Source organism: Bombina bombina, chromosome 7 (genome assembly GCF_027579735.1).
Source record: "Bombina bombina isolate aBomBom1 chromosome 7, aBomBom1.pri, whole genome shotgun sequence".
Classification (NCBI taxonomy): Eukaryota; Metazoa; Chordata; class Amphibia; order Anura; family Bombinatoridae; genus Bombina; species Bombina bombina.
The window spans coordinates 314,854,571-314,926,475 of NC_069505.1; the positions used below are offsets into that span (position 1 = coordinate 314,854,571).

The 71,905-nt window shown below is 43.9% G+C and overlaps 11 non-coding genes across 11 annotated transcripts; all 11 read right to left on the reverse strand.

The window, feature by feature from the left end:
- Positions 1-17,432: 17,432 nt before the first annotated feature.
- On the reverse strand, positions 17,433-17,504 carry TRNAG-UCC (transfer RNA glycine (anticodon UCC)). Its single transcript has one exon. It is a non-coding gene; the product is annotated as a tRNA-Gly (tRNA).
- A 120-nt stretch (positions 17,505-17,624) lies between these two features.
- On the reverse strand, positions 17,625-17,697 carry TRNAG-UCC (transfer RNA glycine (anticodon UCC)). The gene has a single exon. It is a non-coding gene; the product is annotated as a tRNA-Gly (tRNA).
- Positions 17,698-17,817: 120 nt separating this feature from the next.
- On the reverse strand, positions 17,818-17,889 carry TRNAG-CCC (transfer RNA glycine (anticodon CCC)). The gene has a single exon. It is a non-coding gene; the product is annotated as a tRNA-Gly (tRNA).
- Positions 17,890-18,009: 120 nt separating this feature from the next.
- Positions 18,010-18,081, reverse strand: TRNAG-UCC (transfer RNA glycine (anticodon UCC)). Its single transcript has one exon. It is a non-coding gene; the product is annotated as a tRNA-Gly (tRNA).
- A 6,886-nt stretch (positions 18,082-24,967) lies between these two features.
- On the reverse strand, positions 24,968-25,039 carry TRNAG-UCC (transfer RNA glycine (anticodon UCC)). Its single transcript has one exon. It is a non-coding gene; the product is annotated as a tRNA-Gly (tRNA).
- Positions 25,040-25,069: 30 nt separating this feature from the next.
- TRNAG-UCC (transfer RNA glycine (anticodon UCC)) lies at positions 25,070-25,141 on the reverse strand. The gene has a single exon. It is a non-coding gene; the product is annotated as a tRNA-Gly (tRNA).
- A 120-nt stretch (positions 25,142-25,261) lies between these two features.
- Positions 25,262-25,333, reverse strand: TRNAG-UCC (transfer RNA glycine (anticodon UCC)). Its single transcript has one exon. It is a non-coding gene; the product is annotated as a tRNA-Gly (tRNA).
- Positions 25,334-25,453: 120 nt separating this feature from the next.
- Positions 25,454-25,525, reverse strand: TRNAG-UCC (transfer RNA glycine (anticodon UCC)). Its single transcript has one exon. It is a non-coding gene; the product is annotated as a tRNA-Gly (tRNA).
- Positions 25,526-25,645: 120 nt separating this feature from the next.
- On the reverse strand, positions 25,646-25,717 carry TRNAG-UCC (transfer RNA glycine (anticodon UCC)). Its single transcript has one exon. It is a non-coding gene; the product is annotated as a tRNA-Gly (tRNA).
- A 121-nt stretch (positions 25,718-25,838) lies between these two features.
- Positions 25,839-25,910, reverse strand: TRNAG-UCC (transfer RNA glycine (anticodon UCC)). The gene has a single exon. It is a non-coding gene; the product is annotated as a tRNA-Gly (tRNA).
- A 120-nt stretch (positions 25,911-26,030) lies between these two features.
- On the reverse strand, positions 26,031-26,102 carry TRNAG-UCC (transfer RNA glycine (anticodon UCC)). The gene has a single exon. It is a non-coding gene; the product is annotated as a tRNA-Gly (tRNA).
- Between the last annotated feature and the right edge of the window lie 45,803 nt (positions 26,103-71,905).

Genomic DNA, 71,905 nt, shown 5'->3' on the forward strand with positions numbered 1-71,905 from the left:
AGCTTATGGCTCAAAGGAAGATAGGGCAAGAAACCAGGGAGCACAGACATGTCAGGCAGGCAGGGACGAGAGCTCAAGGCTATTGGGAATATAGGGTGAGGAACCAGGGAACAAAGCCTAGGCAGGAGGGCAGAGAGGCAGAGAGGAGAGATTAAGGCTCAATGTAAGATAGGGTGAGAGACCAGGGGGCACAGCCTGAGCAGGGAGGGGAGTTTAAGGTTCCATGAAAGTTAGGGTGAGGATTCAGGGGGCAAAGCCCAGCCAGGAGGGCAGGGAGAAAGGGAGGTGAGCTTAAGACTCTGGGGAAGGTGGGGCATGGAAATAGGGGGAGCAGCCCAAGCAGGCAGGCAGGGAGGGAAGCTTAACATTCTGTGGAAGTTAGGGTGAGGAAACAGGGGACAAAGCCCAGTCAGGAGAGCAGGGAGGAAAGTAGGGGAGCTTATGGCTCAAAGGAAGATAGGGCAAGAAAACAGGGGGCACAGACCTGGCAGGCAGGCAGGGACGAGAGCTCAAGGCTATTAGGAATTTAGGGTGAGGAACCAGGGAACAAAGCCTAGGCAGGAGGGCAGGGAGGCAGAGAGGGGAGATTAAGGCTCAATGGAAGATAGGGTGAGAAACCAGGGGGCACAGCCCAAGCAGGCAGGCAGGGATGGGAGTTTAAGGTTCTGTGAAAGTTAGGGTGAGGAATCAGGGGGCAAAGCCCAGTCAGGAGGGAAGGGAGAGGAGCTTAAGGCTCAATGGAAGATAGAGCGAGGAGGCAGGGGGCACTGCTGGGCAGGCAGGCACGGAGATTAAGGATCTGGGTATGTTAGGGCAAGGAACCAGTGGGCACAGCCCGGGCATGCAGGCTATGAGGGGATCTTAAGGCTCTGGGTAAGGTTAGGCAAATAATCAGGGGCCACAGTCTGGGCAGGCAGGCAGGGAGGGGAGCTTAAAGCTCTGTGTTAGTTAGGGTTAGAAACCAGGGTGCAAAGCCCCGTCTGGAGGGCAGGGAGGAAGGGAGGGGAGCATAAGGCTCAAGGGAAGAAAGAGCGAGGAACCAGGGGGCAAAGCCCGGGCAGGGAGGGGAGCTTAAGGCTCCAGGGACAGTAGGGTATGGAACCAGGGGCCAAAGCCTGAGCAGGCAGGGAGGGGAGCTTAAGACTCCATGGAAGTTAGGACATGGAACCAGGGGACTGTTCATAGGTATGCAGACAGGGAGCTTAAGACTTAGGGGTTGGTAGGGCAAGGAACCAGGGGGCACAGCCAAGGTAGGTGGGCCGGGAGGCAGGGAGGGGAGCATAAGGCTCAGAGGAAGGTAGGGTGAGGAACCAGGGAGCACAGCCTGGGAAGGCAGGCAGGCAGAGAGGAGAGCCTTAGGCTTCAGGGAAGGTGGGTTGAGAATCCAGGGGGCAGAGCCCAGGCAGGCGAGCAGGGAGACAGGGAGGGTTGCTTGAGGCTCAGGGGAAGTGAGGGTGAGGAACCATGGGGCACAGCCCCAGCAGGCAGGTAGGCAGGGATGGGAACTTAATGTTCCAGAGAAGGTGGGGCAAAAAAACAGGGGCACAGCCCAGGCAGGCAAGCAGGGAGGAAGGGAAGAGAGCTTAAGGTTCCAGGGAAGTTAGGGCTAGGAATCAGGGGGTAAAGCCCAGTCAGGAGGGCAGGGAGGAAGGGAGGGGTGCTTAAGGCTCAAGGGAAGCTAGGGCGAGGAAGCAGGGGGCACAGCCTGGGCAGACAGGGAGGGAGGGGATTTTAAGGTTCCAGAGAAGTTAGGGCTAGCAATCAGGGGGAAAAGCCCAGTCAGGAGGGCAGGGAGGAAAGGAGGCAAGCTTAAGGCTCATTGAAGATAGGACAAGGAAGCAGGGGGCTCAGCCCAGGCAGGCAGATAAAGGCTCCAGGGAAGTAAGGGCAAGGAACCAGGGAGCAAAGCCCAGTCACAAGGGCAAGGATGCAGAGAGGGGTGTTTAAAGGGACACTCAAGTCAAAATTAAACTTTCTTTATTCAGATAGAGCATGCAATTTTTAACAACTTTCCAATTAACTTCCATTAAAAAAAAGTACACAGTCTTTTTATATTTAAACTTTTTGAGTCACCAGCTCCTACTGAGCATATGCAAGAATTCACAGAATAAGCGTATATGCATTTGCGATTGGCTGAAATCTTTCACATGGTACGTGTATGCATGTGTGATTGGCTGATGGCTGTCACATGGTACAGGGGGAGTGGAAATAGACAAAAAAAAATCTACTATTTATTTGAAGTTCAGACTAAGTGTTATTGCATTGTTTTGTTATCTTACATTTGTTGATTATGAAAATCTACTGTGTTGACTGGTACTTTAAGGCTCAGAGAAAGGAAGGGTGAGGAACCATGGGGCAACGCCCAGGAATGCAGACAGGGAGGGGAACTTAAGGCTTCTGGTAAGGTAGGACAAGTAACCAGGGGCCACAGCCTTGGTAGACTTATACCAAGACCCACCATAAGACTCTGTGTTCTGTGGAAGTTAGGGTGAGGAAACAGGGGGCAAAGCCCAATCAGGAGAGCAGGGAAAAAGGGAGGGGAGTTTATGGTTTAATGGAAGCTAAGGCAAGGAACTAGGGGGTTAAAAATATATAACTGTTCAAATCAGATGTAGGAAACTAGCACACCGTAAAACAAATTTCCCCGAAAAAAGTTTAAAAGAATAATAGATAATAGGTGGTGCATAAACTGCTGTTCCTAAATATAACCAATGTTAAAAAAACATAATAATTCAAATGCGTAATCCAAATAAGTCAACGGTGATTATAACCTTAAATAACAAACGGATATATATAGTTATATCAAATTAAAGTTTATTGCTAAATATTTGAAAATGTACCTAATGGTATTTATTAATAAGAACAAATAAAATCAGAAAAAAGGGGATGACGAATCTATATACTGAATAAACTAAACAAATTAAATGGTAAAAAACAGATACCGGTGTCTTACCTTATACTTTTAAAATAAAATAGCGAATAGGAATAAGACTGACATCAGATACATTCATCAGCCCATCAGATTGGACATTATTGGCGGTTACCTCACCCACTAAGCCTGATTACAAACAAGATACATTGTATATTAAGTGATATAGAAGAATCAATATGTATATTAAGATACAATCGCCTAGATTACGAGTTCTGTGTTAGCTTTAAAAAGCAGAGTTAAGGGGTCCTTACGCTGCTTTTTAACGCCCGCTGGTATTACGAGTATGGCAGGTACAGGTGTGCCGCTCACTTTTCTTCCGCGACTTTTGGCTACTGCAAATCCCCTTACGTCAATTGCGTATCCTATCTTTTTAATGGGATTTGCCTAACGCCGGTATTACAAGTCTTGGAAGAAGTGAGCGGTACAGCCTCTACCTCCAAGACTCCTACCGCATAAAAAAGTCAGTAGTTAAGAGTTTTATGGGCTAACGCTGGAACATAAAGCTCTTAACTACAGTGCTACAAAGTACACTAACACCCATAAACTACCTATTAACCCCTAAACCGAGGATCCCCCACATTGCAAACACTATAATAAAATCTGCCGGCCGGACATCGTCGCCACCTACATTATACCTATGAACCCCTAATCTGCTGTCCCTAACATCGCCGACACCTACATTATATTTATTAACCCCTAATCTGTCGCCCCCAACGTCTCCGCCACCTAACTACAATTATTAACCCCTAATCTGCTGTCCTTAACATCACCGACACCTATATTATATGTATTAACCCCTAATCTGCCCCCCCCAACGTCGCCACCACCTAACTACAATTATTAAACCCTAATCTGCTGTCCCTAACATCGCCGACACCTATATTATATTTATTAACCCCTAATCTGCCCCCCCCCCAACGTTGCCGCCACCTACCTACACTTATTAACCCCTAATCTGCCGACCGAAGCGGGTCCATCTTCAAGACATCCAACGCGGAGCATCCTCTTCTTCCCAACGACTAACGACGAATGAAGGTTCCTTTAAATGACGTCATCCAAGATGGCGTCCCTCGAATTCCAATTGAAGTTCAATCCGATTGGCTGATTGGATCAGCCAATAGAATGCGAGGTCAATTCTATTGGCTGATCCAATCAGCCAATCGGATTGAACTTCAATCCGATTGGCTGATTAAATCAACAAATCTGATTTTTCCTACCTTAATTCCGATTGGCTGATAGAATCCTAACAGCCAATCGAAATTTGAGGGAAGCCATCTTGGATGACGTCATTTAAAGGAACCTTCATTGGTCATTAGTCGTCGGGAAGAAGAGGATGCTCCGCGTCGGATGTCTTGAAGATGGACCCCCTCCGCGCCGGATGGATGAAGATAGAAGATGCCGCTTGGATGAAGACTTCTGCTGGATGGAGGACCTCTTCTGCCCCGATCGGATGAAGACTTCTGCCAGTCTGGATGTCCTCTTCTGCCCCATCAGATGAACACTTCTGGACGGATCGGATGAACAGTGGTGCCCGGCTGGGTGAACACGGCTCAAGGTAGGGTGATCTTTAATGAGGTATTGTTAGGTTTTTTAAGGGGGGAACGGGTGGGTTTTAGAGTAGGGGTGTGTGAGTGATGGGTTGTAAATGCTGGGGGGGTCTTGTATTTTTTTTTTACAGGTAGAAGAGCTGATTACTTTGGGGCAATGCCCCGCAAAAAGCCCTTTTAAGGGCTGGTAAAAGAGGTGATTACTTTTGTAATTTAGTATAGGGTAGGGAATTTTATTATTTTGGGGGGCTTTTTTATTTTATTGGGGGCTTAGATTAGGTGTAATTAGATTAAAATTCTTGTAATATTTTTTTATTTTTTGTAATTTAGTGTTTGTTTTTTTTGTACTATAGCTTAGTTTATTTCATTGTATTTTAGTTTAGATAATTGTAGGTAATTTATTTAATTAATTTATTGATAGTGTAGTGTTAGGTGTATTTGTAACTTAGGTTAGGATTTATTTTACAGGTAATTTTGTATTTATTTTAACTAGGTAGCTATTAAATAGTTATTAACTATTTAATAGCTATTCTACCGAGTTAAATTAAATACAAAGTTGCCTGTAAAATAAATATAAATCCTAAAATAGCTACAATGTAATTATTAGTTATATTGTAGCTATCTTATGGTTTATTTTATAGGTAAGTATTTAGTTTTAAATAGGAATAATTTAATTATAGTAATTTTATTTAGATTTATTTAAATTATATTTAAGTTAGGGGGTGTTAGGGTTAGGGTTAGACTTAGGTTTAGGGGTTAATAACTTTATTATAGTAGCGGCGACGTTGGGGGTGGCAGATTTGGGGTTAATAATTGTAGGTAGGTGGCGGCGATGTTAGGGAGGACAGATTAGGGGTTAATAAAATTTATTCTAGTGTTTGCGAGGCAGGAGTGCAGCGTTTTAGGGGTTAATACATTTATTATAGTGGCGGCGATGTCCGGTCGGCCGATTAGGGGTTAATAAGTGTAGGTAGGTGGCGGCGACATTGGAGGTGGCAGATTAGGGGTTAATAAATATAATATAGGTGTTGGCGATGTTGGGGGCAGCAGATTAGAGGTTCATAGGGATAATGTAGGTGGCGACGGTGTCCGGAGTGGCAGGTTAGGGGTTAATAATATAATGTAGGTGTCAGCGATAGCGGGGGCGGCAGATTAGGGGTTAATAAGTGTAAGGTTAGTGGTGTTTAGACTCAGGGTTCATGTTAGGGTGTTAGAAAGTGTTTCCCCATAGGAAACAATTGGGCTGCGTTAAGAGCTGAACGCTGCTTTTTTGCAGGTGTTAGTTTTTTTTCCAGCCAGCTCAGCCCCATCGTATCCTACGTTTTTCCAGCTTACCGCTACCGGAAGCAACGCTGGTATTGAGGTGAGAAGTGGAGCTAAATTTTGCTCAACGCTCACTTTTCTGAGGCTAACTCAGCCATTCAGAAAACTTGTAATACCAGCGTTGTTTAAAGTAAGCGCTGGAAAAAAAGGCTCGTTAGCAACGCAAGTTTTTACCGACAAAACCCGTAATCTAGGCAATAATGTATAAAGTGATACACTATTTTATAAGTGATTATTAGGATTTTATTCGCTATTTAATTTAAAAGTATAAGGTAAGACACTGGTGTCTGTTTTTTACCATTTAATTTGTTTTGTTTATTCAGTATATAGATACGTCATCCCCTGTTTTCTGATTTTATATGTTCTTATTGATAAATACCATTGGGTACCTTATCAAATATTTAGCAATAAACTTTAATTTGATATAACTATATATATCCGTTTCTTATTTAAGGTTATAATCACTGTTTACTTATTTGGATTACGCATTTGAATTTTTATGTTTTTTAACATTGGTTATATTTAGGATCAGCAGTTTATGCACCACCTATAAGGAACTAGGGGGCACAGCCCAGACAGGTGGGCAATCATTCAGTGAGGGAAGCTTAAGGCTCAAGTGAAGTCAGGAACCAGAGGGCACAGCCCGGCAAGGCAGGCAAGCAGGGAGGGAAGGTTAAGGCTCAGGGGTGGTAGGGTGGGAGGCAGTGGGGGAGCTGAAGGCACTGGTGAAGGTAGGGTGCTGAACAAGGGGGCAAAGTCTGTGCAGTCAGTCAAGGAGGGGAGCTTACGGCTCTGGTGAAGATAGGGCGAGGAACCAGGGGGCACAGCCCAGGGAGGCAGAGAGAGAGCTTAAGGTTTCAGGGAAGGCAGGGTGAGGAACCAAGGGGCACAGCCAAGGCAGGAAGAGAGGAAAGCTTAAGGCTCAGGGGAAGTTAGGGCGAGGAACAAGGGGCAAAGCCCAGGCAGGAGGGCAAGCAGGCAGAGAAGGGAGCTTAAGGCTCAAGGAAAGGTGGGGCATGGAAACAGCGGGCACAGTCCGAGCAGGCAGGCAGTGAGGGGAGCTTAAGGTTCCGTGGAAGTTAGGGCTAGGAATCAGGGGTTAAGCCCAGTCAGGAGGGAGGGGAGCTTAAGGCTCAAAGGAAGATAGGGTGAGGAAGCAGGGGGCACAGCCTTGGCAGGGAGGAAGGGAGGGGAGCTTAAGGCTCAAGGGAAGATAGGGGAAGGAAGCAGGGGGCACAGCCCAGGCAGGCAGGCAGTGAGATTAAGGCTCTGGGGAAGTTAGGTTGAGGAACCAGGGGGCGAAGCCCAGTCACGAGGGCAGGGAAGCAGAGAGGAGAGTATAAGGCCCAGAGAAAGGTAGGGTGAGGAACCAGGGGGCAAAGCCCAGGATTGCAGGCAGGGAGGGGATCTTAAGGCTTCTGGTAAGGTAGGGCAAATAACCAGGGGCCACAGCCTTGGTAGGGAGGGGAGTTTAAGACTCTGGGGAAGGTGGGGCATGGAAATAGGGGGCACAGCCCAAGCATGCAGGCAGGGAGGGGAGCTTAACATTCTGTGGAGGTTAGGGTGAGGAAACAGGGGGCAAAGTCCAGTCAGGAGAGCAGGGAGGAAGGTAGGGTAGCTTATGGCTCAAAGGAAGATAGGGCAAAGAACCAGGGGACACAGGCATGGCAGACAGGAAGGCAGGCAGGGAGGATAGCTCAAGGCTATTGAGAAGTTAGGCTGAGGGACCAGGGGGCTAGCCTAGGCAGGAGGGCAGGGGTACAGAGAAGGGAGATTAAGGCCCAGGGAAAGGTAGGGTATGGAACCAGGGGCCCCAGCCTGAGCAGGCAGAGAGGGGAGCTTAAGGCTCCATGGAAGATAGGGCTTGGAACCAGGGTACTTTTCCCAGGTAGGCAGGCAGGGATGGGAGCTTAAGATTTTAGGGAAGATAGGGTGAGTAACCAGGGGGCACAGCCCAAGCAGGCAGACAGGGAGGGGAGTATAAGATTCTGTGGAAGTTAGGGTGAGGAATCAGGGGGCAAAGCCCAGTCAGGGGGGAAGGGATGGGAGCTTAAGGCTCAAGGGAAGACAGGGCAAGGAGGCAGGGGGCACAGCCTGGGCAAACAGGGAGATTAAGGACCTGAGAATGTTAGGGTGAGGAACCAGGGGGCAAAGCCCAGGCACAAGGGTAGGGAAGCAGAGAAGAGAGTTTAAGGCTCAGGGTAAGGTAGGGTGAGGAACCAGTGGGCACAGCCCAGGCATGCAGGCAGGGAGGGGATCATAAAGCTCTGGGTAAGGTAAGGCAAGTAATCAGGGGCCACAGCCTGGGCAGGCAGGCAAACAGGGAGGGGAGCTTAAAGCTCCATGTTAGTTAGGGTAAGGAATCAGGGTGCAAAACCCCATCATGAGAGCAGGGAGGAAGGGAGGGGAGCATAAGGCTCAAGGGAAGATAGAGCGAGGAACCAGGGGGCACAGCCTGGGCATGCAGGCAGGGAGAGGAGCTTAAGGCCCCCGAGGAAAGTAGGGTATGAAACAAGAGGCCACAGCCTGAGCAGGCAGGGAGGAAAGCTTAAGGCTCCATGGAAGTTAGGGCATGGAACCAGGGGTAAAGCCCAGTCAGGAAGGCAGGGAGGAAGGGAGGGGAGCTTAAGGCTCAAAGGAAGATAGGGCAAGGAAGCAGGGGGCACAGCCCAGGCAGACAGAGAGGGAGGGGAATTTAAGGTTCCGTGGAAGTTAGGGCTAACAATCAGGGGGTAAAGCCCAGTCAGGAGGGCAGGGAGGAAGGGAGGGGAGCTTAAGGCTCAAGGGAATATAGGGTGAGGAAGCAGGGATAACAGCCAGGGCATGGGGGAAGGGATGCAGAGAGGGGAGCTTAAGCCTCAGGGAAAGGTAGGAAGAGATACTAGGGGGCACAGCCCGGGCATGCAAGCAAGGAGGGAAGATTAAGGCTCTAGGAGGTAGTGCGAGGAACCAGGGGGCCCAGCCCACACGGGCTGGCTGGAAGGGGAGCCCAGGGGAAGGTAGGGTGAGGAACCAGGAAGCAAAGCCTAGGGAAGTCAGTTATTGAGGGTGGGGAGCTTAAGGCTTCGGGGAAGGTAGGGTAAGGAACCAGGAGCATGGGGGAAGGGAGACAGAGAGGGGAGCTTAAGGCACAGGGAAAGGTAGGAAGAGATACTAGTGGGCCCAGCCCAAGCATACAGGAAGGGAGGGAAGATTAAGGCTCTAGGAGAGGTAGTGCGAGGAGCCATGGGGCATTCTTCATTCCTGTCCTAACTGCTTCGGGATTCGGTACGGAGCCTGGCGCAAGGGAGCTTGTCCCGGAGTATCTACCTGGTGGGTGGTTAAAGTAGTGTACCCTGGCTTCGGGGAGAAGGTGAGGTGTTTGGACTGTAGGAGTTGGTTGAGCTGCTCCCTTTCAGTGGGGCTAAGTTGGTCTCCTATCTGAACCTGAGCCACTATACCTGTGGGGAGACTCTTTTCTAATAGGTCTGGAATGGGTAGACTGTCGGGGTCTTCCTGAGGGGAACAACATACGGCCGTCACGTTCTCTGGTCGCTCAAAATATTCCTTGAGCATGTTTACATGGAATGTCTTTCTAAGATTGTTGTTGTGGCAGCTAGCTATCACATAAGTGGTGTCTCCCCTTTTCTCTACGATCTGGTAGGGACCCTGCCAGGACGCCTGCAATTTGTCTGTCTTCACCGGCTTAAGTACTAACACCTTTTGTCCTATGGTGAAGATTCTCTTTCGGGCCCCCCGATCGTACCATACTTTCTGTCTTCTCTGGGCCGCCTGGAGATTAGCCCGCACGGATTTGGCTAATTGTTCCATTCGATCCCTGAGTTCCAGCATGTATGGCACAATGGGGACACCGTCAGTGTCCATCTCTCCCTCCCAGTGCTCCCGGATCAGGTTTAGGGGTCCCCGTACCTTTCTTCCGTAGAGCAACTCGAAGGGAGAGAACCCTGTCGTTTCCTGGGGCACCTCCCGATAAGCAAATAGGAGGTGCGGCAGGAAGCGTTCCCAGTCTTGGTATTCCTGAGTGAACGTCTTGAGCATTTGCTTGAGGGTCCCATTGAACCTCTCACACAGCCCGTTCATCTGGGGGTGGTATGGGGAGCTCAAGAGGGACTTAATTTTGCAAACCTGCCAGAGTTGTTGGGTCAATTCAGCCGTAAATTGGGTGCCTCGGTCGGATAGGATTTCTTTTGGAAATCCTACCCGGGAGAACACCTGTACTAGTGCATTCGCTACCGTATCCGCTTGTATGTTGGATAGGGCGACAGCCTCTGGGTACCTGGTAGCGTAGTCCACTACGGTAAGAATGTAGCACTTACCGGAGGGACTAGGGGTAGCCAGTGGTCCAACTAGGTTAATAGCAACCCGGCTGAAGGGTTCCTCTACAATGGGCATATTTACTAGATGGGCTTTAGGGTGATCGCCTCGCCTTCCTACTCGTTGTCACACATCGCAGGTGTTACAGTAAGTTCTAACGTCAGCGTGTACCCCTGGCCAAAAGAACATAAGAATGTTTCGTTATCTGCCCCGCCCCCTCCGGTCTCTGCTCGTTCCCGGTACTTTTGTAAGGTCGGGTCAGTCTTAGACTCTGTCTCGAAAGCATCTGGGATGTCCCAGGGTATGGGGCCTAACATGTCAGGCAAGGTCGCCTAACGTGTCTCCCGCACTGGTGACAGCTCTCGCTCCGTCCGGGCTTGGGCCCGTGTAGTCACTGGGTCCGCCTCGTTGTTGCATACTGGAGCATAGGCAGAAGTCATGGGGCCCAAATCGTTGCCCAGTAGTACTTCGGCAGGTAAATTATCCATTATGCCCACTTTCACAGCCCCCTTTCCCGCTCCCCAATCAAGATGCACTTTAGCTGTTGGAATTTTGTACACATCCCCCCCCCGCCACTCTAACGGCCACAGTCTGTCTGGATCGCTTGTGCTACGGCACCAAATGACTCTGTACCAGCGTGATAGTAGCCCCTGTGTCTCTCAATCCCTCGGTAGATCGCCCCTCGAGCCATACCTTCTGCCGATGGTGCTGGCGGTTATCTGAGGCAGCATATACAGGGTCCGCCTCGTGAAGCGGCCCCAAATATTCCTCCATAGGGGCCTCTTGGTTAACACAGAGGGCCTGGGCCGGATGATATGACCCAGAGGGGTAATTGTGATTCCTGGGTGTCTGGTGCGTATTAAGGGGGCAGCTAGCCATGAAATGCCCTGGTTGCTTGCATCGGTGGCAAGTCGGTCTGGGACGCTCAGAGCTGTTATTGGGTGGTCCTGAGTGTCGGGCGGGCCCTGCGGGCACCGGGGCTCGGAATTCAGCACGAGGGGGTGCACAGTAAACCTCTCTGGGTTCGACCTGTGCTGGAGCTCGGTAGTTCGTGGGTTCGTGAAGACAGGAGTCATAATGTTCATCGGCCAATTTGGCTGCTTCTTCTAAGGTAGAAGGCCGCCTGTCTCGCAGCCATTCCTTCCCTTGCTGTACCATGCCATTATAAAAATGTTCTAAGAGAAACAATTGTAAAATTTCCTCACCAGTCACCGCTTTACTTCCGCTCATCCAGTGATTTGCCGCTCTCCGCATTCTGTGCACCCATTCCATATGGGTATCGTTAGGCTTCTTTTTCGTGCCCCGAAACTGTCGGCGATACGTGTCCGGAGTTACCGCGTACCGTCGCAACAGTGTCTCCTTAACTAGCTCATACTGTGTCACTTCCTCAGCACCCAGAGTACGAAAGGCTTCCAGGGCTCGCCCGGATAGTTTCCCAGACAATATCGTGGGCCACTCTCTGTTGGGAATCTGGTGCAGGGCACATTGCCTTTCGAAGTCCGCCAAATATTCATCAATCCCTGTCTCGCTCTCTAGGAAAGGTCGAAATGCCACATAGGGTATCTTGGGCCTCCCAGCATTTTCGACAGGGACGATTACCTGCGGGGCTTCAGCATTGCTGTGTGCGTTCGCTAGGTTGAGTTCGTGGGCTCGAGTCTCTCGTATATCCTCGTCCACTTCTGCCATCAACTGCTGTACCAATTCCATGGAGGGGTTCGGCCCGTACAGTTAGATCCTCTCCCGAACAATCCTGGTTTTTTCGTCACTAATCGTGGTCGGTGTTTCCGCCATTGTGAAGCTCTGATCCAGTTCGGTCAATTCTGCGATCAGCTCTCTCCTCGGCCGGTTGCTGGCGTACCCCACTCTACTTTCAAGTAAATCCTTTAGGGTTGTACGCTTCAATTTTTCTCCATCCGTTCTGTACCTCTCCTAGGAAATCCAGGAAAATCCCACAGCTGCCGCCAAATGTTACGGTTACCCTTAGTCTCGCTGAGAGATGGACCGCTTAGTAGCCTGGATCCCTATTGCTGAAGAGGGGAGAAGCTGCTTTCCATAGTATTCTATATGAGTCTCGCAAATGTAGAATAATCCCCCTTAGCTGTAGTACAGCTAGGATACCCTTCTGCCCACAAAAACGAGTCAACGCTGCGATTGAGGGTCAACCAAGAACTCAGGACTGGGATGCCCAGCCTGCTTTTTATTGAGGTTACATGCACACAGGGCACTCCCAGGGGGGGGAGCATAAAATCCCCCATCACACATTTAGATAGAGAGACAATGTCCTTTGACAGGCCACAATAGGATTACAGTACTTCAGATAACAAGTTACACATAAAAAAACAATGCAGTCCATCTTATCAATTAGCAGTCTGACTCCGGAGGTGATTAGACAATGGGAATGTTTTATCACTAAACTTAATTAGAGCTGAGGCCAGCAAACTTGTATTTAGAAAATAGTTTCTAAAAGCTGAAAAAAAGTTAACTCTTTATGAAATGATACTTGTTACGGTTTTCTTGGAGCCCTTCTTAGGCGCTGGCTTGGCTGGTTCAGGCATTGCTGCTGGGAAATAAGCTCTTCACAACAAAATAACTAATGCTTCTGTAACATGAGGTAATCTAGACTTTTTTGACCTAGCCTACTTCTCTTCTCAGTGACAATACCACCTGCTGCACTGAAGGTCCTTTTTGACAGGACACTTGAAATGGGGCAGGCCAGAAGTTCTATCGCAAATTGGGATTGCTCAGGCCACAGGTCAAGCTTGCACACCCAGTAGGCAAGGGGTTCATCGCTCCTCAGAGTGTCGAGATCTGCAGTTTTAAGGTGAGGTAGTCTGCTACCTGTCGGTCGAGTCTTTCTCTGAGGGTGGACCCCGAAGGGCTGTGGCGATGCATAGGACTTTAAAAGCTCCGCATGTCCTCCATCAACAACACGTCTGTAAAGCATCCTGTCCTTGCCGGCATGGTCGTGGGAGTCGGAGGATTACTTTTACCTCTTCCCCTGTTAGATTCCCGTTGTGCTGTGACATCACTCATACGCTGTGTAAAGCATACTTTTTAATTTATTTTGGAACTGCTGCATCCTTTCCGACTTGCAGTAATTCGGTAACATTTCAGGCACTTTATGCTTATACCGGGGGTCTAGTAGCGTGGACACCTAGTACAGGTCGTTCTCCTTCAGCTTTTTTATATGAGGGTCCCTCAACAGGCATGACAGCATGAAAGACCCCATTTGCACAAGGTTGGATGCTGAGCTACTCATGTCCCGTTTCTCGTCCTCAGTGATCTCACTGAAGGTATCTTCTTCCCCCCAGCCACGTACAACACCACGGGTACCAGATAGGGGACAATGAGCACCCTGGGATGCCTGTTGTGGTTGGTCTTCCTCCTCCTCCTCAAAGCCACATTCCTCCTCTGACTTTTCTTCCTCACAATCCTCTTCCAGCGTTGCCGCTGGTCCAGCAAGCGATGCTGATAAGGCTGTTTCTGGTGGTGATGGTGACCACAACTCTTCCTCTTCCCGCTCATCTACGGCCTGATCCAGCACTCTTCGCAGGGCACGCTCCAGGAAAAAAACAAATGGTATGATGTCGCTGATGGTGCCTTCGGTGCGACTGACTAGGTTTGTCACCTCCTCAAAAGGACGCATGAGCCTACAGGCATTGCTCATGAGCATCCAGTAACGTGGCAAACAAATTCCCAGCTCCCCAGAGGCTGTCCTAGAACCCGGTCATACAAATACTCGTTAATGGCTTTTTCTTGTTGGAGCAGGCGGTCGAACATTAGGAGTGTTGAATTCCAACGTGTCGGGCTGTCGCAAACCGCCTCACTGGCATGTTGTTTCGCTGCTGGATATCTGAAAAGTGCGCCATGGCCGTGTAGGAACGCCTGAAATGGCCACACACCTTCCTGGCCTGCTTCAGGACGTCCTGTAAGCCTGGGTACTTATGCACAAAGCGTTGTAAATCAGATTACACACATGTGCCATGCACGGCACATGGGTCAACTTGCCCAATTTCAATGCCGCCACCAAATTACTTCCGTTGTCAGAAACCACTTTGCTGATAGCCAGTTGGTGCGGAGTCAGCCACTGATCCACCTGTGCGTTCAGGGTGGACAGGAGTGCTGGTCCGGTGTGACTCTCTGCTTTCAGGCAAGTCAACCCCAAGACGGCATGACACTGCCATATCCAGGATGTGGAATAGTACCTGGGGAGCTGGGGGGTGCCGTTGATGTGGAGCAAGATGCAGCAGCAGAAGAGGAGGTTATGGAAGAGGATGGAGTAGGAGGAGTAGAGGAGGTGGCAGCAGGCCTGCCTGCAAGTCGTGGCGGTGTCACCAACTCTGCAGAGCCACGCATTCCATGGTTGTCAGCCGTCAGCAGGTTTACCCAGACGCCGGGCAAGGGGGTGACTTTGTGACATTGGCTTCTTATGCTCAAACATGTCCTTGACAGACACATGACTGTGGGCAGATGAGCAGGAACTGCTCAAGGCGAGACACAGAGTGGCGGATGGTTGAGAGGGGGCAAGGAGGACAGCAGTGGTTGACGTAACTGAAGATGCTGGACCAGGAGGAGGATGGCGGCTTTGAGTTTGTGTGCTGCTTGTACTCATGTGTTGATCCCATAGGAGTTTGTGATGTGTGATCATGTGCCTTTGCAAAGCAGTTGTACCTAGGTGGGTGTTGGACTTCCCACGACTCAGTTTCTTTTGGCACAGATTGCAAATGGCATCACTGTTGTCAGAGGCAGACACACAAAAAAATGCCACACTGCTGAGCTCTGCGATGACAGCATTCTGGTGGTGGCAACAGCATGCGTTGATTGGCGTGCTGTCTGGCTGACCCCGGGTGCTGATGCATGCTGCTCCTTGTGACGACCTCCCACTGCTTCCAACTCGCCTCGTCCTCCTCCTCCTCTCTATCTCCCCATCTGAACTTTCCCCCTGTTCTTCTTCTCTTCTAGCTAGCACCCACGTGACATCCACGGACGCATCGTCATCATCAATCACTTCACTTGTATCTGAAAAATCAACAAAGGAAGCAGCAGCGGGTACAACATCATCATCATCACACCGTACGTCCATGTCTATAATGCTGCCTGACTGAGACATATCACTGTTATCTACATCCTCTGTCAATGATGGTTGCGCATCACTCATTTCTTCCAAATGATATGTAAATAACTCCTCTGACAGATCAAGTGAAGCGGCTGTGGTGCTAGTGTTGGTGGTGGTGGCAGTCAGGCGAGTGGTAACTTGAGAGGTGCCCCAAGATAAGATAAGCTGGAGGAGGATAGTGCGTCAAGGTTTGGAGCGGAAGCTATAGAAGATTGGGTGTCCTGTGTTAAAAAGTCACCTAGTTATTCTAGGGTCAAAGGGAATCACAGCACCACGACCACGACAGCACCTGCGGGGTGGCCTGCCTCTGCCTGTCATTTTTTTTAAATGTACACTTACACTACTATTAAACAAGATATGAGTGGTGCCACTGGGCAAGTGGGCACAGTGTACGCTGTGAGCCTGGCACACACGCTGGCAGGCAGGCAACTGCAATTAGATTACACAAGCAGACTGATGTTTCACAGTCAAAAAAGTTTTTTTTTTTAAATTTACACTACTGTTACACCAGATATGAGTGGTGGCACTGGGCAAGTGGGCCTGGCACACACGCTGGCAGGCAGGCAACTGCAATTAGATTACACTAGCAGTCTGATGTTTCACAGTCAAAAAAGTTTTTTTTTTTTTAAATTTACACTACTGTTACAACAGATATGAGTGGTGGCACTGGGCAAGTGGGGCTGGCACACACGCTGGCAGGCAGGCAACTGCAATTAGATTACACAAGCAGACTGATGTTTCACAGTCAAAAAAGTTTTTTTTTATTTTATTTACACTACTGTTACACCAGATATGAGTGGTGGTACTGGGCAAGTGGGCCTGGCACACACGCTGGCAGGCAGGCAACTGCAATTAGATTACACTAGCAGACTGATGTTTCACAGTCAAAAAAGTTTTTTTTTTTTTAAATTTACACTACTGTTACAACAGATATGAGTGGTGGCACTGGGCAAGTGGGCACAGTAAACGCTGTGAGCCTGGCACACACACTGGCAGGCAGGCAATTGCAATTAGATTACACTAGCAGACTGATGTTTCACAGTCAAAAAAGTTTTTTTTTTTAAATTTACACTACTGTTACAACAGATATGAGTGGTGGCACTGGGCAAGTGGGCACAGTATACGCTGTGAGCCTGACACACATGCTGGCAGGCAGGCAACTGCAATTAGATTACACAGGAGAAAAAAAACAGACTGATATTCTAGCCCTAAAAAGGGCTTTTTGGGGTGCTGTCCTTACAGCAGAGATCAGATGAGTCCTTCAGGACTGTAGTGGAGACTGAATACACTAGCCTAGCTATCAATTTCCCTATTAAATCAGCAGCAGCTACACTGTCCCTCCTCTCACTAAGAAAGCAGCTTCCAAATGAATCTAAAATGGCTGCTGTCCAGGAGCTGGGAGGGTCTGGGAGGGTCTGGGAGGGAGGGAGGGTCTGCTGCTGATTGGCTGGAATGTGTCTGGGGACTGTGAGATACAGGGTCAAAGTTTACTCAATGATGACGAATAGGGGGCGGATCGAACATCGCATATATTCGCCCGCCGTTGCGAATGCGAACAAGCTATGTTCGAGACATCACTAGAGACAACGCTTTATGAAATAACAGTTTAAACTATTATATAAAAAAAGACTGAGATGCGTTGGCCGGGAATCGAACCCTGCTGTCAACAGCTTGGAAAGCAGCTATGCTCACCACTGTACCACCAACGCAATGCAAATCCTGCGGCTTGCTTATGTGTTGCACCGTTCAAATGACCGGGAGGTATCTGGAGGGAGAGACAACGCTTTTTGAACTAACAGTTTAAACTATTATATAAAAACAGACTGAGATGCGTTGGCCGAAAATTGAACCCGGTTCAACTGCTTGGAAGAAAGCTATGCTCACCACTATACCACCAACGCAATGCAAATTCTGAAGCTTGCTTATGTGTTGTACCGTTCAAATGACCGGGTGGTATCTGGAGGGAGAGACAACGCTTTTTGAACTAACAGTTTAAACTATTATATAAAAACAGAATGAGATGCGTTGGCCCGGAATCAAACCTGGATAAACTGCTTGGAAGGCAGCTATGCTCGCCACTATACCACCAACGCAATGCAAACGCTGCGGCTTGCTTATGTGTTGCACCGTTCAAATGAATGGGAGGTATCTGGAGGGAGAGACAACGCTTTTTGAACTATTATATAAAATAAGACTGAGATGCGTTGGCTGGGAATCAAACCCGGGTCAACTACTTGGAAGGCAGCTATGCTCACCACTATACCACCAACGCAATGTAAATGCTGCCGCTTGCTTATGTGTTGCACCGTTCAAATGACCGGGACGTATCTGGAGAGTAAGACAACGCTTTTTGAACTAACAGTTTAAACTATTATATAAAAACAGACTGAGATGCGTTGGACCGGGAATCGAACCCGGGTTAACTGCTTGGAAGGCAGCTATGCTCACCACTATACCACCAATGCAATGCAAATGCTGCCGCTTGCTTATGTGTTGCACCGTTCAAATGACCGGGAGGTATCTGGAGAGTGAGACAACGCTTTTTGAACTAACAGTTTAAACTATTATATAAAAACAGACTGAGATGCGTTGGCCGGGAATCGAACCCTGGTCAACTGCTTGGGAGGCAGCTATGATCACCACTATACCACCAACGCAATGCAAACGCTGCCGCTTGCTTATGTGTTGCACCGTTCAAATGACCGGGAGGTATCTGGAGAATGAGACAGCGCTTTTTGAACTAACAGTTTAAACTATTATATAAAAACAGACTGAGATGAGTTGGCCGGGAATCGAACCCAGGTCAACTGCTTGGAAGGCAGCTATGCTCACCACTATACCACCAACACAATGGAAATGCTGCCGCTTGTTTATGTGTTGCACCGTTCAAATGACCGGGAGGTATCTGGAGAGTGAAACAACGCTTTTTGAACTAACAGTTTAAACTATTATATAAAAACATCTAGGAGGGGCGGAGCCTGACCACGCTGGAAGATGGTCGCACACTAGGAGGGCTCCTGCCACCAAAAGCTGACAAAATAGCTTAATTTAACACTAAAGCTTTTTTAATTATATGTGTTGCCGGTGCATCCGACTGGCATATATTCCTCCTACTCTGGAACCTAGCTTTGCTGAAGGAGCCTTTTTCTGAGCGCTGCTGTAGGGCTATCAGAAACGGAACTACCGGGCCCGCGTGGAGGGCTCACTTCATCTTACCCTTAGCGCCTAAAGGTGTCAGCGAGCTATTGATGGCAGAAGCAACTAAAGACCCAGTGCCTGCTGGAGCACTATCTCTCCCTAGAAGCGCTACTTGGGGCAGAAGAGGATTGTGAGCCTCGCTACGGTGTTGGCCCTTGTCCCCGGGTGCGCCCTGTGATCATAGGAGTCTCATGAGCTGAACCGGTCCCTGAGTGCTGATTAACAGGGGACATCTCCCTACAAATAATCGGAACATCGCCGACCGCATCCAGAACCCCGCATTGAGCGGTGAGTGGCCGTAGGCCTGCTAAAGGTAAGCGGCTGCATGAGACTTTCATACTGCTTAGATCAGGAGTGAGAGAACAGGGCCTCACTGATCTCGGGCAGCCACGCATTAAGGATAGTCTCCTTTATACTAACGCAGTATAGTTTACACATAAGCTGCGGTCCCAACAAAGTTCAATTCTGCTCTCAGCAATATAGAAAGAAGTATTTTACTCTTTATTACATATAAAAGATAGAAGAGAGAGATTTCAACAATATTATTTTGAACCTGCAGGACTGTTAATATATTTATTTATAGCTACAGACTGAACAAAGATACATAAACATCAGTAACCTCCTGAGGCCTTATAGGACGTTATAGGCCACTTTACTGTAGATCCCAGCGTGTCAAGTACTAGTGCCACACAGGAGCTGGGCCTCTGCTGTAAGGATATCGCTGTTACCTTACTATACCCTCCTGCACAGCACGACCAGTGTTTCTGAGAGACTGCTAGCTAGATCTGGTTCCAACCATTCTCAACAACACTGTCAGTAGGGCATGACTAATAAAAGAATTAGCAGGGCTGAAAAAACAGGCACCTCTAAGTCTATGAGCCACTATCTTAAGCCCAGAGACACAGCCAAGGAAACAACAGAGAGAGGCATGGAAGGCCAACAGGATAACTTAATCCCCTCTAAGCCATCCGGCAGCAATGCTCTACCTCAATTTGTTACAAAGGAAGATATTCTTCATCTCTCCTCAAAAGAAGATATACAAGGAGTGATGAGTGAATTGAGGAGTCTCTTTGGGGGCTTGAGAAAAGATTTCTCTGCACTGGAGGCGAGAGTCTCTAGAGTTGAAAAAGCCTCCAATGACAACGCCACATCTTTGCAGCAACAAGCATTAGATATCCAAACTCACGCTGACAATCTACAGTACCTTAACGATAAGCTTGAGGACATTGACAACAGGGGACGCAGGAATAATCTGCGTTTTAGAGGGGTATCAGAAACCATTGCACCGCAAAATCTCGAGGGCTATTTGCAAGCCCTGTTTAGGATCATCAAAGAATCTCCATCTTCCCCGGAAATCCCTATAGAAAGGGCCCACAGGGCTCTTAGGCCTAAACCGCCAAGCAAAGCTCCTCCTAGGGACATCATTGTAAGATTCCTTAGCTTTAAGGACAAGGAGGAGATCCTTCAAGGAGCTAGGAAAAAACACCCCATCATGCACGCAGGAGAAGAGATACAGGTTTTCACGGATCTATCACCGCAGACCCTGCAAAAACGTAGGGATTTGCGCCATATTACAACTATTCTAAGGAACAATAAAGTACCATACAGGTGGGGATTCCCCGTATCCATCATTGCCACTAACAACAACAAAACAGCTATTTTCAGGCCTGGAATGGACCAAGGGGTCTTTTTTGAAAATCTTTCCTTACAGGCCCCTGCAGAAGAAGGATCACAACAGAGGAGAGCAGAATCCTCTGCTCAACCACTGGTAGACCGCTCCAAGGATTAAGCAAGCTGGTAATGTATTGATAGACAATTAATGTTGATACCAGGTTACTAACGAGTATGGAATGTGGTTCTTGGACTTTTAAGTGGACAATAATTAAGTTCAGAGACTTCCATTTTACACCTAAAGTAAATGTCTAGACTAAAAAGTTCGCTCAGTCATTTGTTGTTAGGCTTAGAATGAAACTTATAGACCTCTGTTTTGACTATAATATCTTTCAGGGACTCCTATTTGGTCTCTATAATGTTTTAAGTGTGTTAAGTTTAACATTGATACCTTATGCATTATAGCTCCATCTAGATACTGCACCGGCAATTCAATACATATGACAGTATGCCTGTGAACAAATATCTATAAAAAGCCTAGTAGTTAAGATGCGTCAAGCATTATATATCAACCTGACTTAATTGAAAGCAATGTTTAGCATACATTAATATTGAGGGAGAAATAATGACCCACATGGTGTTATTGTTATTATGCATTTCAACAACCGCTATACGGTCTCCTCAGGGATTAAAGTTTGACTTATGCAGTTAGGGTTTAGTGATATTATGTTTAAAATTGTTCACGCTCATAACTAGTTACATGATGATAACTCTCTCTGCCACGGCTAGTGGCTGAGAATAATTACTCTCACTCATTGAGATCGCTCAGATAACTTAAAAGGTTTGTTATTAGTTATTGGTAGCAATAAATGTTTGGTATTGTATTGTATCACTATGGGCACACACAATACGCCTTCTTTCTCATTGACATAGACAAACACCTAGGTCAACAAAATAGGTGGAGAGGCGTAGGTCTGCCTTCCGCCCTTTAATATTCCAACTCTCAATAGTTATATTGTTCTCAGTTGATAGCATTAAAACTTATGAGTCGCCATTAGTTAACAGGAAATGTTCTCTGAGAGGGGACATTTATCTTTACAACTGCTCACTTAATCAATGCCTAATAGTCCCCTAGAACGACTTTGACCGAGCAGCCTCTCTGGTACCTAGCCTTTTAATTTAGCATTATCCCAGACCATTAGTTGACACTTCACGAGGGACCACATGTACACCCATGTCCACGATTAACCAGGTGAATGATACTCTTACAAAAGTGGCCCTACACGATGTTGGCGTACTCTACATCCCGCTTCCAGAGATTACTCATTTTACTCCATACTTCACTATAGTTATTCCAGGATCGATTATATTTATACCGATTCTTGTGGCCTCTCAATCACTCACCATAGTAACATAGGTCATATAACTTGGTCCGATCATGCTCCAGTTACTTGCTCAATCCTCTGGCCAGACATTCCCATCACACAACAAGTATGGAGGCTATATAAAACCATTCTATACAACCCTTTAATCTTTAATGACATTAATAAAATTATGAAGGAATACTTTGAATTTAATACATACCCTTCATCTTCTAAAGCCACTATTTTGGAAGCTCATAAGAGCATAATTAGAGGAGCACTAATTAAACACAAAGCATTCCTTAATAGGCAATATAGACCAAATATAGTGATTTACAGTCCTGGATAGGCTCTTTGGAAAATAAACATAAAGTAGATCCCTCTTGTATTGATACCAAAACCCAATTAAAAGAAGCAAAAATTGAATTCCAAAAACATTTAAATGAATCGCATCAAAAAATGGCCCTCCATTTAAAACAACACTATTATGAAGGGGGAAATAAGCCAGGCAGAATTTTAGCCAGGACTCTCAAAAAGAGACAGTTACGGTCCCATATACACTACATCAAATCAACGGATGGTCATATATTACATAGTAGTGCCCAAATTGCAGCAGAGTTCCACAGATATTATCATGCCCTATATAATATACATAATAAACCAGGATCTACGCCTCCTGCAGAGGAGGTTACTCAGCAAGAGGCTCTCATTAGTTCATATTTGCAAGACATTGACATCCCCTCGTTAACCAAAGAAGCGTCAGAATATTTAGACTCTCCAATAACAGCTGAGGAGCTCTTTAACGCAATTAAAAACTGCCCTGGAGGCAAAAGCCCAGGTCCTGACGGGTTTTCCTCAGCGTACTATAAGAAATTTAAGGAGGTTTTGGCAGGCCCTCTCCTGTAGTTATTTAACGGACTCCGGGATAGCCCCAAGTTGTCTTTGGTACTTTTAGAAGCCCACATTATGGTTATACCTAAACCGGGTAAAGTTGCTGATTCCCCTGGCCAATTTCGACCCATTTCCTTAATTAATTCTGATATGAAGCTTCTTGCGAAGATCTTAGCGACCAGAATAAATAAATACTTACCTGACCTAGTTAGCAATGATCAGGTGGGATTTGTCCCTGGACGAGAAGCTAGGGACAATACGATCAAAGTATTGCAACTGATCAACCACACCAAGATATCAAATCTTCCCTTGGTGCTCTTCTCCACCGACGCGGAGAAGGCTTTCGATAGGGTTGGTTGGCCTTTTCTGCGTCGGGTTTTAGAGAAAATGGGGTTTGGACAGGCGTTTTTACACTCAGTTTTTGCACTTTACTCGAACCCCAATGCTAAAATTAGGGTGAATGGTACCCTTTCGGAATCTTTTGACATCAGCAATGGCACCAGACAGGGTTGCCCCCTGTCGCCATTGCTGTTTGCATTGTCAATTGAAGTTTTAGCCCAAAAAATTCGCTCCAATCAACATATCACTGGAGTAAGGTTAGACAACGCGGAACATAAACAGGCGCTATATGCGGATGACGTGCTTTTCACTCTGACTAACGCTAATGAATCTATTCCTGAGCTTTTGAAAGAATTTAGAGCCTACGGGAGAGCCTCAAATTTCTCACTTAACCTAAACAAATCTGAATTATTAAATGTCAATACATGCCCACAAATTATACAAACTCTGCAACAAAAATACAAGCTTACCTTAGCAAACAAGAAACTAAAATATCTTGGCATATATTTAACGCCTGACCATGCAGACCTTTTTAAATATAACTATACCCCACTAAAGAATGAAATTGCTGCTGATCTTTCTTCCTGGAAGAATAAATACATATCTTGGCTCGGTAAAGTAGGGGTTGTCAAGATGAATATCCTGCCCCAAATTTTATACCTTTTTCAAACCCTACCCATTGCTCTTCCCAGAGGATACATAGCTCAGATGCAAAAGTTAATCGAACAATTCATCTGGGCAAACACTAAGCCTAGGATTCCAAAGCGCACTATGTACCTCCCGAGAGATAGAGGGGGACTGGGCCTACTGGATCTCTTGTCATATAGGAGAGCGATAGGACTACAGAGGGTAGTTGAGTGGGCGCAAAACAATGAACATAAGGCATGGATTGCCTTAGATAGACAAATTTTCAAGCTACATAATATGGGCTCACTAGCCTGGCTGCCCCCCCCCCCCAATGCGCCCCAGTAAGGTTTCGCAATACCATCTAACGGAAGAAATACTTCATAATTGGGATGCCACTCTAGCCACGTCTACACATATCTCTACAAAATATTCCCCACTAACACCAATTTTTGAACACCCCGAGCTTTCACCCTATAAGTTGGGTTACCACAAAATTAAACCTTACAAAATGAGGGAGGGTTCTATATCAGGATTAGTTGTTAATGGGAAAGTTATCTCACAAGCTGCACTTCAGGAAACTCAACCATTGCTATTTACCTCTTCGCTACACTATAACCAATTGTTACATTTTATCACACGACACAAACATAAGCAAGACCTAGGAAGAGCACTTACTTCATTTGAAAGGTTATGTGTAGCGGTAAACATGCCGCAGCACTTGATCTCCCTCTTATATAAGTTGACGGTACTGCAGGGGTCAGAGGTTCTCCCGACCTATGTAACGCATTGGACCGAGGATCTGGGTTTAGATCTAGATTTTTAGTCCTGGTTAAGGGCATTTAGATTGGTGAAGAGATCTTCTAGGTGGTATCTAACTCCATCTAGGATGCATAAGATTTTCCCGGCCTTCAGCCCTTCTTGCTGGAGAAGCTGCGGCGAACACAGCTCCTTAATACACATATGGTGGTCCTGTCCATCTCTTACAGTCTTCTGGGGGGAGGTTAGGACCAAAATGTCTGAGATTTTAAACCTCACAGTTCCGAACACACCTGAGTTCTTACTCTATTTGAATCTACCAAAAGTACAAAGTCAGGCACATCTAGCTTTACTGTTAATCATGATTACTAGCGCAAAAAAGCTGATCCCTAAAAAGTGGAAATCACAAAGCCCCCTACACTCGGAGAGTGGTATTTACAGGTGGAAGAGATACTTCTGATGGAACGGTATTTTTATCTGAAAAACCATAAATTAGATAAGTATGAGATTATTAATTATTATAAATACCGCCTTTACCACCACACCCTATATACTGCATAACTTACTATCTCCCATCCTGGCCTCCCCCCCCCCCCCCATTTTTTTTTTTTCTTTCTTCTTCAGGATCCCATGTGTCAAGGGATCCTCTTTCTTTCTCTTGATCCCCGGCTCCTCCCTCTCCTGTTGGCTTTTTACCCTAATCTTCACAACAAGAACTTAATTTGAAAATTTTCTTTGACTAGGCGTTCTCTCCCTGTGTGTAGGGAATGCTGTATGTGCAAGCATTCAGATGAAGATCCCTATGTATATTTTAACATAGCTGTTAAGGATTATTTGTACATTTGAACATGTCTTGTGCAGCTTATTTCTGCATGTATTTTTTCTTCACTTCAATAAAGCTCTTTAAAAAAAAAAACAAAAAAAAAAACTATTATATAAAAACAGACTGAGATGCGTTGGCTGGAAATCGAACCCGGGTCAACTGCTTGGAAGGCAGCTATGCTCACCACTATACCACCAACGCAATGAACTATTATATAAAAACAGACTGAGATGCGTTGGCCGGGAATCGAACCCGGGTCAACTGCTTGGAAGGCAGCTATGCTCACCACTATACCACCAACGCAATGCAACCGCTGCCGCTTGCTTATGTGTTGCACCGTTCAAATGACCGGGAGGTATCTGGAGAGTGAGACAACGCTTTTTGATCTAACAGTTTAAACTATTATATAAAAACAGACTGAGATGCGTTGGCCGGGAATTGAACCCGGGTCAACTGCTTGGAAGGCAGCTATGCTCACCGCTATACCACCAACGCAATGCAAATGCTGCCGCTTGCTTATGTGTTGCACCGTTCAAATGACCGGGAGGTATCTGGATGGTGAGACAACGCCTTTTGAACTAACAGTTTAAACTATTATATAAAAACAGACTGAGATGTGTTGGCCGGGTATTGAACCCGGGTCAACTGCTTGGAAGGCAGCTATGCTCACCGCTATACCACCAACGCAATGCAAATGCTGCCGCTTGCTTATGTGTTGCACCGTTCAAATGACCGGGAGGTATCTGGAGGGTGAGACAACGCTTTTTGAACTAACAGTTTAAACTATTATATAAAAACAGACTGAGATGCGTTGGCCGGGAATTGAACCCAGGTCAACTGCTTGGAAGGCAGCTATGCTCACCGCTATACCACCAACACAATGCAAACGCTGCCGCTTGCTTATGTGTTGCACCGTTCAAATGACCGTGAGGTATCTGGAGGGTGAGACAACGCTTTTTTAACTAACAGTTTAAACTATTATTTAAAAAACAGACTGAGATGCGTTGGCCGGGAATCGAACCCAGGTCAACTGCTTGGAAGGCAGCTATGCTCACCACTATACCACCAATGCAATACAAATGCTGCCGCTTGCTTATGTGTTGCACCATTCAAATGACTGGGAGGTATCTGGAGGGTGAGACAACGCTTTTTGAAATAACAGTTTAAACTATTATATTAAAACAGACTGAGGTGCGTTGGCCAGGAATTGAACCCGGGTCAACTGCTTGGAAGGCAGCAATGCTCACCACTATACCACCAACTCTGCATCTTGCTTATGTGTTGCACCGTTCAAATGACCGGGAGGTATCTGGAGGGTGAGACAATCCTAAATTATCATGCTTTTGGTATAAAACAGCACTCATGCTTTTATATGTGTAACCTGTTTCTAAGAAGAAAAGTTTACCGCTGTCAGGGTGCATTGAGCTTTTTGTAGGGATAATTTGACACCTGACCTTTTAAATTGGCTGAGGACATGTTTAAGCTCTGTGATGTGTTTTTCAAAGTCTGTGCTTTTGCTTAAAACATCATCAACATAAGATAAGGTCCCACTTTCAGTGCATCAGGCATAGCCTTATGCATGAATATAGCAAATTCATGTCCTGAATTTATGTATCCAAACGGAAGTCTCTGGAATGCATACTGGACCTTTTGGAATGAGAATGCCAGCTTATACTGGTCCTTCTCATGTACCATTATGGTCCAATATCCCTGTGCACAATCAATGGAAGTGAATATTTTGGATCCCTGCATCTGTGATAGGCACTGGTCAATATATGGCACAGGCCAGCCAGACATGTACACTCGTTTGTTTAACTGTCTTAAGTCAGCACACAAACGCCATTGTCCATTTGGCTTAAGAACACCTAGAATAGGATTGTTATAAGAGCTGTGCACCTGTCGGATAATACCCCTTTCTTCCAAGTTCCTTATGATTTCTGAAAGAGAATCATATGAGGCTAAAGGAAGTCTGTATTGTTTAACAAAGACAGGTGGTGCATTGGGATCTGTTTGTATTCTTGCAATGTGCAAGTCTGTAGTCCCACAGTCATAAGAATCCCTAGCAAAAATATCCTTGTACTCTATCAGGAGTTCTCGCAGCTGTCAGCATTCATCATCACTGAAACAGCTATTAGCTAAAGATATTTGCTATTCGACTATTTGCTGAAATCCTGGAAAAATTTCAGGCTGTCCTATTTCATAGGCTTCTTCCAACCTAGAGGTGAGGTCCCCTTGATTATAATGTATATTGCCCCCATGACTCTGGGTATTGGGGTATTCTTGATCTTTAATTGGCTGATCAAATACTAGAGAGGCTTCTTCAATTTTACAGATGCCTTCCTCTGAGCTGAAGGGATAAATAGACTGAATTGTAAATAGTCCCTCTGGTATAGATGAAAAGGATTGTTCTATTAATTGTTCTTCAGTTAAGTATCCTTCAGGTATTAGCCCAATTACATTATTCTGGAATCCAAAAGTGTAATAACTTGATACCAGCGCATATCCTATGGTAGTTCCTTTGGATAAGGTTATATCCTGTGGGGTCATATTATGCACAATAACATGTATTGGAATACTTCCAATATTTACCAAAGGTGTATGGGTCATTGTTATACCCAGATTTTGTATTCTATGGGAAAGGAAAAGTAGTGTTTCAGAAGTTTTTAATTTCTGACCTCTCTTTACCTGTAATGGTAAGAGGAATCTATCAGCCCCAGCAGGGATTATAACATCGTTAGACACCTGCATATTCACAGCATATGGCAATTGCTGATTAGATTTCAGGGCTGTGTTTTCATCCTGAAATACTTCAGGGTCCCCCTTTAACCTGCTCCAGAGGCAAGACTTAATCAAATCTATTTGTATGGCATATCTATGTAAGAGATCATTGCAAACGTATATTTGATTATGGGGAGTATTTAAAACTAAAAACAGATGCTCCGCTGATTTATTACCTATAGATATAGATAATAAGCACTTAGCTGTGATGTTATAGCTTTCAGATCTGTCATTCGGGCTGTGGACACAGTGGTCTTGGGGAGAAAGATATTTAATCACTTTAGGTTCAGCTATCTGCGCTAATAAGCCTTCGCTTATATAGCTAGCTTCCTGTTTTAAGTTCAATTTAGCATATTTGGTTTTACCAAGGTCATGCATTTGTATAGGGATAAATAGATCCCCTTTAATTCTCTTAATTCCTGCAAGGTATTGAGCATGGCCTTCCCCCTTAGGGGATTTAGGGTCCCCATTGTCGAGAGATATGGTTAATACATCGCCGTCTAAAGGAGATATTCGCTATCTTTCCAGGCGAAATTTTAAGAGTATTACCATCAGAGCCACTTAAAGGAGCCTGATCATCTATTTGTAGGATAATGATTTCAGGTATAGAGTCATTCCTGAAATGAATCTCCACAGCATCTGGTTTCTCTTCCACCATGTGACAGTTATGCCGGGTGCAAAATATACCGGATTTCTCATAATTAATAGGCTTTTTTACTTAACAAATTACATTATTTATGCAATCAATTATGGTGCTTAATCGCTTCAGGAGATCACTACCAATAATTAAACGATCAATTGGCAGATCGACTATAATGACAGGGTGTCTTATGACCCTGTTCCCTAGCTTTAACTTTAACCATGCTGTACCGCAGACTTTAAGAGAGTCACCCCCAAAACCTATTAGCGAACCATCAAATTCTTTTATTTTAGGTTTGTGAGGTGTTAGTTCATTTAGCTGTGTGTAGTACCTGTGGGATAAAATAGTTGCCTGAGACCCAGGCCCCTAGTTATCAAGCCGTCAATCGCAAATACGCTGGAAATCTGCAGCGTATTTGTGGCGAGGCTGATTCGCCTTAGTTATCAAGCCCTACACACCGGCAAAAGTAGAATATAGTGAAGTAAGCTTCGATCCACCGGACCCAGTCTGACACAGATCGATTCTTACGTCACTCCAGATGTTCCGAACGCAAGTTCGCCACAATCTGACTACTTTTGCTAGTTATCAAATGACTAGCAGGTACTCTCTGCACTTTTCCGGCCCAGCGTACCTGGTTTTGGGAGTCTGACCATAGCGAAAGTTCATGTTCGCTGCTGCCCGACATCCCATTGATTCCTATGGGAGATGTCTGCACCTAACACCCTAACATGTACCCCGAGTCTAAACATTGAAACACCCCTAATCTGTCCCCCCTTACACCGCCGCAACTAAATAAATGTATTACCCTCTAAACCGCCGCTCCCGGAGACCACCGCCACTATAATAAATATGTTAACCCCTAAACCGTCGCCCCCGGACCCCGTGGCCACTATAATAAATATGTTAAACCCTAAACCACCACTCCCGGACCCCGCTGCAACTATAATAAATGTATTAACCCCTAAACCGCCGCTCCCAGAGCCCACCGCCACCTACATTATGCATAGCAACCCCTATCCTGCCCCCCTATACTGCCGCCACCTATAATAAATTTATTAACCCCTATCCTGCCAATCCCGGACCCCGCCGCAACTAAATAAATTGTTTAACCCCTAAACCGCCGCTCCTGGACCCGCCGCCACCTATATTAAACTTATTAACCCCTATCCTGCCCCCCCTACACCATCGCCACCTATAATAAATTTATTAACCCCTATCCTGCCTCCCCTATACCGCCGCCATGTATATTAAACTAATTAACCCCTAAACCTAAGTCTAACCCTAACACCCCCCTAACTTAAATATTAATTAAATACATCTAAATATTATAACTCTTATTAAGTAAATTAATCCTATTTAAAACTAAATACTTACCTTTAAAATAAACCCTAATATAGCTACAATATAAATAATAATTATATTGTAGCTATCTTAGGATTTATTTTTATTTTACAGGGAAATTTCAATTTATTTTAACTAGGTACAATAGCTATTAAATAGTTATTAACTATTTAATAGCTACTTAGTTAAAATAAAGACAAATTTACCTGTAAAATAAATCCTAACCTAAGTTACAATTACACCTAACACTACACTATCATTAACTAAAGTATTCCTATATAAAACTAAATACTTACCTGTAAAATAAACCCTAAGATAGCTACAATGTAATTAATAGTTACATTGTAGCTATTTTAGGATTTATATTTATTTTACAGGTAACTTTGTATTTATTTTAGTTAATTAGAATAGTTATTAAATAGTTATTAACTATTTAATAATTACCTAGTTAAAAGAAATACAAAATTACCTGTAAAATAAATCCTAACCTAAGTTACAATTAAACCTAACACTACACTATCATTAAATGAATTAAATAAATTAGCTACAAATAACTACAATAAAATACAATGAAATAAACTAACTAAAGTACAAAAAATAAAAAAAAAATAAGTTACAAAAAAAAAAAAAAAAGTTACAAACATTTAAAAAATATTACAACAATTTTAAGCTACTTACACCTAATCTAAGCCTCCTAATAAAATAACAAAGCCCCCCAAAATAAAAAAATGCCCTACCCTATTCTAAATTACGAAAGTTAACAGCTCTATTACCTTACCAGCCCTTAAAAGGGCCTTTTGCGGGGCATGCCCCAAAGTATTCAGCTCTTTTGCCTGTAAAAAAAAATACAACCCCCCCCCAACATTAAAACCCACCACCCACACACCCCTACTCTAACCCAAACCCCCCTTAAATAAACCTAACACTACCCCCCTGAAGATCATCCTACCTTTAGCCGTCTTCAGACAGCCGACCACCGATGGAACAGAATAGGACATCCGCAGCAGCCGAAGTCATCATCCAAGGGGCGCTGAAGAAGTCTTCCATCCAATTGAAGTCATCATCCAAGGGGCGCTGAAGAGGTCTTCCATCCGATTGAAGTCTTCATCCAGGCCGCGTCTTCAATCTTCATCCATCCGGAGCGGAGCCATCTTCAGACGAGCCGACGCGGAGCCATGTTCTTCCACTGACGACTTCCCGGCGAATGACGGTTCCTTTAATTGACGTCATCCAAGATGGCGTCCCTCGAATTCCGATTGGCTGATAGGATTCTATCAGCCAATTGGAATTAAGGTAGGAAAAATCCTATTGGATGATGCAATCAGCCAATAGGATTGAACTTCAATCCTATTGGCTGATCCAATCAGCCAATCAGATTGAGCTCGCATTCTATTGGCTGATCGGAACAGCCAATAGAATGCGAGCTCAATCTGATTGGCTGTTTGGATCAGCCAATCTTATTGAACTTCAATCTGATTGGCTGATTCAATCAGTCAATCAGATTTTTCCTACCTTAATTCCGATTGGCTGATAGAATCCTATCAGCCAATCGGAATTCGAGGGTCGCCATCTTGGATGACGTCACTTAAAGGAACCGTCATTCGTCGGGAAGTCATCAGTGGAAGAAGATTGCGCCGCATCGGCTCGTCTGAAGATGGCTCCGCTCCGCTCCGGATGGATGAAGATTGAAGACGCCGCCTGTATGAAGACTTCAATCGGATGGAAGACCTCTTCAGCGCCCCTTGGAGGATGACTTCAATCGGATGGAAGACTTCTTCAGCGCCCCTAGGATGATGACTTCGGCCACTGCGGATGTCCTCTTCTGTTCCATCGGTGGTCGGCTGGCTAAAGACTAGTGATGTCCCGAACTGTTCGCCCGTGAAATGTTTACATCAAACATAGCTTGTTCGCGTTCGCGTTTGTGGGCGAACACATGGCGTTGTTCGATCCACCCCTATATGTCATCATTGAGGAAACTTTGACCCTTTATGTCACAGCCGTCTGACACATTAGAGCCAATCAACATCAGACACTCCCTCACAGACCCTCCCAGCTACTCGGAATCCACCATTTTAGACTCATAATGACCTGGCTTTCTTAATGAGAGGACGTGTTGTGTTTTTGCTCCTGACATTAATAGGAAAAACATAGCTAGGCTAGTGTATTTAGTGTCGACTACAGTCCAGAAGGACTCCACTCATCTCTGCTGCAAGCACAGCACCCCAAAAAGCCCTTTTTAGGGCTATATTTCGTGCCGTTTTTTTTTTTCCCGTTTTTTTTTTATTAGCATTTGCCTGGCTTTCAGGCTGTGTGTTTAAGGCTCACAGCATATGCTGTGATTACTGCCACAACTGATATCTCCCTAACAACATTAGTTTAAATTTAACTAACCAAAAAATGTAATTATTTTGCTAGTGTAATTTTTTTCATTTTCTATCAGGCCTGTGTCACACAGCATATACTCTGGTTCATTGCTCTGTGCCAGCCACCAGTGTTAATATCCGTTTATAACATTATTTTAAATTAAAAAAAAAAAAAAAAAATATTTTGCTAGTGTAATCTAATTACATTTACTATCAGGCCTGTGTCTGTCAGGCACACTCAGCATTAATATACCTCATTTTTTTTTTCAGTCTTTTGGTTAATTGGTCTGTGCCAGGCAGCCACCCAGCACTCATATCTTCTTCACCTTAATTTAAATATAAAAAAAAAATTTTTAAATTTGTTTGATAGTGTAATCTAATATAATTTTCTATCAGGCCTGTGTGTTTTGCTGACATACAGAGTCTATTGTGTTTACTTGCTGCCCTCCCTAGTCTATGAGCCACGACTCATATGTGTTTAACCTTTTTTTAATCCCCCCCCCAAAAAAAAATAATTTAAATCATTTTTCTAGTGTAATCTAATAGTATTTTCTATCAGGTGTGTGTGTATCTGACTTACAGAGCCTACTGATTTTAATAGCTGCCCTTCAAAGGCTATCAGCCACTTCTCATATGTATGTGCTTAACCTTTTTCTTTAAATTCCCCAAAAAAAGTCTTTAAATCATTATGCTAGTGTAATCTAATTTTATTTTCTATCAGGCCTGTGTCTAACTGTCTATCTGACTTACACAGCATACTGTTGATAATTGCTGCCCTACGTAGCAGCCAGCCAGTGCGACCACTCATAGAGTCATATGTGCATTGCACTTCTTAACATAATTTTAATATTAAAATCTAAAATTTTAAAATATTTTGCTAGTGTAATCTAACTTAATTTTCTATCAGGCCTGTGTTTTTGTCACTTACACAGCATACTGTGTTAAATTGCTGCCCTACCTACCATCCACGACTCATATCTGCCAGCCTGTGTGCCAGGCGGCCCAACTAGCCAATTAGTGGCACCAATCATAATTCTTGTAACAGTATATAAAAAAAATAAAAATCATAATTTTTTGGACTGCAAATATTCAGTCTCCTAGTGCCATTGAATTGCATTTTCCTCCTGCCTGCCACTGCCAGCCTTTTGTGCCAGGCCGTCTAGCCAACTATTTACACCAATCATAATTGTTGTCACAATATTCTTAATAATGAAAAATTTTAATTTTTGGTAATAGTTGTTGTGAATCCTCAGTTTGCTGGTGCCATTGAATTGCACTTTCCTCCTGCCTTGCAGCCTGCTGTGTGCCAGGCCCACCTAGCCAATTATTGCCAGCAATCATATTTCTTTTAACAGTATTGCAAAAATTGTCAATCATCACTGTTTTGACTGTCAGTATTCAGTCTCCTAGTGTCCTTGAATTGCATTTACCTCCTGCCTGCCAGCCTTTTGTGCCAGGCCGTCTTGCTAACTATTTACACCAATCATAATTTTTTGTCACAGTATAGTTACTAATTAAAATTAAAAAATTCTTGATTGTAGATGATCTTAATCCTCAGTTTGCTCGTGCCCTAGAATTGCACTTTTCTACTGCCTTCCAAGCCTGTATGCCAGGCCTACTTGAAAAATATTTACACCAATCATATTTGTTGTCACAGTATTCTTAATAATTAAAAATTTAAATTTTTGGTAATAGTTGTTGTGAATCCTCAGTTTGCTGGTGCCATTGAATTTCACTTTCCTCCTGCCTTGCAGCTTGCTGTGTGCTAGGCCCACCTTGCCAATTATTGCCAGCAATCATATTTCTTTTAACAGTATTGCAAAAATTGTCAATCATCACTGTTTTGACTGTCAGTAATCAGTCTCCTAGTGTCCTTGAATTGCATCTACCTCCTGCCTGCCAGCCTTTTGTGCCAGGCCGTCTTGCCAACTATTTAAACCAATCATAATTTTTTGTCACAGTATAGTTACTAATTAAAATTAAAAAATTCTTGATTGTAGATGATCTTAATCCTCAGTTTGCTCGTGCTCTAGAATTGCACTTTTCTACTGCCTTCCAAGCCTGTGTGCCAGGCCTACTTGAAAAATATTTACACCAATCATATTTGTTGTCACAGAATTCTTAATAATTAAAAATTATAATTTTTGGTAATAGTTGTTGTGAATCCTCAGTTTGCTTGTGCCATTGAAATGCACTTTCCTCCTGCCTTGCAGCCTGCTGTGTGCCAGGCCCACCTAGCCAATTATTGCCAGCAATCATATATCTTTTAACAGTATTGCAAAAATTGTCAATCATCACTGTTTTGACTGTCAGTATTAAGTCTCCTAGTGTCCTTGAATTGCATCTACCTCCTGCCTGCCAGCCTTTTGTGCCAGGCCGTCTTGCCAACTATTTACACCAATCATAATTGTTGTCACAGTATAGTTACTAATTAAAATTAAAAAAATCTTGATTGTTGATGATCTTAATCCTCAGTTTGCTTGTGCCCTATAATTGCACTTTTCTACTGCCTTCCAAGCCTGTGTGCCAGGCCTACTTGAAAAATATTTACACCAATCATATTTGTTGTCACAGTATTCTTAATAATTAAAAATTAAAATTTTTGGTAATAGTTGTGAATCCTCAGTTTGCTGGTGCCATTGAATTGCACTTTCCTCCTGCCTTGCAGCCTGCTGTGTGCCAGGCCCACCTAGCCAATTATTGCCAGCAATCATATTTCTTTTAACAGTATTGCAAAATTTGTCAATCATCACTGTTTTGACTGTCAATCTGCAGTCTACTAGTGCCCTTGAATTGCATTTTCCTCCTGCCTGTGTGCCAGTCCCAACTAGCCAATTAGGGCCACCAATAATATTTATTGTAACAGGATTGGAATTTTTGTTAATCATAACTGTTTTGACTGTGATTCTTCAGTCTCCTAGTGCCATTGAATTGCAGTTTCCTTTCTCCCAGCGTGTGTGCCAAACAGGCCCATTTGCCAACTAGTGCCAAACAATCATATTTGTTGTCACAGTACTTGTAATATTTTAAAAAATTAACAATTTGTGATTTTTAAAACATCTGTCTTTTTTGTTGTTGTCAGTCTCACAGCGTATACTGTGCCCACTTTCACAGTGCCACCACTCAATTGGTGTAATAGTATTGTTAGTGTACATTTTAAAAAAAATGACAGGCAGAGGCAGGCCACCCCGCAGGTTCCGTGGTCGTGGTCGTGGTGCTGTGATTCCTTTAGACCCTACAAATATGCACATTGTTCAGACGCCGGGTGCCAGGGGGGACACGAAAACTTCTGAGGAGGACCTAGTTGAATGGCTAACACAGGACACCCAATTTTCTTCAGCTTCCACTGCTAGTCCTCCTAACCTTGACGCACCATCTAAGTCCAGCTGTGCTTTGGGCAGGTCTCAAGTGACCAGTGCCACTCCCCCGCCTGTCGCCACCACCAACACTAGCATCACAGCCGCTTCACTTGATCTGTCACAGGAGTTATTGACACATCATTTAGAAGAAATGAGTGATGCGCAACCATCATTGACAGAGGATGTAGATAATAGTGATCAGTCTCAGTCAGGCAGCATTACCGACATGGAGGTACGGTGTGATGATGATGATGATGATGATGATGATGCTGTACCCGCTGCTGCTTCCTTTCTTGATGTTTCAGATACAAGTGAAGCGGTTGATGATGATGTGTCGGTGGATGTCACGTGGGTGCCTGCTAGAAGAGAAGAAGAAGAGGGGGAAAGTTCAGATGGGGAGACAGAGAGGAGGAGGAGACGAGTTGGAAGCAGGGGGAGGTCGTCGCAAGGAGCTAGTGGCACAGTCAGACAGCATGCATCATAAATGTAATAGTGAAAGACAGCACCTTTTTTCCTCCTTGGGCACAGGAAAGGGCCAGCCAGACCCCAATGCATATTCAAAAGAAGTAGCTTTCCAGCCTCCAGTCAGATTTTAAAAAGACCTTTATCCATTTCTTACAGGGTCCATCATATCAACAACGTTTCAAACCTATGCCAGGTTCTTAATCATGTCATGACATGATTAAGAACCTGGCATAGGTTTGAAACGTTGTTGATATGATGGACCCTGTAAGAAATGGCTAAAAGGTCTTTTTAAAATCTGACTGGAGGCTGGAAAGCTACTTCTTTTAGACAGCATGCATCGTCACCAGGGGTCAGCCAGACAGCACGCCGACGCGCATCAATGCATGCTGTTGCCACCACCAGAATGCAGTCATCGCAGAGCTCAGCAGTGTGGCATTTTTTTTGTGTGTCTGCCTCTGACAACAGCGATGCCATTTGCAGCCTGTGCCAAAAGAAACTCGAGTCGTGGGAAGTCCAACACCCACCTAGGTACAACTGCTTTGTGAAGGCACATGGTCTCCCATCACAAACGCCGATGGGAAGAACACATGAGTAGAAGCAGCACACAAAGTGAAAGCCGCCCTCCTTCTCCTGCTCCAGCATCTTCAGCCACGTCAACCAGTGCTGTCCTCCTTGCCCCCTCTCAACCATCCTCCACTCAGTCTCTCTTACATAGCAGTTCCTGGTCATCTGCCCACAGTCAGGTGTCTGTCAAGGACATGTTTGAGCGTAAGAAGCCAATTTCTCAAAGTCACCCCCTTGCCCGGCGTCTGACAGCTGGCTTGTCTGAACTCTTAGCCCGCCAGCTTTTACCATACAAGCTAGTGGAGTCTGATGCTTTCAAAAAATTTGTATCTATTGGGACACCGCAGTGGAAGGTACCTGGCAGAAATTTATTTTCACAAAAGGCAATCCCAAACCTGTACTCTGTTGTGATAAAGGAAGTTATGGCATGTCTGGCACACAGCGTTGGGGCAAGGTTCCATATGACCACGAATAGCTGGTCTGCAAAGCATGGTCAGGGCAGGTATATCACCTACACTGCGCATTGGGTAAACCTGCTGACTTCTGACAAGCATGGAATGCGTAGCTCTGCAGAAGAGTTGGTGACACCGAAAACGACTTGCAGGCAGGCATGCTGCTACCTCCTCTACTCCTCCTGCTCCATCCTCTTCCATAACCTCTTCCTTGGCTGAGTCCTCTTCAACTTCTGTGTCTTGCTCCACATCTATGGCACCCCCCCAGCTCCCCAGGTACTATGCTACATCCCGGGTACGGCAGTGTCACGCCGTCTTGGGGTTGACTTGCCTGAAAGCGGAGAGTCACACCGCACCAGCACTCCTGACTGCCCTGAACGCACAGGTGGATCAGTGGCTGACTCCGTACCAACTGGAGATTGGCAAGGTTGTATCTGACAATGGAAGTAATTTGGTGGCGGCATTGAAATTGGGCAAGTTGACACATGTGCCGTGCATTGCACATGTGTGTAATCTAATTGTACAACGATTTGTCCATAAGTACCCAGGCTTACAGGACGTCCTGAAGCAGGCCAGGAAGGTGTGTGGCCATTTGAGGTGTTCCTACACGGCCATGGTGCACTTGTCCGATATCCAGCGTCGAAACAACCTGCCAGTGAGGCGCTTGATTTGCGACAGCCCGACACGGTGGAATTCAACACTCCTAATGTTTGACTGCCTGCTCCAACAAGAAAAAGCTATTAACCCCTTAACGACTGAGGACGTGCAGGGTACGTCCTCAGAAAAAAGGCAGTTAATGCCTGAGAACGTACCCTGCACGTCCTCAGTGTGGAAAGCAGCTGGAAGCGATCCTGCTCGCTTCCAGCTGCTTTCCGGTTATTGCAGTGATGCCTCGATATGGAGGCATCCTGCAATAACGTTTGTAAGCCATCCGGTGCAGAGAGAGCCACTCTGTGGCCCTCTCTGCACCGGAGATCGGTGGCTACCGGCGTTGGTGGGTGGGAGCCGGACCGGGAGGTGGGTGGCGGCCATCGATGGCCATGTGGATCTGAAGGGGGGCGGGATCGTGGGCGGGGGTGGCTGGGGGCGCGCACGGGCGCGCGCGCGTGCACGGGAGGGTGGGGGCGGGCGCGTGCACGGGGAGGGAGCGGGTGGGAACCGCTACACTGCAGAAAATGGGGAAATAAAAAATATAATCAAAATAAAATATATACAATGAGCAAGGTGGTGGGGGTTTGTTTGTGGGGGGTGGGGGGTTGGGGGAAGCTACACTACAGAAAAAAACAAAAAACCCCCAAAAAAAGCACTTTTTATTGTAAACTGGGTACTGGCAGACAGCTGCCAGTACCCAAGATGGCCCCCAATAAGGCAGAGGGGAGGGTTAGAGAGCGGTTTTGGGGGGATCAGGGAGGTTGGGGGCTAAGGGGGGGATCCTACACAGTAGCATATGTAAATATGCTAAAAAAAAAATTCATTTTTTTTTAAAAACTCTTTTATTTTAGTACTGGCAGACTTTCTGCCAGTACTTAAGATGGCGGGGACAATTGTGGGGTGGGGGAGGGAAGGGAGCTGTTTGGGAGGGATCAGGGGGTGGGATGTGTCAGATGGGAGGCTGATCTCTACACTAAAGCTAAAATTAACCCTGCAAGCTCACTACAAACTCCCTAATTAACCCTTTCACTGCTAGCCATAATACACGTGTGAGGCGCAACAGGATTTAGTGGCCTTCTAATTACCAGAAAGCAACGCCAAAGTCATATATGTCTGCTATTTCTGAACAAAGGGGATCCCAGACAAGCATTTACAACCATTTGTGCCATAATTGCACAAGCTGTTTGTAAATGATTTCAGTGAGAAACCTAAAATTGTGAAAAATTTTACGTTTTTTTTAATTTGATCGCATTTGGCGGTGAAATGGTGGCATGAAATATACCAAAATGTGCCTAGATCAATACTTGGGGTTGTCTACTACACTACACTAAAGCTAAAATTAACCCTACAAGCTCCCTAAAAGCTCCCTAATTAACCCCTTAACTGCTGGGCATGATACACTTGTGGTGCGCAGTGGCATTTAGCGGCCTTCTAATTACCAAAAAGCAACGCCAAAGCCATATATGTGTGCTATTTCTGAACAAAGGGGATCCCAGAGAAGAATTTACAACCATTTATGCCATAATTGCACAAGCTGTTTGTAAATGATTTCAGTGAGAAACCTAAAGTTTGTGAAAAAATTCGTGAAAAAGTGAACAATTTTTTGTATTTGATCGCATTTGGCGGTGAAATGGTGGTATGAAATATACCAAAATTGGCCTAGATCAATACTTTGGGATGTCTACTAAAAAAAAATATATACATGTCAAGGGATATTCAGGGATTCCTGAAAGATATCAGTGTTCTAATGTAACTAGCGCTAATTTTGGAAAAAAATGGTTTGGAAATAGCAAAGTGCTACTTGTATTTATGGCCCTATAACTTGCAAAAAAAGCAAAGAACATGTAAACATTGGGTATTTCTAAACTCAGGACAAAATTTAGAAACTATTTAGCATGGGTGTTTTTTGGTGGTTTTAGATATGTAACAGATTTTGGGGGTCAAAGTTAGAAAAAGTGTGTTTTTTTCCATTTTTTCCTCATATTTTATAATTTTTTTTATAGTAAATTATAAGATATGATGAAAATAATGGTATCTTTAGAAAGTCCATTTAATGGCGAGAAAAACGGTATATAATATGTGTGGGTACAGTAAATGAGTAAGAAGAAAATTACAGCTAAACACAAACACTGCAAAAATGTAAAAATAGCCTTGGTCCCAAACGGACAGAAAATGGAAAAGTGCTCTGGTCACTAAGGGGTTAATGAGTATTTGTATGACCGGGGTGCTAGGCCAGCCTCTGGGGAGCTGGGGATATTTTTTCCAAATTACTGGATGCTCATGCGCAATGCCTGTAGGCTCATGCGTCCTTTTGAGGAGGTGACAAACCTTGTCAGTCGCACCGAAGGCACCATCAGCGACATCATACCATTTGTTTTCTTCCTGGAGCGTGCCCTGCGAAGAGTGCTGGATCAGGCAGTAGATGAGCGTGAAGAGGAAGAGGAAGAGTTGTGGTGTCCATCACCCCCACAAACAGACTTATCAGCATCGCTTGCTGGACCTGCGGCAACGCAGGAAGATGATTGTGAGGAAGAGGAGTCAGAGGAGGAATGTGGCTTTGAGGAGGAGGAGGAAGACCGAGCACAACAGGCATCCCAGGGTGCTCGTTGTTGTCACCTCTCTGGTACCCGTGGTGTTGTACGTGGCTGGGGGGAAGAAGATACCATCAGTGAGATCAGTGAGGAGGAGGAACGGACATGATTAGCTCGGCATCCAACCTTGTTCAAATGGGTTCTTTCATGCTGTCGTGCCTGTTGAGGGACCCTCGTATAAAAAGCTGAAGGAGAACGACCTGTACTGGGTCTCCACACTCCTCGACCCCCGGTATAAGCATAAAGTGCCTGAAATGTTACCAAATTCCCACAAGTCAGAAAGGATGGAGCATTTTAACAATAAATTAAAAACTATGCTTTACACAGCGTATAAGGGTGATGTCACAGCACCACGGGAATGTAACAGGGGAAGAGATGAATTTAATCCTCCTCCTCCCACGACCACGGCAGCAAGGACAGGACGCTTTCCTGATGTCTTGTTGATGGAGGACATGCGTACCTTTTTAACTCCCATGCACCATCAGAGCCTTTCGGGATCCAGCCTTAGAGAAAGACTCAACCGACAGGTAGCAGACTACCTAGCTTTAACTGCGGATCTCGACACTCTCAGGAGCGATAGACCCCTTGACTACTGGGTGTGCAGGCTGGACTTGTGGCCTGAGCTATCCCAATTTGCAATGGAACTTCTGGCCTGCCCCGCTTCAAGTGTCCTGTCCGAAAGGACTTTCAGTGCAGCAGGAGGTTTTGTCACTGAGAAGAGAAGTCGCCTAGGTCAAAAAAGCCTTGACTATCTCACTTTTATAAAAATGAATGAGGGCTGGATCCTGAAGGGACTGACATTGGGCGATACATTTGAATAAAAAAGGCCTGATGATGAGATGAGCTGGCTTGGGCTACAACTGGTACACAGGCTGGCCTTTTTTTTTTTTATAAAGTCAGAGGACTTGCTTGACTTATCCGCCAACAACTAGTGTTCAAGCCACAAGCTTTTAGGGCACTTTATAAATGTTTTACAAACATCAATTTTTCTGGCCGCTGCTACAGCAGTTGCTACGACAATACCCAAATTTTTCAGTCATTTGTACATTCCTAATTTTTCTGGTCTCTGCTGCAGCTCTGTGGGTACAAAAATCCAATAAAAAAATAAGGCACATAACACTAGTGATTAAAGTGTTACGAATTGTACAACTTAGCACACCACTCATATCTGGTGGACCATTAAATTGAAAGCAAAATGCCACAAATTTGAAGGAGGAGGACCGACCAAGCATCTTTATCCATCTCTTGGTTGCTCTAAATTATCTCTGTGTTCCATCTATGCCATACCTGTACTCTATTGTGCAAAAGGGTGGCATATGTGGTGTTTCATGCTGTTGTGCCTGTTGTGGGTCGTGGCCCATGGTATAAAATGGCTGAAGGAGAACGAACTGTAATGGGTGCCCCATCAAATGTTTAGAAAAATGTTCCTGGTTCTTCTCAATTATCTCTGGGTTTCTAAAATGGATGCCATACCTGTACTCGCTTGTGCAAAAGGATGGCATATGTGGTGGTGTTTCCTGCAGTTGTTTCTGTTGAGGGTGCTGGACCCTCTTATAAAAAGGCTGAAGGAGAACGACCTGGAGTGGGAGTCCAAGCATGGTTTTTGGGGCTATTTCACTTTTCCAAACAATTATCTGTGGGTTTCTAAAATCAATGCCGTACCAGTACTCTATTGTTCAAAAGGATGCCATATGTTCTCTTTCCTGCTGGTATTTTGTTTGAGGGTCCTGGACCCTCTTATAAAAAGGCCTAAGGAGAAAGAGGTGTACTGGGTGTCCACTCAATTTTTTTTTCTATTTCACATTTGACCAAAATTATCTCTGGGTTTGTAAAATCAATGCTGTACCTGTACTCTATTGTTCAAAAGGATGCCATACGTCCTCTTTCCTGCTGGTGTTTTTTTTGAGGTTCCTGGACCCTCTTATAAAAAGGCCGAAGGGGAAAGAAGTGTACTGGGTGTCCATCGAATCATTTGTTTGATTCAAATTCCCGGTTGCAACAAATTATCCCCGGGTTTCTAAAATCAATGCCTTTCCTGTAATCTATTATTCACAAGGATGCCATATGTCCTCTTTCATTGTGTTGTTTCTGTTGAGGCTCCGGGAGCCTCTTATAAAAAGGACTAAGGATAAATAAGTGTACTGGGTGTCTAATCTATGTTTTTTTAGATTTCACGGTTGCAACAAATTATCCCCGGGTTTCTAAAATCAATGCCTTTCCTGTAATCTATTATTCAAAAGGATGACATATGTCCTCTTTCATGCTGTTGTTTCGGTTGAGGCTCTGGGATCCTCTTATTAAAAAGGCCTAAGGATAAATAATTGTACTGGGTGTCTAATCAATGTTTTTTTTCTATTTCCCGGTTGCAACTAATGATCTCTGGGTTTCTAAAATCAATGCCATTCCTGTAATTTATTATTCAAAAGGATGACATATGGTGGGGGGCGGAGCCAGTGCTCAGCTTGAACAGACGCATAGACCCTGAGCTCCAGCTATTAATCTATATTATACCTGAGTTTTGGAGCTTATTCTGCACCAAAGCTGTTATTTTTACTTTAAATGAGCCCTATAACAGCCAAGGACTTATTTGGTATTTAAGATCTGGTTTATCTAGCCGCAACGGAGCGAAAGATTGAAGCTTAGCTGACCTCTGGGCCTGCACGAAAGAATCGCGCCCTGGGCACTATACAGTAAGCCGGCAGTGGGTATGCCCTGAACTGATTTCACGAGGAAGGGGCCGATTGACTATAAAATTTCTAGGAGCATGGAAGGGCTACTTGTGACACTGCAAAATTGGATGGCTGATTTTGAGGACAGGATGAGCCAAAGATTTGACCGCCTCCTATCTGTTATGGCGGATACACATGCAGGGGTTACCATTGAGGACCCGACGGTGACATCATGTGCAACTCTGTGCGCAAAGTGCAGCGATGTACCGGAGGATACAATTCCACCTCCGGCTGTCCTGGCGCACATCACAGACTCGGCGACTGGTGGAATCCCTGTGGCCCTGAACGGGACAGCTTTCTTGGTCCTCATGACTCGCGGGAGCTCCTACTGCTATGAAGTTGGGTTCAGGGTGCCTCAGGAGACTGCACGTCAGAGTCCAATCGATCCCTATGTGAATGGCAGCTTGGGGCTAAACCCGGTGGAAACAATATACCAGAGGTCACTGGATCCCTCTGTTCCCTCGGTGAGGCTGCATCGTGTGAAAGCTGGTGTGGGCTGAGTGTACATACTGATGATGAGGGAGCACGAGATGCGCCCTCTCCCCAGCAACCGCTAAATTCAACAACCTGACTTTGCCCTATAGCTGCACTCCTACATGACGACCGTAAGGTCTGAGTTGATAGTTGTAGCCTTACGACCATTCTGTCCTATGGCTTACTCCCGGTGTGTACTTGCAAAAAGGTGATGAGGGACTCTCTCTCTTGTAAGACTATTTGCCTACCTCTGGATCTAAATAGATCACTATACAGTCTTCACTTCATTTGGATAACTGCTACTGCTACCCCCTAACTTTCCTTGTTATTTTCTGTTACACTATGCAGTAATCCAAGCTCGAGCAAAGCCTCAAGGAAAAATGGATATTCCTAGCCCGACAAATTAATGTGTGTTTGTGGGGGGGTCTGTGGAGTCACACATCAAGTTTCAGTTAGGGACTTGCAATACATAAATTCTTAGATAAGTGACCAACTCAAAAGCAGTTAGCTGCATGCGATGATGCTTCAAGCATTGCTATGTTTTCATTTCAGGTGGAAATTTACTGTTGTGTGCTCCTTGACCCCCCTTGTTTGTTATTTATTATTAGGCTGAAGTATTATGATAGCTTCTAAGTATTTACCTGCTTCACTGCTTTCCATGTATAATTCTATTGTATGTGTGTGATTACATGTCATTCTAGACCGTGTCATTTTATACCTCTCTACAGCATTTGCCCTCAACAGTCATAACACATAATGAAGATCCCAAGATAATAGAGGTAATTGCTTAATCGCTTATATACTGTGCTGTACTGCTATTTGTTCCTGTTTTGCATTATGAATTTGCTGTAGAAGGCTATTTACTATATCGCCTATATTATAGTGCCCTGCTTCAGGTTAATCTGGAGCCGCTTAACTCAGTAGATATATAAAGTAGTAACAGAAGGACACATGATTCCCGGTTTACCCTCCGCCCCCCATTACTCTTGTGCAGGCAGGAGTAAGTCCCCTCTTCTGCACACTCTTTGACAGAGTTTGGTAGCCTCTGTCCTACCCGCAGAGCCATGTCTTGGTACTTCCCTGCAATTTTGAAAAATGGCTCTCGGGGCTCTAATACAGGAATCTTAATTCTGTTTATAAATCCCAGTCTATCTGTAGTATTTCAAAGATAATAGTCTTAATAACGTTTATATCTTTATCAATGTTTAGTGTTAATGGATATTATTGTTTAAAATAGCAGCTGGGGAAAGTTTTGCACCTGATTTTTGCCAACCGTCGGGCTATACAGAGCTACATGGGTGCCCTCCTTATGCCTCTTTACTTTGTTACTGAGAGTTTGTGCCGGAGTTGTATTTTCCCCATATACACTGAACTGTAACTTCTACTATTATCATTATTACCATGCCCTCAATTGTTTTGAGTGATTTCTGGTCCCTTGACTGGACCTGTTCGACTGAGGACATTGCAAAGCCATATCATTTAAAAATGAGGTGTCTAAACCGCCATGTCATGTCAGTATAATGCATATGGAGTTATGTAACCTGTTGATGAGACTGTTGTGTATATGATGTTATAACCTCAATAAAAAAATTAATATAAAAAAAAAAAAAAGGATGACATATGTCCTCTTTCATGCTGTTGTTTCGATTGAGGCTCCGGGATCCTCTTATTAAAAAGGCCTAAGGATAAATAAGTGTACTGGGTGCCTAATCAATGTTTTTTTCTATTTCCCGGTGGCAACTAATGATCTCTGGGTTTCTAAAATCAATGCCTTTCCTGTAATCTATTATTCAAAAGGATGACATATGTCCTCTTTCATGCTGTTGTTTCGGTTGAGGCTTCGGGACCCTCTTATTAAAAACGCCTAAGGATAAAGTGTACTAGGTGTCCAATCAATGTTTTTTTCTATTTCCCGGGTCATATAAATGATCTCTAGGATTCTAAAATCAATGCCTTAACTGTAATCAATTGTTCACAAGGATGCCATATGTCCTCTTTCTTGCTGTTGTTTCTGTTGAGGCTCCGGGAGCCTCTTATAAAAAGGACTAAGGATAAAGAAGTGTGCTGGGTGTCCAATCAATGTTTTTTTTTATTTCACAGTTGCAAAAAAAATATCTATGGCTTAGTAAAATCTATGCCTTACCTGTCATCTATTGTTCAAAGGATGCCATATGTCCTCTTTCCTGCTGTTTTTTTTGGGGGGGGGGGTCCGGAACACTATTCTAAAAAGGCCGAAGGAGAATAACCTGTACTGTACTGGGTGTCCAATCATGTTTTTGTTTTCAATTTCACGGTTCATAATAAATATCGCTGTGTAACTAAAATCAATGCCATACCTGTACTCTGTTGTTCAAAAGGATGGCATTATGTGGTGTTTCATTCTGTTGTGGTTGTTGAGGGTCGTGGCCGTGGGACAGCGTATAAAACGGCTGAAGGAGAACAACGTGTACAGCCTTGCTCCTCTTTTTAGGCAGGCCAGCTCTTTGTATACATGCCCACAGACTCTGTAACGCATGCCTCTTTTAGGGAGAGGTGCAGCCATAATGCAGGGTCAAAACCTCTGCCTGCAACTGTTATACTCGATTTTGTGAAAGGAAATAACCTTACCATGGTTCCCTGCACGCACGTATTGTTGTTATATTTTGGTGAGGGTAATCATGATGGCCATGTAGACCACCACAGAGAGTCCTGGAAGTAACAGGGATGAGATGAAAGTGCTAAGAATAGTACAACTTGAAGCAACAGAGTTAGCCATGGGTGTTAGTGCAAGACCCCTTGGCTTTTTTTGGCTTTGGGTGCGGCTAATCATGCAGGCCATACCGAGCTGCCACCATTTGGTGTTGTATCAGGTATTAAACTAATAAGAACAGTACTACCAAAATACAGCCAATGAAGGGCCTTATGAAGACTGAGCCAAGGTTGGATTGTAGTATTTGGTTAGGCTAATCATGATGGCCATGTAGACCACCACCGAGAGTCCTGGAAGTAACAGGGATGATGAGATGAAAGTGCTAAGAATAGTACTACTTGAAACAACCGAGTTAGCCATGGGTGTTAATCCAAGACCGCTTGGCTTTATTTTTGTTTTGGGTGCGGCTAATCATGCAGGCCATATAGAGCTACCACCATTCGGTGTTGTATCAGCTATTTAACTAATAAGAACAGAACTACAAAAATACAACAAATGAAGGGCCTTATGAAGACTGAGCCAAGGTTGGATTGTAGTATTTGGTTAGGCTAATCATGATGGCCATGTAGACCACCACCGAGAGTCCTGGAAGTAACAGGGATGATGAGATGAAAGTGCTAATAATAGTACTACTTGAAACAACCGTGTTAGCCATGGGTGTTAATCCAAGACCGCTTGGATTTATTTTTGTTTTGGGTGCGGCTAATCATGCAGGCCATATAGAGCTGCCACCATTCGGTGTTGTATCAGCTATAAAAATAATAAGAACTGTACTATCAAAATACAGCCAATGAAGGGCCTATGAAGACTGAGTAAAGGTTGGATTGTAGTATTTTGTTCGGCTAATCCTGATGGACATGTAGACCACCCGTAACAGGGATGAAAGTGCTAAGAATAGTACTAATTGAAACAACCGAGTTAGCCATGGGTGTTAGTCTAAGACCACTCGGCTTTTTTTTGGGTTTGGGTGCAGCTAATCATGAAGGCCAGAGAGACCTGCCACCATTTGGTGTTGTAACAGGTATTAAACTGCAAAGAACAGTACTACTTAACACAACCTACTTACCATGGGTCCCAGAGCATATGTTTGGTTATTATATTTTGTAAGGGTAATCATGCAGGCCATATAGAACTCCACCGATAGGGTGAGTATGAGTAACAGCTATTAAAATGCTAAGGACATTACTAATTAACACAACATAGTTACCATGGGTCGCAGACCAAGAGCAGATGTCTTATTATTATATTTTGTATGGGTAATCATCCAGGCCGTATAGACCTCACCAAATAGGGGGAGTTACAGAGATTACATTGCTAAGAATGGTAGTACTTAAAACACAACCTAGTTAAAATGGGTACCAGACCGCATGTCTTATTATTATATTTTTTCAGGGTAATCAGGCAGGCCATATAGACCACCCCCGATAGGGGGGGTAACAGGGATTAAAGTGCTAAGAAAAGTACTAATTAACACAAGCTAGTTATCATGGGTCCAACACTGTGTGTCTTGATGTTATACTTATTGAGGGTAATCATGCAGGCCATATAGACGTCCCTTGATAGGGGGAGTAAATGGGATTACAGTTATAAGAATAGTACTACTTAAACACAACCTAATTACCATGGGTCCAAGACCAGATGTTTTATTATTATACTTTGTCTGGCTAATCATGCAGGCCATATAGAGCTCCAACAAAAGGGGGGGTAAGAGGGATTCAAGTGATAAGAAAAGTTTTACTTAACACATGAAAATTACCATGGGTCCCAGACCATGTGTCTTGTTATACTTTGTCAAGGTAATCATAACCGCCATATAGACCTCCACCAATAGGGGGAGTTACAGGGCTGAAAGTGCGAAGAATTGTACTACTTAACACAACCTAGTTGGGTCCAAGAACACATGTTTAATTATTAGACTTTATCAGGGTAATTATATATCTAGCAAATCTATCTATTTCTATTCTATCGATTCTATCTAACTATCAATCTATGTATATCTATCTATCCTATCTATCAATCTATCTTCTGTCCGTGATGTTTTGAGACAGCCACTTGTGTTTCTGACAAATTTGAAGTAGGAGGACAGAACAATCATCTTCTTCCATCTCCCGGTTCCACAAATGAAGGCCATATAGACCTCATCTGATAGGGGGAGTAACAGGTTGTAGTAAAATGTTAAGAATATTACTAGTTAACACACCACGGGTCACAGACCAAATGTCTTATTGTTATACTCTGTCAGGGAAATTATATATATTTCAAATCCATTTATTTATATATCAAATCGATCGAACTATCAAACGTATCGATCAAATGTAGATTGCATCTATTGATCAATGTAATTCGTATCTATAAAATGTATATTACATATTTTGGTTGATGTCATTCGTATCTATAAAATGTATATTGCATCTTTGATTCGATAACATTCGTATCTATCAAATGTATATTGAATCTATTGATCGATGTAATTTGTATCCATCGAATGTATATTGCATCTATTGAGCTATGTACAGTGTATCAATCATATGTATATTGCATCAATTGAGCTATGTTATCTATGTATCTATCTATCAAATCTATCTATCTCGTGGTTGTGCAAGTGGACTCTTTGCGGTTGATTGCGGTGCGTAACACTTGGAGTTTGCTCTGTCACTGTGATGCGGCCATAACCCTTACACTACCTGATAGATACGACATCATAACTGATGTTTTAAAGCACGTTATTGCAAACAATTTGGGAATGTTAGTTGATTTAGGCCCATTATGGGTTAAAAGCAGACTCTGCATAAACTATGTAATTTTCCATGGGAGTTTTGCCAGGGATCCCCCTCCTGCATGCCACAGTCCAGGTGTTAGTACCCTTGAAACAACTTTTCCATCACTATTGTGGCCAGAAAGAGTCCTTGTAGGTTTTAAAGATCACCTGCCTATTCAATGGCGGTTCGCGAACAATACCGGAAGTTCGAGTCTGCCGTTCGCGAAACGAAAATTTTAGGTTCGCGACATCACTACTGAAGACGGCTAAAGGTAGGATGATCTTCAGGGGGGTAGTGTTAGGTTTATTTAAGGGGGGTTTGGGTTAGAGTAGGGGTGTGTGGGTGGTGGGTTTTAATGTTGGGGGGGTTGTATTTTTTTTTTTAACAGGCAAAAGAGCTGAATATTTTGGGGCATGCCCCGCAAAAGGCCCTTTTAAGGGCTGGTAAGGTAATAGAGCTGTTAACTTTCGTAATTTGGAATAGGGTAGGGCATTTTTTTTATTTTGGGGGGCTTTGTTATTTTATTAGGGGGCTTAGATTAGGTGTAAGTAGCTTAAAATTGTTGTAATATTTTTTAAATGTTTGTAACTTTTTTTTTCTTTTTGTAACTTAGTTTTTTTTATTTTTTGTACTTTAGTTAGTTTATTTCATTGTATTTAATTGTAGTTATTTATAGCTAATTTATTTAATTAATTTAATGATAGTGTAGTGTTAGGTTTAATTGTATCTTAGGTTAGGATTTATTTTACAGGTAATTTTGTATTTCTTTTAGCTAGGTAGTTATTAAATAGTTAATAACTATTTAATACCTATTCTAACTAGCTAAAATAAATACAAAGTTACCTGTAAAATAAATATAAATCCTAAAATAACTACAATGTAATTATTAATTACATTGTAGCTATCTTAGGGTTTATTTTACAGGTAAGTATTTAGTTTTAAATAGAAATAATTTAGTTAATGATAGTGTAGTGTTAGGTGTAATTGTAACTTAGGTTAGGATTTATTTTACAGGTAAATTTGTCTTTATTTTAACTAGGTAGCTATTAAATAGTTAATAACTATGTAATATCTATTGTACCTAGTTAAAATAAATTGAAATTTGCCTGTAAAATAAAAATAAATCTAAAGATAGCTACAATATAATTATTATTTATATTGTAGCTATATTAGGGTTTATTTTAAAGGTAAGTATTTAGTTTTAAATAGGATTAATTTAGTTAATAAGAGTTATAATATTTAGATGTATTTAATTAATATTAAAGTTAGGGGGGTGTTAGGGTTAGACTTAGGTTTAGGGGTTAATAATTTTATTAGAGTGGCGGCGGTGTAGGGGGGGCAGGATAGGGGTTAATAAATTTATTATAGGTGGCGACGGTGTAGGGGGGGCAGGATAGGGGTTAATACATTTATTATAGGTGGCGACGGTGTAGGGGGGCAGATTAGGGGTTAATAAGTATAATATAGGTGGCGGCGGGGTCCGGGAGCAACGGTTTAGGGGTTAAACAATTTATTTAGTTGTGGCGGGGTCCGGGATCGGCAGGATAGGGGTTAATAAATTTATTATAGGTGGCGGCGGTATAGGGGGGGCAGGATAGGGGTTAATACATTTATTATAGGTGGCGATGGTGTAGGGGGGGCAGGATAGGGGTTAATACATTTATTATAGGTGGCGACGTTGTAGAGGGGCAGATTAGGGGTTAATAAGTTTAATAAAGGTGGCGGCGGGGTCCGGGAGCGGCGGTTTAGGGGTTAAACTATTTATTTAGTTGTGGCGGGGTCCTGGATCGGCAGGATAGGGGTTAATAAATTTATTATAGGTGGCGGCGTTATAGGGGGGGGCAGGATAGGGGTTACTAGGTATAATGTAGGTGGCGGCGGGGTCCGGGAGCGGCGGTTTAGGGGTTAATACATTTATTATAGTTGCGGCGGGGTCTAGGAGCGGCGGTTTAGGGGTTAATAACTTTATTTAGTTGCGGGGGGCTCCGGGGGCACCGGTATAGTGGGTAGAACAGTGTATTTTAGTGTGGGTGCTTAGTGACAGGCTAGCAATAAAGCTGGGAAAAAGCCGAAGAGCAGTGAGATCAGATGAGTGATAACTATCACAGTCCACTGCTCATCGCCCCGTACTTGGTGCGCGGCTTTTTGACAGCTTTATTGATAACTTTGGCGAGCGTATTCAGGTCCACGGCGGCGATGGTAGGCGAGCTTAGGCGGGCGTATTGGGGCTGGCGATGGCAGGTAAGTAGACACGTTGATAACTAGAGGCCACAGTATCAATTAATCCCATGATAGGTTTGGAGACTGAATCCTGCAGCTCAGCTAATACATAATATCTCCCTGCAGTTTCTACCATTTCACACATAAAATTGGCATTTTTACACAATTGTGGGCCTCGCCACGTGTTACCTGAATCTGCCGTGTTACCTGATGCAGGAGAATTTTCACCATTCATTTCCTCTATAATAGGGCTGATTGGGTACCTGTGTACTGCATCTGTGGAAATAAGGTTAAGAGAATGCTGCAAAGGAAGAGATTGGTTACAGTTTCCCGGCTGAGGTTGCTCGTCATCACATCCGGTCTGTAGGGAGAGAATATGATTAGTACCATTATTGACATTTATCATTTTATTTGGTATATCTCTCCCCTCTCTTTCAGGTGATACTGCAGTATTTATGACTGTGCCTGTGGCCCACTGCTGGCCACAGGCTGTACCCCTAAAAAAGGATTGTTAGGTTGCTGAGCTGTAAAAGCTTGACTCATATTAGTAAATAGTGTACATAATTGACTAATTTGTGTGCTGAGTTGGCCCACTTGAATGGACAAGCTATCTTTACCCATGGACCGATTTTTTGATATCCCAGAGTATTGATTCCTGGGTCCTTGGGATCCCTCAGAATCATAGCTATTTCTCCTATTTTGATGTGGTTGTCTTTGGGGTTCAACTTGTTCAGCGTTAGTATTTTGGGGAGCACTATTTACTTGGGATGTCTGGTTACCCTGAGAGTATTTTCGCCATTTTTGGTATTTATTTTTAGGGGGATACCAATTATTTTGTGGGCGTTCATCTCTTTGGGAGTAATTATTTACCTGGGTATGCCCCCCATTTTGAGCATAATCTCTCTGCGCCTCAGCCCGTGTTGGGGGAGGGGCAGAGTTAAAACTTTGTGGGGATGGCCTGTTTTCTCGGGCCACCTCCGCATAGGTTTTCTTTTTAGACTCCAAATTGAGGGGGTTAGGTGACACCCTAGTTTCTGCCACAATTTTGGGACTGGGCTTTGGTTCCCTTTTAACCCCTTGTTCACTGGACTGCTGAATAGAGTATAAGTTTGTACTTTTAGCTAGGGAGCAAATGCTCTCTTTTGAAGTTTTTGGGACATCTTGTCTGCATTGAGCTCTGAGATGTGTATTCAAATTACATGGGTTTTAAGTCAATTCCTGACATCAGAAATGTAACCTTATAGTAATATCTGATAAAAACATGGCTTCATATATAAACATTTTTGTTTCTTATTTTATATATATATATATATATATATATATATATATATATATATATATATATATATATATATATATATATATATATATATATATCCTCCGTGTGTGTCTGCACTCCCAATGCTGTGTAGTCATCAACCAGGGTGCAAAGTCAAACAAGTATACAGTCTATATCCAATAAAGGACTGCACTCACTGGATTTAGTTTTAGAAACCTTCAAATCTTTATTGTGGTAACGTTTCGGGGTTCGCAGACCCCTTCCTCAGACCAGACAACAGTGCAAGTGAACAAAGTGTGCAATATATAGCACTAGCCCCACCCATCACAAACATCAAAATTGCGCCAAAAATCCATCACCATGGTAACACACAAACAAGGCCCCATTACCATACCACCAGAAAACACAATCAAAATACAAAATAAAACAAACTGCATATGCAAGTATTTTGCATAACCTCATAGTTGAACACTAATATGTACAATCATCAGTAGTAGTAGATATTCAGTAGTTACAATAGAATCACTGTAAGTAGTTACTGATCCAGTTTAAGTAGCTTAAAGTATATTTAGACAAGCAATGATGGAAAACACACTACTCAAATAATCAAATAATCAAAGTAAACATCATGCAAGAAGAGGAATCTATCTATCAGTTGCACTGTTTAAACACATATCCACCTCCCTGTATCCAGTTACAGGACTCAATCTTAAGGAAATATACACATAAGCCATATCATATAAACATTGCAACATAGATTAGGCATTTAAACTTCTAGCATTTGAACTAGATGAAAAATAAACAAATAATAAAAGTCAATCAGATATATATAGATATATATGAGGTCTGTTACTGCTAATTCAATGTCCCCCATATTTATCCCAAGGCTTGCTATGACCAATCCTATGTAAAAGTATGTGAGCTATAAGTACTAATCTGACATTCTGGCAGATACAAATATACAAAAATACAAAATTGTCAAGCCCCCTGGGCGCGCAGAGCAATGTGTTGTGTCCCATGCGAGTTGAATATAACAAAAAGGCCCGTAGTTCCCAGTGTCAGGGTTCTATGCAGGATGTCTTAGCCGGTGTATTATACCCTAGTGTTGGGAGCTAAGATAGATGTAAACATGGGTGCGTGTATTTACCTATGTAGCAAGTCTGTGTACCGAGTCTGTAGTGCATCAGTGAAACAGGCGCGGCTCAACCCGGTATAGCGTGAGTGAGCTTGGAGCACGACCGCATGGCTAATTAGCATAGCCTGTCAGTCAGTCAATGGGCGTAGCTAGGTCACGGAGTGACAGCGGAGCCTGTGATTAGAGTTATGCCGGGCTGCTACTATACCTATCTCAACTGAGCTTCTTTGTGAGCCCCAAGAAAATCAAAGCTAGTATATCAGGCTTATATTAAATGGTCACATAGGTCTTAAATATGGTCTATTGTGAATAAGTATGTATAATCATATGTGTGCCTAAACATCAGAGCATTTGGTGGGAGCTATCAAAAACCGCTGTGTGCGTGATAATGGGAGGCAGGCAGATTCAGGATAAGACGAACCTAGAGCAACACGGATTTACTGCTTAAAACGTGAATCATTAGAAATTAAAAGATAAAAAATATAAAAAATTAAAAATAACCAAATTAATATTAAACCGTTAGTGAATAAATTAAATTAAATCAATAGCCAGCCTGCATCACAGGCCAAGTAGAGAAAAAAGGGGGGTAGTTGGGTACTGCCATCATGGGTCTTACATGCTCATAAGAGCCACTAGGGTGTAATTTATATGAATGTTAGATCATGCACCACAGATATTATTACGGGGTAATTCTATTTAGAATAGGCACCATAGTAACAGTTTGACGAATGGTATACCATAGTTCAATGGTCTAATACCCCTACAGGTCCTCCCAAATGTAACATGTATAAAACATACTTGTGCCCGAGAAGGTCACTCGTACAGTAGGATCTCAATACAGATATCATTGACCCCCTGTATACATATGGCAATCAAGTTGAGTTAGAGAGACACAATCAAAAGAGGGCACGCTACAGGTAGACATTTCAGTTGAGCCAAAATTTGCAGAGAATAGCAAAAAGACAGAAAATATCAAAAAATCAAAAAATATATATCAAGGCAATATCAAGATGCTAAATGCACAGCGCCTATGGGTCACCATATCAAAAATGTATAGTACAAGTGCACCCTAACCAGCATATATAATACACTAAGTGCTGTCAATACGAATACATTGTTGTGCACAAGGACATATACAACTGTGGTGAGTCAAGGCATCAGAGGAAACAGTGCCAATCATTCGACATGTTTAATCCTCTGGGGTAGATGGTATCTAGTCTATGGATCCATCTAGCCTCCATCTGTAAGAGTGTCCTGCCCCGGTCACCCCCACGCCTGAGGGGGGGGGACGTGGTCAATTAAAATGAAGCGTAAATCTGTTACCTTGTGGCCTGCTTGCAAGAAATGTCTTGCCACCGGTTGATCCGAGGTCCCTTTGTCGATAGCAGTTCTTATCGCCGAGCGATGGTTTGCCATTCTTAAGCGTGCGTTGTCTGTTGTTTTGCCAACATAAAAACGTCCACAGCAACAGCTCAGTAGGTATACGACATGGCTTGTCGTACAGGTGATGAAGTGCTTTATAGTACATTTCTGGGTAGTATGGGGGTGTCTGAATACTTTGCATGGGATCATACCGCTGCAAGTTGTGCAGCCCTTGCATCTGTAACAACCCATTTTGTTAGTTCTAAGCCATTTCTTGGTGTAACTATGTTGAGGATCTGTTTGCATAAGTATGTCCCTTAGACTTCTACCCCGTCTATAGCCCATGATTGGTGGATCCATATGCCCAAAGGGTAGTGTCCGGTCTGTGCCCAGAATCTCCCACCTGTTACGAATTGAATCTGCCAATGGTTTCTTTCCTCTGTCAAAGGTGGTTGTAAAGACCATCCTTGGGGTCTCTTTCCTAGTGATTGCTGGAGTGTCTTGTGCCATGTTTGTTTCAATTTCCTCTCTCACCTTCTTAATCAGGTTATCCTTATATCCCCTTTGTTGGAATTTCTCAGCCATCTGGTCCAGTTGGAGATCTCTATTTGTTGTCTCCGTGTTGTTTCGTACAACCCGTATCAGCTGTGATGTAATTATTGCCTTCCGGGTATGTGGGGGGTGATTGCTTGTGGCTTCTAGCAATGAGTTTCGGTCAGTAGGTTTAGAGAAAAGGGTTGTGAAAAGTCTATCATGTTTCTTATAAATCCGTAAATCCAGGAAATCTATCTTCTCTGGATCATATTTCAACTCAAATTTGATTGGGTTTGGTAGTGCATTGAGTTCGGTTACCCATTCAGTGAGGAGTCCCACTGGTCCATGCCACACAAAGAAGACATCATCAATGTACCTTCTATAGTGTCTTATCATTCCATGATTGAACACATCCATGACGTCTCTTTCAAATTGCTGCATGTAAAGGTTTGCATACGACGGTGCCATATTAGATCCCATGGCTGTCCCTGTCAGTTGCTGGTAGAAAGTATCTTCAAAGCGAAAATAGTTCAATTTTAGACATTTCTCAAGAAGATTTAGGATAAAGGTTGTGGGTGGTCCTATGTATGGGTACTGGTCCAATGCTGCTGCAATTGCATTTATACCCCCGGCATGAGGGATCACCGTGTACAAACTTCTCACATCCATAGTTACCAGGATATCATCCTGGGTGATACCCTCCACAGTATTAAGTATCTTAATAAGTTCACCTGAGTCTTTGATGTAGGAGTCCATGGATCTAACGATAGGTTGTAGAACTACATCAACATATTGAGCCAATGGTTGTAGCAGAGAGCCCCTTGCGGAGACTATCGTTCTTCCAGGTGGGTTTATTTGGTCCTTGTGTATTTTTGGCAGGGTATAAAGTATCGGATGGATGGGATGTATAGTGCAGAGGAAGTCAAATTCATCCTGATCAATCCACTTAAGTTGTAATGCTTCTGTCAGTGTTGTATCAATCTCCATTTTGAATTCTTCAGTGGGGTTCCAGGTGAGTTTTTTGTATGTCACTCCATCATTGAGTTGCCTCAGTATTTCTGTCCGGTACTGCGTATAATTCATAATGACAATGGCCCCACCCTTGTCAGCCGGGCGTATGACAATATCAGGGTCAGAGGAGAGTGTCTTTATTGCCAATCTCTCTGTCTTGGTTAAGTTTGGACGATGAAATTCATTGTTACATTGTCCAGAATCCTTGGAAATTAGCCTAGTAAAAGTTTTGATACTATTTCCACAGGTGTTAGGTTCAAATTTACTTTTGGCTCTAAATCTCTTGCGCTCTGTGTCCGCATTTAGATCTTTGAAATGTTCTTTAAGTTTTAGATTCCTCTGGAATTTTTGTATATCAAGGTACGTATCAAAGTCATTGTGTTTAAATGTGGGGATGAAGGTAAGGCCTTTGTTGAGAAGGCTATTTTCATCAGCCGTCAATGTCCTGTCACTGATGTTAATGACAATATCCAGTTTCTCTACCTGGGTGGTAGGGGTGGTCTTCTTGCCACAGTAGTTCCCCCTCCTCGGGTGCGGCCTCGGCCTCTTGTGTTGGCTGATCTGGTTGTGACCCCTAAAAAATGTGAGTTAGAAGTAGATGGTACCTGATCTGTATTTCCTTGTTCCACATAGTTAGCCTCATTATCTGATCCTGAGCTGCTGTCAACTGTGTTTAAGAATCTGGACCTGTATTGTCGCTGTCGTCTTGGTCTTTGTGTGTTTCTCTGTTGATTGCTACCATGTAGCCAATAGTAGACTTTTTTCTCCTTATAGTCATTGTCCACAGTGGTGATCTTCTGATTCTTAAAGGCCATGAGTTCTTTCTTGTACTCATTTACTTGTTTGCCGATCTTTTCCATCCATGCATTGTCAGGATCATCCATGAGTACTTGCAATTTCTGGTTGTTAAATATAGTTAGTTCTTCTCTGACTGTAGCCAAAATGTTTGTACATTCCTCAATGACAAGTAGAATCAGGTCCATTGAACACTTGTTAAGAATCTGACACCAGCGTAGGCAAAAGTTTTTATTATTCCTGCCTATAGTTGGCTGGTTCCTGATCCTGAATCCCCTTGGTATCTTATTACTCTTGTAGTATTTAGAGAGGTATACAGTGTGGAGTTCCAGGTCTGTCTCTCTCTTCCTCAGTCTCATTAGATTATTGAACACCGTTAAAGTAGTTTCAGTCTGTTCATTTTCAATCAGTTCTGAATCCACCAATATTCTTAGCGCATCCTCATTGGTAAATGCAAATGTTTTGGTGGTGAATTCCTCCTCTTGTGGATCCAAGTCACCCAAGGCCTCAGCCATTGTAGTAATGGTGTGTGCTTCAGTTATTGCTTGTACTTTACTTCACTCTATGAGGTAGCAGTGCAGAAATAAACACCAGTGTGTCCCAAAGTATATAAGTATATATATATATATATATATATATATATATATATATATATTGTATATATGTCATTCACCTGTACCCTGACAGGGAGCCTAAGGTTCCTGGGAAATTAGGGCATGGATCTAAGGGCCACAACCCAGGCAGGCAGGGAGGGGAGCTTAAAGAGATACTGAACCGACATTTTTTTCTTTCGTAATTCAGATAGAGTATGCAATTTTAAGCAACTTTTTAATTTACTCCTATTTTTATTCGTTCTCTTGCTATCTTTATTTGAAAAAGAAAGTCCAAACCCTAGACAGCACTTGTTTATTGGTGGATGAATTTATCCACCAATCAGCAAGAACAACCCAGGTTGTTCACCAAAAATGGGCAGGCATCTAAAATTACATTCTTGTTTTTCAAATAAAGATACCAAGAGAATGAAGAACATTTGCTAATCGGAGTAAATTAGAAAATTGTTTAAAATTGCAAGCTCTAAAGGGGGTCCATTTAAGACTATAGGAAAGGTAGAGCATGCAACCAGGGGCCTCTGCCCGGGAAGGCAGGCAGGGAGGGGAGCTTAAGGCTCCGGGAAAAGTAGGGCAAGGAACCAGAGGGCTCTTCCCAGGTAGGCAGGCAGGCAGGGAGGGGAGCTTATGGCTCTGGGAAAGGTAGTGCGAGTAATCAGGGGGCCAAGACTGGAGGGCAAGGAGGGGAGATTAAGGTTCGGGGGAATGTAGGATGAGGAACCAGGGGGCACTGCACAGGTAGGCAAGTTGGGAGGGGAAATTAAGGCTTTGGTGAAGGTAGGGCAAAGAACCAGGATGTACTGCCCGGGCAGGGAGGCAGGGGACCTTAAGACTTTGGGGAAGGTATTCAAAATTGTTGTTTAAAATTGCATCCTGTATTTGAATCTTGAAGTTTAATTTTGACTTGAGTGTCCCTTTAAAATCACATGCTCTATCTAAATCACAAAAGAAAACATTTGGGTTCAGTGTCTCTTTAAGACTCTGGGGAAGGTTAGGGTATGGAACCAGGGGGCTCTGCCCGGGAAGGCAGGGAGGGGAGATTAAGGCTCTGGGAAAAGTAGTGCAAGGAACCAAAGGCTCTTCCCAGGTAGGTAGACAGGGAGGGGAGCTTAAAGGGACAGTCTAGGCCAAAATAAACTTTCATGATTCAGATAGAGCATGTAATTTTAAACAATTTTCCAATTTGCTTTTATCACCAATTTTGCTTTGTTCTCTTGGTATTCTTAGTTGAAAGATTAACCTAGGAGGTTCATATGCTAATTTCTTAGACCTTGAAGCCCATTTCTTTTAGATTGCATTTTAACAGTTTTTCACCACTAGAAGGTGTTAGTATACGTATTTCATATAGATAACACTGTGCTCGTGCACGAGAAGTTATCTGGGAGCAGGCACTGATTGGCTAGACTGCAAGTCTGTCAAAAGAACTGAAAAAAGGTTTGCAGAAGCTTAGATACAAGATAATCACAGAGGTTAAAAGTATATTATTATAACTGTGTTGGTTATGCAAAACTGGGAAATGGGTAATAAAGGGATTATCTATCTTTTAAATCAATAACACTTCTGGTGTAGACTGTCCCTTTAAGGCTCTGGGAAAGGTAGTGCAAGGAAGCAGGGGGCCAAAACTGGAGGGTAGAGAGGAGAGATTAAGGTTCGTGGGAATGTAGGGTGAGGAACCAGGGGGCACTGCCCAGACAGGCAAGCTGGGAGGGGAAATTAAGGCTTTGGTGAAGGTAGGGCGAGGAACCAGGATGCTCTGCCCAGGCTGGGAGGCAGGGAGGGAGGGGACCTTAAGACTTTGGGGAAGGTAGGCATGGAACCAGGGGCTCTGCTTGGGAAAGCATGCAAGGAGGGAGGGGAGGTTAAAGATCCGAGGAATTTAGGACCAAGAACCAGGGGGCAGTTCCCAGGTAGGTGGGCAGGGAAGGGAGCTTAAGGCTCAGGGTAAGGAAGGGTGAGGAACCAGGGAGCACAGACCAGGAAGGCAGACAGGAAGGGGAGCTAAAGGCTCCAGAGAAGGTAGGGCATTGAACCAAGGGGTGAGATTCCAGGGGGCAGTTCCTAGGCAGGTGGGCAGGGAGGGGATTTTAAGGCTCATGGTAAGGAAGGTGAGAAACCAGGGAGCACAGACCAGAAAGGCAGGCAGACAGGAAGGGGAGCTAAAGGTTCCAGAGAAGGTAGGGCATTGAACCAAGGGGGCAAGCTTAAGGCTCTTTTGAAGGTAGATCATGGAACCATCAGGTATAGCCTATGCAGGCAGGAGGGGTGCAGACCTTAAGGCTCAAGGGAAGGTAGGGTGAGGAACAGGGAGCACAACCTGGGAAGGCAGGCAGGAAGGGGAGCTTAAGGCTCTGGGAAAGGTAGGGTGAGGAACCAGTGAGCACAGCCTAGATTGGCGGGCAGGGAGGAGAAATTAAGGCTCAGAGGAAGGTAGGGTGTGGAACAGGGATTACAGCCTGGAAAGGCAGACAGAGAGGGAGGGGAGCTTAAGGCTCAGGAGAAGGTAGGGTGAGGAACCAAGGGGCACAGTCTGAGCAGGCAAGCAGGGAGGTTAGCTTAAGGCTGAGGGATGTTAGGGCAAAGAACAAGGGGACAAAGCCCAGGCAGGATGTCAGGAAGGAAGGGAGGGACCTTAAAGGTCCTTGTACAGTAGGGAATGGAACCAGGGGGCACAGCCCAGCAAGGCAGGCAGGCAGGGAGAGGAGCTTAAGGCTCAGGGGAAGGTAAGGTAAGGAACAAGGGGACACTAGGAAGGGAGGTAAGCATAAGTCTCTGGGGAAGGTAGGATATGGAACCAGGGGTGGAGCTTAAGGCTCAGGTGAAGGTAGGGCATGGAACCAGGGGGTACATCCCATGCTGGGAGGTAGGGGGCACTGCCCAGACAGGCAAGCTGGGAGGGGAAATTAAGGCTTTGGTGAAGGTAGGGCAAGGAACCAGGATGCTCTGCCCAGGCTGGGAGGCAGGGAGGGAGGGGACCTTAAGACTTTGGGGAAGGTAGGCATGGAACCAGGGGCTCTGCTTGGGAAAGCATGCAAGGAGGGAGGGGAGGTTAAAGATCCGAGGAATTTAGGACCAAGTACCAGGGGGCAGTTCCCAGGTAGGTGGGCAGGGAAGGGAGCTTAAGGCTCAGGGTAAGGAAGGGTGAGGAACCAGGGAGCACAGACCAGGAAGGCAGACAGGAAGGGGAGCTAAAGGCTCCAGAGAAGGTAGGGCATTGAACCAAGGGGTGAGATTCCAGGGGGCAGTTCCTAGGCAGGTGGGCAGGGAGGGGATTTTAAGGCTCATGGTAAGGAAGGTGAGAAACCAGGGAGCACAGACCAGAAAGGCAGGCAGACAGGAAGGGGAGCTAAAGGTTCCAGAGAAGGTAGGGCATTGAACCAAGGGGGCAAGCTTAAGGCTCTTTTGAAGGTAGATCATGGAACCATCAGGTATAGCCTATGCAGGCAGGAGGGGTGCAGACCTTAAGGCTCAAGGGAAGGTAGGGTGAGGAACAGGGAGCACAACCTGGGAAGGCAGGCAGGAAGGGGAGCTTAAGGCTCTGGGAAAGGTAGGGTGAGGAACCAGTGAGCACAGCCTAGATTGGCGGGCAGGGAGGAGAAATTAAGGCTCAGAGGAAGGTAGGGTGTGGAACAGGGATTACAGCCTGGAAAGGCAGACAGAGAGGGAGGGGAGCTTAAGGCTCAGGAGAAGGTAGGGTGAGGAACCAAGGGGCACAGTCTGAGCAGGCAAGCAGGGAGGTTAGCTTAAGGCTGAGGGATGTTAGGGCAAAGAACAAGGGGACAAAGCCCAGGCAGGATGTCAGGAAGGAAGGGAGGGACCTTAAAGGTCCTTGTACAGTAGGGAATGGAACCAGGGGGCACAGCCCAGCAAGGCAGGCAGGCAGGGAGAGGAGCTTAAGGCTCAGGGGAAGGTAAGGTAAGGAACAAGGGGACACTAGGAAGGGAGGTAAGCATAAGTCTCTGGGGAAGGTAGGATATGGAACCAGGGGTGGAGCTTAAGGCTCAGGTGAAGGTAGGGCATGGAACCAGGGGGTACATCCCATGCTGGGAGGTAGGGGGCACTGCCCAGACAGGCAAGCTGGGAGGGGAAATTAAGGCTTTGGTGAAGGTAGGGCGAGGAACCAGGATGCTCTGCCCAGGCTGGGAGGCAGGGAGGGAGGGGACCTTAAGACTTTGGGGAAGGTAGGCATGGAACCAGGGGCTCTGCTTGGGAAAGCATGCAAGGAGGGAGGGGAGGTTAAAGATCCGAGGAATTTAGGACCAAGTACCAGGGGGCAGTTCCCAGGTAGGTGGGCAGGGAAGGGAGCTTAAGGCTCAGGGTAAGGAAGGGTGAGGAACCAGGGAGCACAGACCAGGAAGGCAGACAGGAAGGGGAGCTAAAGGCCCCAGAGAAGGTAGGGCATTGAACCAAGGGGTGAGATTCCAGGGGGCAGTTCCTAGGCAGGTGGGCAGGGAGGGGATTTTAAGGCTCATGGTAAGGAAGGTGAGAAACCAGGGAGCACAGACCAGAAAGGCAGGCAGACAGGAAGGGGAGCTAAAGGTTCCAGAGAAGGTAGGGCATTGAACCAAGGGGGCAAGCTTAAGGCTCTTTTGAAGGTAGATCATGGAACCATCAGGTATAGCCTATGCAGGCAGGAGGGGTGCAGACCTTAAGGCTCAAGGGAAGGTAGGGTGAGGAACAGGGAGCACAACCTGGGAAGGCAGGCAGGAAGGGGAGCTTAAGGCTCTGGGAAAGGTAGGGTGAGGAACCAGTGAGCACAGCCTAGATTGGCGGGCAGGGAGGAGAAATTAAGGCTCAGAGGAAGGTAGGGTGTGGAACAGGGATTACAGCCTGGAAAGGCAGACAGAGAGGGAGGGGAGCTTAAGGCTCAGGAGAAGGTAGGGTGAGGAACCAAGGGGCACAGTCTGAGCAGGCAAGCAGGGAGGTTAGCTTAAGGCTGAGGGATGTTAGGGCAAAGAACAAGGGGACAAAGCCCAGGCAGGATGTCAGGAAGGAAGGGAGGGACCTTAAAGGTCCTTGTACAGTAGGGAATGGAACCAGGGGGCACAGCCCAGCAAGGCAGGCAGGCAGGGAGAGGAGCTTAAGGCTCAGGGGAAGGTAAGGTAAGGAACAAGGGGACACTAGGAAGGGAGGTAAGCATAAGTCTCTGGGGAAGGTAGGATATGGAACCAGGGGTGGAGCTTAAGGCTCAGGTGAAGGTAGGGCATGGAACCAGGGGGTACATCCCATGCTGGGAGGTAGGGGGGCTTAAGGCTCAGGGGAATTTATGGTGAGGAACCAGGAGGCAAAGCCCAGTCAGGAGGGCAGGGTGGCAGGAAGGGGAGCTTAAGGCTCAAGGGAAGATAAGCCATAGAACCAGGAGGCAAACCCCTTGCAGACAGGAAGAGAGGGTAGCTTCAGACTCAGCATATGTTAGGGTAAGGAACCAGGAGGCAAAGCCCAGTCAGAAGGGCAGGAAGGTAGGGTGGGGAGTTTAAGTCTCAGGGGAAGGTAGGGTGAGGAACCAGGGGACACAGCCAGTGCAGGTGGGCAGGGAGGCAGGGAGGGTAGCTTAAGGCTCAGGGGAAGGTAGGGTGAGGAACCAGGGGACACAGCCTGGGCAGGTAGGCAGGGAGGGGAGCTTAAGGCTCAGGGGAAGGTAGGGTGGCAAACCAAGGGGCACAGCTCAGTCAGGTGGGTAGGGAGGAAGCTTAAGGCTCAGGGGAAGTTAGGGCATGGAACCAGCAGGCAGTCAGGGAGGGGAGCTTATGGTTCAGTGGAAGCTAGGGGGAGGAACCAGGGATCACAGCCTGGGAAGGCAGGCAGGCAGGCAGGCAGGCTATGAGGGGAGCTTAAGACTCCAGGGAAGGTAGAGCGAGGAACCAGGGGGCACAGACCAGGCTGGCAAGCAGTGAGGAAGGGAGGGGAGCTTAAGTCTCCAGGGAAGTTAAGGCGAGGAACCAGGGCACACAGCCCAGGCAGGGATGTAGGGAGTCAGGGAGGGGAGCTTACGGCTCAGGGGAAGGTAGGGTGAGGAACCAGGGGGCACAATCCAGGCATGCTGGCAGGGAGGGAAACTTATGGCTCCAGGGAAGGTAGGGTGAGGAACCAAGGGGAACAGCCCAGGCAGGCGGGCCAGGAGGCAGGAACAGGATTTTAAGGCTCAGATAAAGGTAGGGTGAGGAACCAGGGGGCACAACCCAGGCAGGCGGGCAGGGAGGGGAGCTTAAGGCTTAGGGAAAAGTAGGATGAGGAACCAGTGGGCACAACCCAGGCAGGCAGGGAGGGTAGCTTATGGTTTAGGGGAAGGTAGGGTGAGGAACAAGAGAGCACAGCCTGAGAAGGCAGGTAGGCAGTGAGGGAAGCTTAAGGCTCTTGTGAAGGTAGGGCGAGAAACCAGGAGACACAACTCAGACAGTCAGAGAGGGGAGCTTACGGCTTAGGGGAAGGTAGGGTGAGGAACCAAGGGGCTGTGCTTCCTGGTTTCTTACCCTACCTTCCCCTAAACCTTAATCTCCCCTCCCTGTCTCCCTGCCTGCCTGAGTTGTGCCTCCTGGTTCCTCACCCCACCTTTACCTGAGCCTTAAGCTCCCCTCCCTGCCTACCTGGGCTGTGCCCCTTGGTTCCTCACCCTACCTTCCCTGGAGCTCTAACCTCCCCTCCCTGCACAATTGCCTGGGATGTGGTTCCTCAACCTACCTTACCCTCCCTGCCTTCCTACCTTCCCGGGCTGTGCTCCCTGTTTCCTCACCCTACCTTCCCCTAAGCCCTCCCTGACTGCCTGTCATATAGTGCTGGGTTTTTAGGATCATTTTGGCGTCTACACACAAAGGGGTCAAAGAGATGTTCTCATTGTATACACAACTGGACTAAGAACAAAAATAGGCCCGGGCATTTAAAGGCAGAGCAGCCCACATATAGACTTCTGTCAGCTAGGTAGCTATAATAGACCAGAACTCTTATTTTTTGTTTAATCTTTTATTGAGGTTTTTAGTGGAAATAACATCAAGCAAACAGGTTACAGAAAAAAATATATAAAACACAATAGTCATATTGTTAGGTCACTAAGATATGTAAATAAAAACATCCTACACATATAGCACATCAGTGACTGAGAACATATATAAGTATACAATAGTATTTGTACTAATGAAATTAATTGAAACCTCTTTTATTAACTTTAAATATTCCTCTTACTCTTCAGAGGGTCACTCTTGTACCCTAGAAAACCAAAATAACATGTAGAGGAAATTCAATGATACAGACGGTCACTCTTGGACCTTGGTAGAATAATAACTAGAATAATAGCGTATGAATAAAATGAGAAAGGATATATATAAAAATTAGAGTAAGTCTCATAGACCTAGGTTTCTGTAGCATAAGTTGTTAGTTTGAGGGCTAAAACTGTTTCTTATAAGATGTTGTTTTGTTGGCTAATATGTGGGGAGATAAATGTGTGAGGGAAGGTAGTTATAAAGGGCTTAAGCTAGGAGGTATCTAAGCAGTTAATGTGAGGGAATAATGTCATGTTTGTCACTATTATGTGTAGGTAGGCTAAGCAATGTGGGCATGGGCCCTATACCCAATGGCTAGTAGGCATGTTAGGAATATAAAAGTTACCCGCTATTAAAATGTAGATTATTTACAACTACTTGACCCTCTGATGAGGACAGATGCTAAATTATAGTATGTTCTGCTCTGCCCTCTAACTACTTTAATTGTCAAGATATATGGCAGAAAACAGTGTAAAGACTTATTTATCCATGCTATAAGTAAAACTCTGAAGATAATATATAGAAGAGGTTCTGCTAATGTGAGACTTGTGTGACATTATCTGCTTAGAATTAAAAAGAGTCTACAATACACTGCCCCTGTAATTGAGAAAGGAGACAAGATGTAATACCTTAAAATGCCTTGGTTAATTCAATAAAGAATATTAGCCCCTTCTAAACTGAGACTGTACATGTTGACTGAAAATTTCTGGAGATGAGAAAAATAAGGTAAAAAATTGTGCATGGTTGTAATATATAGCTTAATCTCCTCATATCCTACAGCAAGAGACTGGTAATACCATATACTAACTTTATATACACCGTTATATACTAACGGTGGTGCTACTGTAGTATGTATGACAATATACTTCAGCATTAAAAGTAATGTAAAGTAAGAAAAATAATATATTGATGAACTGTACTTGTCCAGTCTCAATAAAGAGCATATAAAAGAAATAGATCTATTTATCAACTCACACGAGTATCATAGCAATTCTCAAAATTGAATGTTTCATCTAACTTGAATAAAAGGAAAAGATAAATGTTTACGTTTGGGCTATATAGAGCTACTAACCTCAGTGCAAAAGTTATAGAACTATAGGAGCATAAACCAGAATCTTAAGTTTGGGAAATTGTAGGGAGTAGTTGCGGTGTCAAAAATAGGGCCACGGCCTCAAACGGGACTAAATGGAGGAGATGAAAAAGTAATTTCTCCAGAGCCGAGTTATAAGTTGGATTCTAAGTCAATAGTTACTTGACCTCTCGATAATGTCATTAAGGAACATTATGAATTTTGTATATAAAAAATATTTTATATAGAATAATACATCTTAATAATATAACATAGAACTATAACATAGCCAGTACTTATCACTTATGCGTCTAGCTGGGCTAACATTAAGCCTGTTATCAATGGGGTAGTGATGTTAACCCTTTGAAAATGTTTCAACTCACCAATGTGTACTGTGTTTAAAATTTAGATATTAGCCACCTTTCTTTAAAAGGACAGTAAAGTCCAAAAAAAAAACTTTCATGATTCAAATAGGGTATGTAATTTTAAACAACTTTCCAATGTACTTTTATCACCAATTTTGCTTTGTTCTCTTGGTATTCTTAGTTGAAAGCTAAACCTAGGATGTTCATATGCTTATTTCTTAGACCTTGAAGGCCGCCTCTAATCTAAAAGCATTTTTATCATTTTTCACCACTAGAGGGCATTAGTTCATGTGTTTCACATAGATAACATTGAGCTCATGCAAGTTAATTTACCGAGGAGTAAGCACTGATTGGCTAAAGTGCAAGTCTGTCAAATGAACTGAAATAAGGGGGCAGTCCACAGAGGCTTAAATAGAAGGTAATTACAGAGGTAAAATGTGTATTATTATAACTGTGTTTGTTATGCAAAACTGGGGAATGGGTAATAAAGTAATTATCTCTCTTTTTAAACAACAAAAATTCTGGTGTTGACTGTCCCTTTAAGTCTAAGTACTAGTAGGTTAAATCATAAACTATAAGCCTATAAAGGAGTCAGCTTTCACCTTAGAGACCCATGAGAGAAGGTGTTTAACCACTAGGTGGATATAGCACAAATGTGTCACCTCAGCCGCTGGCGGCACGTCGCCATAGTCTATCAGTAAATAATGTTATAGCTAATAGTCAATAAAACACTAACAAGTATTAACTCAAGAAAGTTATCAGCTAATTATCTAAGCTCTTTTATTGAAAAGTATAGAGCATGGCTATGTCATCTAAATATTTGTTTAAACTCCTTAAGTATAACACTAATAAAACACTGGTGTTATCGTATTAGTACTGTTTTGGGAGTTGGAAAATATAGGAGAAACAGGTACAACTAGTCATGATGTACAAATAAATACACCTATATGAAAAAAGTAACTATGTAAGATCAAGATAGAAAATATACAAAATAAACCATATGTATTGTCCGGTCTGGAGTATGCAGATTGGGAATCTGACAAGGGCTATAGAGTTGTCTGTTTCCAATTATGCCTCTATCCTAAACCAGCATGGTCAACCATAGTAAAGAAAGCTATAAACAGTCAGTGGGTTGAAAATTCATATATTTATAGTTCAGCCACTAAAATAAGTAGCCAACATGGCCGCTACCCGGAAGAGTCCCTCCAAAACTCTTATTTTACAGACCCTTTGCTTAACAGCCAGACAGAAAATGTACTTTCAGCTTTACAAAATAGGCAGACTACAACAGCTTTCCTATTGTTACCCATATTAAGTGAGGGTGGGGCCTCTATATAGCAGCAAAGCTCATATAAGAGCCCATATATATATTTAGATGACCCAGGCAGTTTCTCACAGCCCAGGTACCAATCAGTGCCAAGCCTTATTGTATGATCTGTGTAAAAGAAAGAACAAGAGCGCAACCTCCGACTCAAGTGAAATTTTATTAAATACACCATAAGAGCAAACACATAATGCACTTACGAAATTTAAAATGACGGTCAGCCTATCAATCTGTTAAGTCTGCTGTTTTTCTGTAGGTGATCCTGAGCCCTCGTTGTTGTTCTGTAGTCTTAGGTACAGACACACCAAACATGGTGGGATATCCACGGGCTGTTTTCTCACTGACAGGTAAAGTCCAAACTTGTGTACTTCTGAATGCCTTTCCCCCAACTCCGGTCAGGCTTTCTCAAGAGGTTTGAATGTGTGGCAGCTTCGGCATATGCAGGCTTTTTTGTATTGGAAAGAGACCGCCCTCTGTTATCATCTGACCAATCGATCACTGTTGATTAGTGACGTTGCTGTAGCTGTCAAACATATTTTCTTGCAGGATAAAAGTCTCTCCACATATGTTTTTCGATGAGATCATTTGCCATACAATTGTTCTACATAAAAATAAAAAATATATATATATAAAAAATATATGCAAATAGGAAATACAAATCTGCTTAAAGGGGACAAAAATGGGCTAAAAATACAGAGTTGATTATAAATATACAGTAGATTTGAAAATACATAGTTAACTTAAAAATACATGCTCGTATAAAAGTTATAAACCTACTTTACATAATTAAAAATATAAATAAATAAGTATAAATAAATGTGAATGAATTTAGAAAAACTGCTCCTTTTTAAGTATAATATAGAACAGTATTATTTTTAAAAAGATATATACATATCCTTACTCTACTATTTATTTCTGCTGTTTCTGGTCTATATATCTACTGTGTGAATAATCCAAATATTATACCAACATAAAATCTATAAATTTTCACCTTTAATCTAAAATCACATATAAGCCTGTATATCTAAATCAACATTTAAACCGTTGGGTTCTGAACTCTCTAATTTGTAGATCCAATAGGTTTCCTGTTTTCTTAGCCTTAGGAGCCTGTTTTCTACTGAGGGGGCAATCCAATCGATCACCTGTATTTTTAAGGTTCTAGGGTCACAATTGTACACCTCTAAAAAATGTTTAGATACACTGTGTTTTATTAATTTTGTTTTAATATTATTTAGGTGCTCGCTAAAACTTCTTATTTTTCTTTTTGTATGTCCTATGTACTTTAAGCCACACCCACAGGTGAGAAGGTATACCACAAATATTGCATCACAGTTATTTTTATATTTGATTTAAAACTTTACTGAGTTATCTGAGTTACTAAAATTTGTGGAACAATCAATGTGTGTGCACATACTACACCTTGTTTTTCCACATTTCTTAGTACCTTTGAGATTAGTAAGCCAATTGCTATTTTCCAATTTGATAGGGTTACCTTTTAATTTGCTCGGGGCCAAGATATTTTTTTTAAGTTTTTTCCTTTCTTATAAATTATATGTGGACGATCCCCTAGGGTTGTACCCAAAGTAGGGTCGACTTTTAAAATTGCCCAATGCTTATTCAAAGTTTTTTGTATCAGACTTGAACCTTTGTTAAATGTGGTCACAAATCTAGCTTCTCCGGTAGTATTAGGTTTTGCTTGATTAGCTGTGTTTTTATTTTTATATTCCAAAAGTTCATTTCTATCCTGATTACGAGCTTTTGATTTGGCCATTTTTAATAAATTGCTATCAGTCTCAAATACTGACTTTAAGGAACATTTTGTATCCAGTTTTTTTATGGTTACTTTTTGCATTTATAAAACTATTTTTCTCAGTGGGTTTCCTATAATTTTTAACTGAGACACATTTATGTTCATCCTTATATAACAGCAGATCTAAAAATTCAATATAATCACGTGAATGTTTACCTGTAAATTTAAGGTTATAATTATTATTTAAATAATCATAAAACCCTCCAATACTTTCTAATATACCTCTCCAGATGATAATAATGTCATCTATGTATCTATTGTAATATATGATGTTTCCACTGAAAGGGTTATTGGCCCCAATATATTTCTGTTCAAAACCATTTGCATATAAGTTGGCATAGGATGGGGCAAAAGTTTCCCCATCGCTGTGCCTCTTGTTTGCAAATAGTATTTATTCTCAAAGTAAAAGAAATTATGTGTCAAAATAAATTCTATACATTTTACTAAGAAATCTATATGTTTGATGGGAATTCTCCAATTATTTAATTCAATCCTCACTTCTTCCACACCTGCAGCATGGGTAATGCAGGGATAGAGGGAGGACACGTCACATGTGACATCCAACCCATTGTGAAACAAAACAAGCTTTTGTTTTTTTCACAATGGGTTGGAGGTAAAAATCCACGTATTTTGAAAGATTATTACACAAGGACCCTATCCCTGATACAATCGGCCTTGAGATAGTGAACAATGAAGAATATTGTTTTCTGTATGAACCATTCCCTAAAAAATCCATTTTTTATCATCTTCCTAAAATCCACAAGGACCCTATCAACCCCCCTGGAAGGCTGATTGCATCAGGGATAGGATCCTTGTGTGATAATCTTTCAAAATACGTGTATTTTTACCTCCAACCCATTGTAAAAAAAACAAAAGCTTATATAAAAGATACACTAGAGGTGATAAAATTATATGAAGGCATATCTTGGGAGAAGGATTATTGGTGGGTCACATTTAACGTGTCCTCCCTCTACACCTGCATTCCCCATGCTGCAGGTGTGGAATAAGTGAGGATTGAATTAAATAATTGGAGAATTCCTATAAAACATATATATTTCTTAGTAAAATATATAGAATTTATTTTGACACATTATTTCTTTTACTTTGAGAATAAATGCTATTTGCAAACAAGAGGCACAGTGATGGGGACAACTTTTGCCCCATCCTATGCCAACTTATATGTAAATGGTTTTGAACAGAAATATATTTGGGCCAATAACCCCTTCAGGGGAAACATCATGTATTACAATAGATACATAGATAACATTATTATCATCTGGAGAGGTACATTAGAAAGTATTGGAGGGTTCTATGATTATTTAAATAATAATAATTATTGTCATGAGATGCAGGACATATGCAGGACACAGCAATGATAGTACAACTCTATTTTATTACAGAGCATAGCAATACACATCCAGACAGGTTGATTGTACTAAACTAACTGCGACACAGACACCGGACCTAAGCCCCGCCCACAAGCTAGTGACATCACATCCTGCTCTCATCACATCTTCCCCTTTTTCAAAGGCAAAGCATACATTCGCATATATTAAATAACAAGGTACACCAACAGGGTATACAACAACATTTTGTTTTAGAACATTATAAGAACAGATAGATTAGAAAACATGAACAAATAAATTACATCCTGACTTGGACATCGGGGTAGACTACCCTAGTCCACAGTGACCATGGGATTATTCTGCCCATACTTCCGGTCACTGTTCTAGCTAATGTCAGTCCCTGTATCGGGCCGGAAGCCTCACCACTCTTCCGCTTGATGTAACTTTGCATGAACTGTCCTCTGATACAGAAGATGGTGAACAAGAGTCTGCTGGAGGCAAAGATATATCCCCGCTATGATCTTGCTGAGGGGAAGGCACCTCTCTTAGAACAGGGGATCCCACCGGCGGTGGTACTGAGGTATCCGGTTCCAGACTCTCAGGTACAGGCTGAAGATGTCTTCGGTTACGGCGTGTAACCGTCCCTCCCTCTGTAAGGACTGTGTAAGACCTTGGTTCTGGAGAGCGGCCCACTACCGTAGCAGGCGTCTTCCATTTCTTCTCATCATCCAGTTTAATTCTGACACTTTGGCCCGCTTTCAGTTCCTGTAAAGGCCTGACAGAATGTCTCCTGTCGTAGAAGAAACGATAACCCTTTTTGGCCTCTTCATCCCTCCTAAGGACTTCGTCCCGAGGAACAGGGCCAGGCGGCTTGAAGACACCCACTGAGGGTAAAGTGGTGCGAATCTGGCGTCCTAGCATCAGCTGTGCCGGGCTAAACCCGGTGGCTTGAATGGGCGTCGCCCTGTATGACAAGAGGGCTAGGTACGGTTCAGATTGCTTTAGAATGAATTTTGTTGTTTGAACTGCCCTTTCAGCCATTCCGTTGGCCTGCGGATAATGTGGACTTGACGTGGAATGTACAAAATCATATTCCCTGCTGAA